At 48.7% G+C, this 72,089-nt stretch overlaps 1 long non-coding RNA gene across 1 annotated transcript; it reads left to right on the plus strand.

Annotated features, from left to right (window-relative positions):
* The first annotated feature begins 354 nt into the window (after positions 1–354).
* On the plus strand, positions 355–29,780 carry LOC121139446. The gene is made up of 4 exons (XR_005876403.1): positions 355–458; positions 2,261–2,422; positions 21,063–21,343; positions 29,685–29,780. It is a non-coding gene; the product is annotated as an uncharacterized LOC121139446 (long non-coding RNA).
* Positions 29,781–72,089: the final 42,309 nt, after the last annotated feature.

Below are 72,089 nucleotides of genomic sequence, written 5' to 3' on the forward strand. Positions count from 1 at the left end.
CTCGAACTCACAGAGATCAGCCTGCCTCTGCCTCCCGAGTGCTGGGATTAAAGGCGTGTGTCACCACTGCCCGGCCTGAGTCCCCACTGTTTAAACCACATGGTCTATGACATTTTATAATGACCATCCTGTCAAACTAATGAACATGAGACCAAAACTCGGAGTCACAGGTCACAGACTGGTTGGGTCTGCCAGGAGGCTGTGTCTGTGCCGCCCCCCCCCCCTCACCGTGAGCTGATCCTTCGGCTCAGCAGTCACTCTCTCCCTCACATCAGTGTCTCCTAGCAACCCGTTTGTGAGCCAGGTTAGGAACCCTTCTTTATTTGGGATGGAGGTAGCGTCATGAAGCCAGAAAGGTGAACTGAGGAAGACACGTGAGTACATCTCTACTTCAGAAGGAAGGCGGTGTAATTGCCAGAGCCTCACAGGGAAGAAGTGGGACCTTGATTGAGATTGTGGTAAGTGCTTGATGTGGTTCGCTGCTCCAACATTCAGCAATGGCCACCAATGTGGCAGTGTTAAAAGACATGAAGGCCAGGCACAGAAGTAGATGCCTTTGATCTCAGCATTTGGGGAGCTGAGATGTTAGGTTCTCAAGTTCAAGGCCAGACGGGGTAACAGAATGAGACAGTGGAAAGAGGAGAGAGCATTCTAAGCAGCACATCTATTTGTGGGCCCTTGGGTCACTGGGCACTGTTCTTTGAAGTGACAGCTGAGGTTCTCACTCTTCCACTGTCTCTGCCATCAGGACATTGAGGTGGCCTTGGCACCCTTGCTGATGTCATGCTGCTTGTCCTGTTAGCCTCCTGGATAGAGAGCTAAATGAGCTTCATTTCTGTTCGAGTTACCCAGTGGGTATTCCATTAGAAGAACAGAAAATAGACAAGTACAGCTAGTTAGTGACAGAGTAGGGTTTTTATAGCCTGGACTGTGTGCCTCTAGCATGGTGACAACACCGCCTCCTTAGCCTGGATAAGTGGCATTTCCCTCTCTTTCTGCACAAATGTCCCTTGCCTAATGCCTTGGGAGAGAATGAATAATCAGCAAGTTGGTAAAGTATACTCACTTCACACAAACAAGCCAATTGTTATTTTGCCTCTCACAGGTGTGGCTTGATTGCCGACCATTAGTGACCATTAATAAAAGAAACCTGGGCTGCAATTGACAAGCAGGTTTGAATTTCCTGAGGCTTGCATTTCACACCAGGGAGCTGAGCTCAGCCAATATTTTCGCACTCCAACACCTGCAGCAGACACATAAAGCATGATTTAACGAAGATAACATTTTTTTTCACTGAGAATTTAAATATAAACCCAAGGATAATTTGGGGACTGGATCATTGTATCCCATGATCACAGTTGGCCCTAGCTCACCACAGAGATAAGCCCCAACGGGCTTGAAAATCTGTTGAGCTTCCTAGGGAGGTTCTGGACGTATTGCAGAACCCTGTAGGGCCTCCCCCTGGTCCACCCTGAAGTGTACTCATTCACTATTAAACAAACATTGACTGAGTACCGATATGGCCTTACTCTCAGGCTCTCTGGGTAGGGATGAATGAGACTAGACCAACGCCTGAGGGGTGAATGGACATGAACTGACGGCAGTAACAGAGTAGGGGATGGTTCCATCATGAAGAGATTGATGCCTGCTTCCAGCCAATAGGGGAAGTTATTGGAAAGGAATTCCAGCTCCTTTCCCACAGACCTCTCTGAGAAAGAACTCAATGGGGCAGTGGGATTCTCTCTCTCTCTCTCTCTCTCTCTCTCTCTCTCTCTCTCTCTCCCTCTCCCTCTCCCTCTCCCTCCTTCCCTCCCTCCTCCCCCATCTCCCCCTCTCATCATATTATATTAGATGAGGTGAGGCAAAATGAAGTAAGGAGAGGGAGATGAGATGAGGGGGTGGGAAGGGGAGGGGAAGGAGGTGAGACGAGGGGAGGGAAGGGGAGATGAGGGGAGGTGAGATGAAGAGGAATGAGGGAAGGTAGGATGAGGTGAGGCCAGGCCTTATTAGATAGCATTAGGCTGCTATGGACTCTCTGACAATGTAGCAGAAAGGTAAACAGCCAAGGAGATGGCTTGGCGGTAGATGACATGCCGGGCAAGCTTGAGTACCCGCATGGAAATGCTGGGCATGGAATGCTGGGCATGGAATTGCTGGGCGTGGAAGGATGAGCTCTCAGTACAGTGCTGAAGAGGGTGAGGCCAGACGACGTCTGGGGTGACTGGCCAGCCAGCAGAGCCTCACTGGCACACTTCTTTAGGCCAATGAGAGAGCCATATCAGAGGAGGCAAAGGAGGTGGACAGTATTCTAAAGATGAAGCTGAAAACCATCTTCCAGCCTCTACACACACAACACCCATAACAACCCATACCCGTTGGAACAAGATCTCCAGAACCGGAACAGGGAAACAGCAGTTGGAAGGTGAGTGAACCAGCCCAGTCGCCAGCCACTGCCTACTGCAGGGGACACTGACTTGGAGTTTGTGTTAGAGCTTTTAAGAATATCTGAGGGGGGCTGGAGAGACTGCTCAGAGGTTAAGCACACTGACCTGAGGTCCTGAGATCAATTCGCAGCAACCATATGGTGGCTCACAACCATCTCTAATGAGATTCAGCGCTCTCCTCTGACACGTATACCTACATGCCAGAGCACTGTATACATAATAAATAAAATTTAAAAATTTTTTTTAAAGTGGTAGAAACATCTGAGGTACAGCTTGGTGGTAAAGAGCTAGCTCAATGTCCTAGCTTGCTTTCTATTGCCATGATAAAACACTGTGGCCAAGAGCAATGTGGTAAATCCATCATGTGGTGAATCCATCATGAGGCGAAGCCAGGGAAAGAACCCGAGGCAGGAACCTGAGGCAGGAAGTGACTCAGGATCCGCAGAGGAGCAATGCTAACTGGCTTATTCCTCATGGCTCACTCAGCCTGCTTTCCTATACATCCCTTGCCCAGGGATGGCACCACCCACAATGGACGAGGCCCTCCCATATCAATCATTAATCAAGAAAACGCCCCCACAGACCTGCCTACAGGCCAACATAAAGATGGCAATCCAGCCGGGCGGTGGTGGCACATGCCTTTAATCCCAACGCTTGGCAGAGGTAGGTGGATCTCTGAGCTCGAGGCCAGCCTGGTGTACAGAGCTACAGAGCAAGTTTCAGGACAGCCTCCAAAGCTACAGAGAAACCCTGTCTCGAAAAAACAAAAACAAAATGAAACAAAACAAAACAAAACAAAAAACAAACCACAAAACAAAGAAGCCAATCCTTCATTCAAGATGCAATTTAGGGGCTGGAGAGGTGGCTCAGTGGTTAACAGCACAGGCTGCTCTTCCCGAGGTCCTGAACTCAGTCCCCAGCCACCACATAGTGACTCACAACTATTTATCTGTTTCCCTCTTAAGTCACACAGGCATGCATGCAAATAGAGTACTCATATACATAAATAAATAAATCTTTAAAAAAATAAAAAAGAGGCAATTAAGGTTCCTCTTCCCAGATAATTCCAGCTTATATCAAGTTGGGAAAACAAACAAAACCCACATCTAGCAGCCCTAGGTTCCACCCCTGGGGCTGCAAAAAAAAAAAAAAAAATACAAACACACTTCAAGCTATCCACTGAAACTCAGGAGGAGGAAGAGGAGGAGAAACTATATCTACCATCCACAGAACAGAGCTCAGTTATGTTCCATAACCCATCTTAGTTCCAGGCAGGGTTAAGAGTCAAAACCTCCAGGTCCAGACCCAAAGCCCAAGCCTTCTAAATCTACAACCCATGACTGCTCTCAGCCAGTTATATCCTTCAACAACTTGTCACTGTCTTCAAATTCCAAATGAATGTGGCATGCGCAGTTGCCTGTCCTCTGTGCTAGACTGAAGACCCCAGGGCAGAGTTCTTGCACAGTGTCTGGCACGCAGTCCATATCAAGTGTCCCTTGAATGAAGAAATGCGTCGTTTGGTATGGCTCACTTACTAAAGCCCAAGCGTGTATAATGTGTGTTATCTTCCCTATTAGTTAGAAACATATCATTAAAAACCCATTCCTGCCGAACGATTTCACCCTCCTCATGATCCCAGAGTGAATTGAATCACTGATAATCACGCCGTGTGTCGCCCCGTCTATTTGTACATATCTGTTACTGACTATTTTTAAGCACGATCAGGACTAAGTGTGATATGAATGACTTGGTATTTTGATTAATCAGCTCAGTAGGGGAAATTTCCAAGGGTAATCAGACTGAACATCAAGATGGGGTGCATGCTGGGAGTGAATGGAGGGAGGAGAGACAGAGAGAGAAAGATAAGAAACCCTCTGTAAACAGAAAGTCAGTCTGGACCTGCTGCAGGAGCCACCAAGTCATCACTTTGTTCTGAAGTTAGGCAGCCCTTCTGGTCGTTTCCCAGAACCGTTTCAACAAATTACCTTGGACTCCGTGACCCTCAGTGGAAAACCTACCACAGTTCCAGAGGAAACAAAGTAGCAGAGCTATGTATGCTTCCTGTGACAAGCGGAGGGAAAGAGCGGTCCTGCCTCCCCCAGCTTCTGGCAACTCCTAGCATCCCTTGGCTTGGGGCCACTCTAATTTCTGCCTCCGTCTTCACAAGATCGTCTTCTCTGTGTGTCTTAGATCTCCTTTCAGTTTTCATCCCATCTGCCGGGACACCCTAAATCCTGGGTGATGTCATAGCAACAACTAAGCAACAATCTTACCTTTCCATGAAAGCCCTGTGAGCTGAGGTTCCCAGGGGGAAAGTTGCACATGAATTAACATTCTCCAAGGCTCACTGGCTGATTAGAACGGCAATGACTGTGGAGCGTTGGAATGATACAGGTTCAGAGCCAAATTATCTCAGGCTTAGCTCCCTAAGTAGCAATTTATTGCTTGACTCTGGGTGTGGCCTAACATCCTTGTGACCATTGGGTAAATGCTTTTAGAGGCCCTAGAATCCACCAACCCAAAGGCTCAGGATGTCATCTGCTAGCATCTGAGGCCTATAGCGGGAACCTCACTTTGCTGTAACACACCTCCTTCATGTTTCCACCGACATACTTGAAAAGTGCCTTGACTTATGTCTTTGTTTTGTTACTATAGAAACTTCATGAAGCTCTCTCACCAGTTGTTTTAGGTCTCAAACACACGCAGACAAATGGCTACAAAGGGCTAAACTCAGGTGTCTATTTAACACATCAAAGAGGACTCTGGCCACTGGTCCCTCCCTGCTCCCAACTTCTCATGCACGTGCGCGCACATACACACATGCACACACACCATGGCCCAGTTCAGTCTGGACTCTCCCAATGCCTCTAGCTGTTCTCCCTCATATGTGCAATAAACCTCCTCAACCACACCTAGGAGCAGCATGTCCTCATTTTTTCATTCACATTGGATTATGGTTTTTGCGGTGAACTGATAATGTGTTCCCAGGACATGGTCACTCATAGGTGGCTCCAGAATAAACTATCTCTTATTCCCTCTGAGTCGAGAACTTTTTTTGTTTTGGTTGGTTTTTTTGTTTCTGTTTTTGTGGCAGGGCTGGCTGGTGTCAGTGCCATGATCCCCTCTTAATGGTATTAAAAAAGGTCACAGACTGTTTGCTTTCCAAGTTCCGGGGTATCACCATGCACTTCCAGCAGCTACCTGATTCCCCAAATTGGACTCTGCGCTGGCCTCAGCTCAGTACCGAGTGTCCTCAGGACCATTCCATATCGGCTCCAGTCTCTAAACGGGCTGCACAGCCCCAGAAGGTTGTATCATTGTACAAAGTCCTGTCTACAGAACAGTCAAGGTGTGTCCTCTGCAAAGCCAGGCATGTGGCCATACCTCCCCGCCTGAATCAGCCTGCTACTATAGAGCCCATGTGTTCTCTAGACACATCTGTAAAAACACAGGCACTACCTAACACAGGTTGTCTCAGCCTTTCCAGGAATCTGGACTGTGGGAGAGTATTGGAGCATCTTCTAGAGCCAAAGAGAGCCAAAGGTATACATGCATAGGGAGGAGCAAAAATGAGGTGTGTGTGTGTGTGTGTGTGTGTATGTGTGTAAGCAAGAGGACAATCTTGAATGTTATAACTCAAGAGCTGTCCATCTGTGTTTTGAGACCATGTCTACCTCTGGTTTGGAGCTCATCAAGTAGGTTGGCTGTCCAATGTGCCCCAGGAATACTCCTGCCTCTGCCTCCCCAGTGCTAGGATTACAAATGTGTGCCACCAGGTCCCTCTTTTTTCTGGGTATCAAACTCGGGTCTTCACACTTGCCTGGCTAAGTACTTCACCAATGAGCCTCCTTCCTAGCCCCCAGGGAGCTTTTATACAAAAGCAAATTTTGTAGGTGTGTGTGGTCTTGTTGGAGGGAGTATGAACCTGTGGAGGCTGGCTTTGAGATCTCATATATGCTCAAGCCATGCCCGGTGAGATAGTTCACTTCCTGTTGACGTTGAATCAAGATGTAGAATTCTCCAGCTGCATATCTGCCTACACAGGGCCATACTCCCCGCCATGATGATAATGGACTACACCTTTGAAACTCTAAGCTGCCGCCTCAATTAAGAGTTGCCGTGGTGGTGGTCTCTCTTCACAGCAATAGAAACATCAAGACTGAAGCCCAAAGCCCAGAGAGATAGCCATGATTTTACTGCCTCCATCTTTCCTTCATTCCTCTTTACTCCAGTGTTGAGGGGCAGAGGAGAGATAGGAACACACGATCATCTATGGCCGTCTCGGGAATTATATTTCTGGGAGGCAACATCAAAGACAACATGGGAAGGAAAGGGTTTATTTTGTTTACATTTCCATGTCGCAGTTCATTTCATTTTCAAAGGCAATCAGAGCAAGAACTCAAACTGGGCAGGGACCTGGAGGCAGGAGCTGAAGCAGAGGCCATGGAGAAGGACTGTGGGTTACTGGCTTTCCTGCACCCTGGCAGGGTAAGTCTACTTTCTTCTGTACCCCAAGACCATCAGCCTAGGGGTGTCCCAGTCCATTGTGGGACTCCTCATCAATTTCTAATTAAGGAAATATCCCACAGGCTTGCCTGCCTACAGCCTGACCTTATAGACATAGTTTCTCATTTGAGATTCCATCCTCATTGATTGCAGCTTGTGTCAAACTGATTAAAAAAAAAAAAAAGCTAGCCAGCATAGTGACTCTGGAGTGAGCATGTGACCAAGGGTCAGCCAATCAATAGAGTTGGCACCCCAAAGATGGTGATTTGTTCCGGGACAAGTAAGACACATGATTCCATCTAAGCCAATGCGATTTGACCTGGAACTTTTGAAACTATCGGGAGAAAGCAGTTCTCTTCTACCAGCACCGTAGGCGGTAACAACCCCACTGTGGGAGGCAAGAGAGGGTAACAGGAAGCGTGGCCTGGATGACTAACCTCAGAGCAGAGGAAACCAAGCCCAGATAATGCTGGGGTTCCTGGAACAACAACTGTGACCTTTCCAGAAGCCATTTCCTTGTACCGCATGAGCCCCTATACTCTATTCTCTCTTCAGCTTCAGGGTTCAACTCAAAAGTATCTTGATTCCAAAGCCCTCATTGTAGGATGAGAAAATAGATGCCCGGAGTAGAAACAAAACTATCATGTAAACACCTGAAGTTCATTGAGTCCAACCTGCATGAAGAAAGTAGTGTCCATGGATGAGACATGACTTATTATGTGTAACCAACGGGCACACACACACACACACACACACACACACACACACACACACACAGAGCCTGTGAGTCCCTTATTATAATATGGAGAAACTGTCATCAAACATTTCCCACGTCCTATTTACACGTGAGAGAATTATTCTCTAGGCTGGCGCAGGGAAATGCTTTTCCCATAATGGAATCTTTCTCTTGCAGTGTATTTTGCTATTAAAAGGTTCCACTTTACAATGTCGACGGTTCAATCTGTGATCTAAAAGGCACTTAAACGCCTTGAACAAGAGGCATAAAAGGCTTTTACTGAGAAAGCCTTGCTGGATCTATCCCTTCTGCCATTGATCCCTTTTCCCAGAAGGCTGCTCTGGAAGGCAGCCACGCAGGCGCTAATCCCGTGGTGGGTCTAGATCACCAGCGGGGGGAATGAGATGCATGTCAGTGGCCTGGGCTTTCTGGGGGCCATTTGCAGACACAAAAGGTTCTGAGCAGAGCGCTAACAGTTGTCTTCAGCATAGCACTCTAGGCGAAGCTCATGGAGCTTGGTCAGAACTTCCCCACTAGTCCCAGTGCAAAGTTTCAGTCCGATCACCGTGAGTTCAAGGCCAGCCTGATCTTCAGAGCAAGTTCCAGGGCAGCCTGGGTTGTTACACAGAGAGACCCTGTCTCGAATAAACCAAAACCAAACAAACAACAAACCTACCAGCTCTCAGTGTTCCCAGGAGGCATGAGTCAACAATAGTGGGTACCTGACCCGAAACCCACGGGTTCTTAGCGCTCAGTGACTATCTGCAATTCCTTGTTTCCTGTTGACTTTCTCCTTCAGGACTGAAGGGTTCCAGTACCACTGAGAGCACTGACGTAATACAGAGACCCACACGGAGTCAGGTGGCCATCGTTCCCCAGGCTTCCCTGGGGAGCTCATTCTAGTCTCTAGCCTCTGCTTCCTCCTTCAAAGGAACATTGGAATTCATCATGGAATTGGCACTATCGCTTGTGCTGTACATGACCAGAGATACCTGACAGAGACTTCAATTCCACCTGTCATTTCAGCACGGCCTCTTGTCATGAAAGAGAGAAAGCCTCGAACCCCTTTGCTAGTAGCTGAGGCACATGTGGCTCGCTTGCCGGTCTGTAGGGCACATAGGAGGGGCATCGGAAGAATCTATGGCATAGCAGCGAAATCAAGAGTGATGAGCGGACATTCCCGGGAGAATGTTCTGTGCACCAGCGGTCTTGCCAGCGAGCACTGGAACACATCGCATCCTGGCCTTCTACAAAGGTTTTAAATGCCCATCTCTACAAAGAGGAAACACAAGTTTTCACTAACCTCAGATTTCCTTAACACATTTCACCAAAGAACGTCCCTCCTCAAGTAACATCCCTTACCTTTTCACAGCCCCAAGGGAAGGCAGAGCACATCTGAGGGAGGGAAATGGTACGAGAAGATTCCAGAAGCCCAAACAGGAATTCTGAATAATTTCTTACCTCTGCTGTGCCCAGCAATGCTTCTTACACTTGGCAATGTGAAGCCATCCTGTAGGCCATACCGCCCACTGGTCTCAGAGCACTCGCACAGGCGTGTGCGGAATAGGCATTAACTAAAGGCACTACCCCATTTCCCTGCGGCCTCCCAGGCAAGAAGGACCCTGCAAATACACAGCTCCTGGCTGGAAAGACTTGATTGTCCAAAAGGGAAGACAGACATATGAACACACAAGAGTAAAGATGTTCTATGAGGCAAATACACTTTGTGGAGCTGGGGTGGGGCACAGGGAAGCGCCCCCCCGTGAAGTGGGTTCTAAGAAACAATCAGAAGAGGAAACCCTCACGGCTTTAAGGAAGCAGCCCCTGCCCACATGGAAAGGTACGCGTGGAGAGAGCTGTCCAGCAAGCCTATGCCCTAACTGTGACAGTCCACTCCTCAGACCCAGCGCACTTTCCATCATGGATAACTCAGTCCTAATGGACTCGGAATGGGAAGAATCAAGGAGTCAACAGGCCACCAGGACCCTGGTAGCACAACCCCTGCAGAAATAGCCAGGCGGCCCCAGTCACTCAAATGGCCTTCATTAGGACCCAGCCACGGTGAACCAGAGACGAGCTCTCCTCTGTACTGTCCCAATTACTAGCCCAAAGAACTGCTTATATCATAAGATGGAGCTGTTGATTGGTACTGTTCACACCGGGCGTGGTTTGTCACACAGCAGGAGACTGACAGAACCCTGGAGTAGGGTGAACCATAATCTAATGGAAATGAGTTGTTTCCTGAGTAACTGAAGAGCCACAGCTTGGGAAGAAAGGGTTCTGAGGTTGGAAGGTGGTGGTGGCCCCACAACAATGTGACTGCACCTTAATGCCACTATGCCCAGTGCTTTAAAACGACCCTACAGTTTGTGTCAGATGCATTTTACACAATGGGTTTTTTTCAGTCCTGTGAAAACAGAGGCAGTTGTGCATACAAATTTCTCAGATGCACACTCTATATTTCATAGTGTGCTATCAGCCTGTCCTCTGTCCCAGTACGTGTCACTTAATAGCTACTATTGTGATACTGTGGGGGGTGGCCCTGGAGAAAGTGTACAATATTCACAGGAAAGGCCTCACTAGCAGATGGGCACCGTTCTTTGGAGAGAATCCAGCATGACTCCAGGAGCCATGCAGCAAGGCGGATCTGTGGATGCTACCTTCCCACAGCAAGCCTGTGTCTGCCAAGGTCAGGCTCAAACCTCTGCTGTTTTTTTTTTTTTTTTTTTTTGGTTTTTACAAGACAGAGAGACAGAGTTTCTCTGTATTGTTTTGGAGGCTGTCAGTCCAGCCCGGCCTCGAACTCATAGAGATCCGCCTGACTCTGCCTCCCGAGTGCTGGGATTAAAGGCGTGTGCCACCACCACCTGGCTTCAAACCTCTGCTGTAAGATTCTGACCCAGGCGTGAGTAGCCAAAGGCAGAGCACAGCCTGGAATCTGCCTTCTGCATCAGAGGTTCTGGCATCCAGAGAGGCCTTGGGAAAGGAGTCTCTTCTTGTGGAGGGAGAAGGGGATTCAGGAGGGGATGAGTGAGCATCCTCACTGGGCCACTGTATCCTCCTGAGCCTCGCTCGGCGTTTGCACCTGTTTCCAGACCTTGGCTCTGCACCATCCAGGCTCTGTAACAGGGCACTTCATGGAGGTAACCTTCTAACTGTCCTTCAAGTCTAGAAGGAGCCTTGAGTCTGACCCGAAGGTTTCTTCCAGATTGCAGTGTCTCCCTGGGTTTGTGCAGAAGTCCTAACCCCCATGGCTTATTTGCAGCTTGGGTCATTATATTAGTTTAGGGGAGGAGTTGGGAGAATCCTTCATCCATTGTGACTGATGTTCTCCTCAAAAGCAGGCATCTGGGTGTGCAAACACATTGACAGGAAGGCCACCACATAAAGACATATTCTACTGCAACAAGTTAGGATGCTATCAGAAGCCTGAAAAGAGACCTGGAAGACATCCTTCCCTAACCTTCAAAGAGAGCTTGCCCTGACATACACCCTGATCTCAGACCTTCAGCCTCAAGACCCATGAGAGTACAGGTGTTCCTTGCTGGAGTATCCCAGGCCTAGGAAACCAATGCATACCTGTTCCTCCAGAGAAACTATTCCAGTATTCATAGGCAGAAACTACCAGGTCATGTTCCTCCTACATCTCAAGCCCCTGCTTGAGTCCTTACCAGCAGTGCTTTGGAATGTGACTGTGCTTACTCGTATTGTATATTAGTTACTCTTCTTGTTTCTGCAACAGAATGCTTTGGTCATGAAATGTAAATGTGAGCAGTAGTAGACCCAGCTCAGCCCATTTCTGGTGTCATGGGTCCCGAAGATGGATTTCAGCACTTAGACAATTTTTGTAGGCAACTGTGACCCCTCCACATGCACACCTGCTTCCTTGCATCTGGGTATAATCTACTCAACAAGTCTGAACATCTGCAAACAATGCCAAGGACCAGGGCTGGAATGACAGGGGTTCCATCATGTGCAATGACAGCCGATTGGGCATTTGACCCAAGTAGACCCAATAAATCTCTTCACCTAAATATGTTTAATGAAGATGCAGAGAAATGAGATAATGAAAAAGACAGACAGGAGTGAGACCCACCCCTGATAGACACACACACACACCTGTATACACAACCATCCTCTCTCCTCTCTCTCTCTTACACACACACAGACACACACACACACACATATGCACACATACACACGGCTCAGACCAGTAAAGTCCACCTGTCAATTGAAGATTTCTCTGTCCCTCCAATGCTTTGGGCTTGTCCACAGGAGAATCCTACAGATGCCTACCACCAGGTGCCTCTGTAGGGTGTTTTACACTGACACAATGGAAACTAAGTGAAATCTTGGCAAATTTTAAAGGAAACACAGCTAATTGCCACTGGCATTCTCTCTAGTTGCACAAGCAAAGCTCTGGGTCTAATGACATGCATTATTGTAATCGGCCTGCCAATCACATTGAAATATTTCATTTTTGACATAATTATAGTAGAATACCTACAACCCATCAATACTAGGATAAGGTAAGATTGATACTGTGTTTCCAAATGGGACCTGACAGATCCACTATAGCTTTTGTTTGGGAAGACAGACGGGAGGGGCCAGGTGTCCCCCAAGCTTGGAGATGGGGAGAGAGACTGTCTGGAATGCTACTCATGGGAGGCAGGGGACCAACCCCACACGTGGAACCATAATGAGGCATTTTCAATTATGCAAGTCTCAGGTTATTCTTAGGGTGCCACAAACCCAGAATGAAAGCCATAACCCAGGGCCTTTGTACTCCATGGTACTGTGATAAGGGGCCTATTGTGAATGGCTCTTTCATGTTAATTTACCTCGTTTTATTTGTTAGTGCCTTGCTGTAGATCCATTTGATACACACCCACTAGTCTCACAAGGAAGCATGCCAGCGAGAAACTGTACAATTTGGACTTTCAACTTCTCCAGGCGGTGCGTCCATGACTCCACCCCCACCTCTACCCCTAACCCCACCCCCACCAGTACCCCCAAACCTCACCTTTTGCTCTCTTTCTTCCTAGGTAGAGTTCTGATGAAAGCCTCATTGAAAGAGTCAGGGCCCCAGACAAATGCTCAAACAGCTTGTCTCTTTTGCAGACAGAGTCCTTTCTGTGGACCTCCCCCACCCCCTACTTAGTAGGTTTAACGTGGAAAGGACAGAGGAAGTCAGCTGTGAGATGTCTCCCCCCAATCCTCCTTTTAGCCTTTTAGAATCTAGTGAAGATTGTAATGTTGGGCAGGCTTGACCATGAAGGGGATTGGTGTGGTGACATATTATTTATGATTTAATAAAGCTTGCCTGGGGGGTTCAGAATGCAAAGCCAGCCACAAGCCTTCAAGGCCAGCCACAAGCCATAGAGGTGGTGGTACACACCTTTAATCCCAGGATTTGGCAGACAGAGACAGTTGAATCACTTGTTGATTCAAGGCCACACTGAGCTACATGAAACTGATCCAGTCTAAAGAGAACCAGCTCCCACAAAGGAATCTCACACCTTTAATCCCAGCACGAGGGAAGTGCAGACAGGAGTGATACAGCTGGACAGAGAGAGGAATGGAAGACAGGAGGAGACAGGAACTGAGAGGATTGCAGTCAGGCCTGGTGGAGAGCAGTGCAGTCTGCAATGTACTCTGAGGATTCGTGGAGACAGGATCACCCATTTAGCTCCGAGGTGGAGGTAAGAGCTAATAGTTGGCTGCTTTGCTTTTCTGATCTTCAGTTTGAACCCCAATGTCAGTCTCTGGTTTTTTATTATTCGTGTTACCTCTTGGCTCAAAACCAAAACCCTGAGTAGAGAGTCTAGGACGGAGGAGAATGATATCAGCTGTGAGGAAGCAGCCAGATACTAGCCACATAGTGCAGACTATCTGCTCCCTTCCGCACAAAGGTCACCAGAAATTCCACTGGCTCACAGTCAGGACATCAAACGGGCAGCACAGAGCCAGGCCCATGGTACCCTCCAGAGCCCACAGAAATATTTACCTTTCTTTTAGTTCATAGAAAATGCTTTTAGACACAATATTAACCAATGCCTTTATACTAAAATGGCCATTAAGTAGAAATTGCTAACATTTAAAAATATTATGTGGCATGGGGAGAGATCATGTTGGTACAGTCTGCTGCACAACATGAGGATCTGAGTTCAGATCCCCAGAACCTACACAAAAAGTTCAGCATTGGCGCACACTCGAACTCCCAGCACTGGAGAGGAGGGGCAGGCAGATGGGTGGAACTCACTGAATCAGCCCAGCCTGTCAGAGCTCCGGGTCTGGGAGACGCCCTGCCTTAAATCATGTAGGCAGACAGTGCCTGAGGAACGAAGCCCAAGGCGGGTCTCTGGTCTCTACACATGTGCAAACATGTTTCCCTGCACACACCTAAGCGCATATTATGTATTAACATATGCACACATGAAACATGCCATCATAAGATTTCTAAATGCACAGTTCAGTGGTGTTAAGTGTGGTTGGGCTCACTGGCTGAGAGCCAGTCTCCACAGTCCAGGCAGGCAAGCACCCTGCTCCTTACTGAGACTGCTCCCATCAGCCCGGGTTAGTCCAGGCAGGCAAGCACCCTGCTCCTTACTGAGACTGCTCCCATCAGCCCCGGGTTAGTCCAGGCAGGCAAGCACCCTGCTCCTTACTGAGACTGCTCCCATCAGCCCCGGGTTAGTCCCCCGTGGCCACTGTAGCAAATGAGGACGAACTGGATTGCAAAGCAGCCACAGTTCACCCTCCCACTGTGCTAGAGGCTGTAACTCTGAAGTTGGCGCCACCGTGGAGAAACAAAGGCTCTGTGACGAAACCGCTCTGTCACACTTACCACAGTTCTCTTTTACTTAGCTTTTGACTACATCCCTCTGTCTTTCTCCCATAGCTCCACTGCTTTCCCTTTCAGCGTGTGTCAAACCTCCCCTGCCTGGTAGGGCCCACTGACCAATCCAGAGCAATAAGCTTCCTGTTTTAAGAGCGTTGATCACATCTGCTAAGACACCCCTGCCACACAGATGCAGGCGGAATACACATAAACACATGTGCATACACACACTCACATTAGCATCAGCTTCTTCTTTTTCTTTCTTTAAAAAAATGGAGGTATATTTCACCTGAAAATTATGTGCATGTGTATGTGTCTATGTGTGAATCTGTGCACCACATGCCTACAGGCCCCCATGGAGGCCAGAAGAGGGCGTTGGATCCCTGGAGCTGGAGTTACATGTGGTTGTGAGCCTGATGTGGCTGGGAACTGAACTCAGGTCCTCTGGAAGAGCACTACATGCTCTTAACCGCTGAGCCGTCTCTCAGCTAGTCTTTTTATTCTTTATGATTTGTGTGTGAAGGGCAAGTAGGAAGCTTCTTGGGCTTCTTGGTCCTGACAATATCCAGTACAGACCAGAGGTCCCAGAGCATCCAAGTGGGACCATTTTCTAGTGTCTCTGGATATCCCCTGCCCTTATTGAAAGGGGCACGGCGCCTACCCACATCTCCCTACAAACTTGAAACCACCCACCTAGTACTCACAGCAACTCACACAATGTTGGAGCCATGTCAGTAGTTATTATATACACTGTTCAGGGACTCACAACCAAAATTTAAAACCCTATACCTGTGCAATAAAGACACAACTGTATAATTTTTCAAATATTTTCCTACCCACGGATATGACACTAAAAGATACAGTGTTGTTCTTACTCCACTCAGCTGTCTGACTGAAAAAGGGCCAGAGCCAAGAGGCAAAGACAGGGCATAACTGGACTCAGTAAAAATTTATTATTAACAAAACCGGGGCACCGGATCACAGGTGGAAGCGTGCAAAACCCTGCACTATAATTTAGCCCATTGTTTCCTGCATTTGTCATACAATTTCTCCGGTGAAAAATATGTGCAGGCTCAGGTGTTCAGGGTCATCCTTGGTTACATGAGTAGCTTGAGCCCAACGTAGGCTACAGGACACCTTGTCTCGAAGGACGAGAAAGGGAGAGAAACACCCTTGCTATGGACTGGCTGAAACTCCCGATGTAATACAATTGGATGTAGAACCTTGGGAGGGGATTAGATGAGGAGGGCAGGGCTCTTATGAATGGCATTAATGCCCTTATAAAAGGAGTAACAGGGAGCTTCCTTGCCCCTCTACCCGGTAAAAGCAGGGCATGCATCCAAGAACCAGAAGGTCCAAACCTCATAGGACACAGGCTCTCCTCCCTTGATCTCCCTCCTGCTATACAAGGCGCCACAGCTGAGGAGTGGTAGGCCATCAAGTCTACAGATCAGTCTTGGAACTCCTTCTAGTGCAAATGGCAGAGATATCTCTGTTGGGAGGCTCTGGGTACATATAAACTGTCAATAGCTCTTATCTGTGCAGAATAAGACTATTCATCCTGGGTGACAATGGGAAGATTGGTTTAAGTGATGTTCTGTGAGAGGGTAAATGCTAATGCCCCTGAAGAAGAATTAGAACTTCTAGATCAGAGCCAAGAGAGAGTCACAAAAAGCCAGAGGGAGCAAAGCAGGCCAGCTGGACAACTCCTAACAAGATTAGTGGAAAAACGAATGCGAACGCATTCAATGCTTTTATTAGCACTCAGAGACTGAGAGTGTGTCTTCACGCATCCAGATGTATGCTCTTTCATGGTGGAGGAACTGAAAAGCGGGGTGAATGGCCTGGACCCTGAGGCATGAGTGAAGATAGGGAGATCGTTAGCAGAAGGAAGCTGTGTGACTGCCTAAACATAACTGAAACAGGAAGTGAGGAAACGTCTCCCGCAGATCAACGTTTACTGGCTAAGATGTGACCGTCAGGAAATTGTTGCACGTGCAAATAATGATTTGAAAATTTTAATAAGAATAGGAGTAAAGCAGGATATTTCAGGTAAAATTAGAAGAGTGGTCCTTTTTAATACTTTTTTTTAATGAACGGGTCAAGGACAGAGAAAAGTGAAGGGAGACCTACGCGGCATAACTTTACATGCTCAGTGTAAACGGGTGCCCCGAATTCCAAATTTTGAGGTTGTCTTTTCTTAGGTTCCTTTATGCTTGTAACAGATTGCTTGTAAATCCAATCATGGGATATGCTAGGAAATATCTTTAAAAAAAAAAAGAGAGAGACAATGCAAACTGCTTTTCTGGCTGCAACTCATTAAAAGCGGGAAATGACAGCAACATTAAAGACGGTGAAATAAAGTCTATCTGCCTTGACATAGTCAGATGCCTTCCAAATACTCACAGGTCACAGACAAAAAAAAAAAAAAAAACAAGCTGAAATTAAAAACTATTTAGATGTGAACAATAAAGGAGGTATTGCATAATGAGCAACGTTTTCCAGGCAAAATAAGACCCTGAGGAAAATCAGTAGTCATAAACCCTCTAGTTGAAATAAGAAAGATTGAAACGAAACCAAACATTTAACTCTGGGGAGTGGAGAGGTGGGAGGAACAATAAGCCGAAAGACAGAAGAGATTAATAAACAAAAGCAGAAGTTGATAAAGGCAGGAAACAAAATGAGTGACAGCCAATAAAAAGGGAAGCCTGGGCCTCAGAAAGCAGTCACCCTTTTGGAATGCATGCTTCATCAGTTCATGGAAGAATTCTGGAATGTATACTCTAGCTGTCTCAGATGCGGTTCTGCCCTCATAGACATTAGAGGAGGAAGTAGAGAGGAGATATAAAAAACAGAACAAACACAGGCAAGTAAAATCTACATACATCTGATGACAGTGAGGAGCGCGTATGCATGCGTGCGTGCGTGCGTGCGTGCATGTGTGTGTGTGTGTGTGTGTGTGTTACATAAAGCACACCCAGAGCTCCAGGTTAAGTTAGTTTGCCATCCAGCATTTCCCATAGAGGATAGAGCCATGCAGGAACCTGGGAAGAACATCCCAAGCAGAGGAACCAGAAAAGTGTGACTGCTCCAGTTTAACTAGCAAGCATGCTTGCAATAAAACACAAGAAAAGGCTAGGGAGATGGCTCAGTGATTAAGACCACTGGTTGCTATTGCAGGGTATCCAGGTTCAATTCCTAACACCCACATGACTGCTAACAACCATCTGTAACTCCAGTCCCAGGGGATCTGATGCCCTCTCCTGGCCTCTTTAGGTTCTGCACAGATGTACATGTAGACAAGACACATACATAAAATAAAAATCAATGCATTTTTTAAAAAAAATTTAAAAAGGTAAGCCGGGCGTTGGTGGCCTACACCTTTAATCCCAGCACTCGGGAGGCAGAGGCAGGCGGATCTCTGTGAGTTCAAGGCTGGGCTGGACCGACAGCCTCCAAAACAATACAGAGAAACCCTGTCTCGTAAAACCAAAAAAAAATTTTTTTTAAAAAGGTGAGAAATCTAGGTACTGATGAGGGAGGGCCAGAGGGAGAAGGGGGTGAGGGAGGGCACTGGGGAGGAAACAGACATGAAGGAAATGAAAAAGAAGGGCTGGGGATGTATCTCAGATTGTAGAGGGCTTGCTTAGCATAGAGGAAGCACTGGGTTGTCCCACATTAACTGCAATAGTGTGTTTGCCTGTAAACACTTAGGAGGGAGAGGCAGGAGGACTTCAATGCAAGGTCATTCTTGTCTATGTAGCAAATTCAAGGACAGCCTTTGCCATATGAGATCCTATTGAGAAGGAAGGAGAGTGAATGTGATGAAACTAGAGCCAGGGCCAATTTTTAGACTAAAGAAACATTGTAACTATACATCGATACATTTAAACTCAAGATGAGATGAGAACTTTCTGCAAAGACATATCACGTAAAAAGAGGCACATGGTCTCCAGCTGAAGGTTACAGGCATTATGAAAGAGTAGCTTATGACTTCATTACGCATAGACTCTGGTCGTAGCAAACCACAGAGGGAGTGACTCAAGCCAGACAAAGTTTCCCAGTCGAGCCACGGTCCAGAGCTGGCACATGCTCTGCTTTCTGGGTGTGCCAGGCCAACCTGCTTCCAGCTACCTCCCCACCAGGCCCCCTTCCAGGAAGCATCAGACTGAGGGGAGAAGAATGCGCCCACATTTCCAGGCCCATGCCAGAGTGGTGCCCACACATCACTGGTCTCTGCAATCCACGTCCTGGAATCTCTCACAGTTTGAACTTGGAAACGCAGCCACATGGCGCCATGAGAGAAGTGAGTTAGGACAAATGTCTCATTCCAAGCATTTGTATCCACCTACAAGCCCAGGGCTCCCTGATTGCAGAAAGACAACCTGTTAGTGTACAATTAGCACTCTCTGCCACACTAGCCAAAGCTATAGCCTTAGAAACAGTCACCATGCCAGATGGCTTCAAGAACAAATCCTCCCAACCAAACTCCCAAAAAAGAGTTGCAGGAACTGTAACAGAACTCAGGGAAGGACAGACAGTCCCCAGCTCACTCTTTTAGGTTAGCGCTACCCTGATGCAGAAGATAACAGAGAAAAACCTGCAGGTAAACAGTACTTACACAGGTTGATGCACATCCTAAATAAACTGTGCCCCATGGTCTGCTAAGAGAACCCAGCAGCGTGAAGTAGAGTCTACACCCAGAAACAGAACATTGTTCATCCACTGAGGTGCCCACTTCATCTGCAAAGAGGAAAGGAATCGTGCCGTTACCTCTAAAGACAGTCTAGGAAGATGGAACCCCAGTCCCAGGATAAAAGCCAACAAACTTTTTCTGATATCTATTTCTCTCATGGTTATGGACAAATCCCTGTCAAGAAGTCATTTAAGACAGGGAGAAGGCCAGGTGTTGGTGGCTCTCGCCTTTAATCCCAGCACTCGGGAGGCAGAGGCAGGCGGATCTCTGTGAGTTCGAGGCCAGTCTGGTCTACCGAGGGAGTTCCAGGACAGGCTCCAAAACAATACAGAGAAACCCTGTCTTGAGAAACCAAAACAAAACAATCAAAAAGACAGGGAGGATTTATTTTGACTCAGGATTTAAGGGTGTATGGTCCTAGACCACCCTGGCTGGGAAGACGTGGTGGTACAAGGGGCTTGCCCCTACCTGCCTGAGTTTGCGTGCATCTGATTGGACCAGGAAGCAGAGGGGAGGTGTGGAGAGAACTGAATCCTCCAGGACCACCCTCAGGCACCCACTTCCTCCAGCTAGAGTCCACCCCCTAAAGGCCCCAGGAGTGACACTGCTTGTTAATCAGAAATGGAAGGAAATTACATTGATATTATTGTGTGTGACAGCTTGCTGTAGTTTTCTTACTCTCCCCTTTGTTCTTTTAATAACTGGGCCTATCCTCCCACCCACTCCCCTTACACCCGCTCCCAAGCCCAATGTTAGCTAGGTCTCTGACCATTGGATTAGAAACAAACTTCTCCAAGCCTTCTTTGTATTTGGAGGCAATCAGGTAATTAAGTTCCAGCCAATGGGCTGTGAGCAACACTGACACCTCCGGGAGTCTTGATATTGTTTCCAGGGGAAACTGTTGGCTGTAGACTTTCAACTGCAGAGTCAGCCCTGTTGTTTAGGGGGCTGTCAGTGTGAATTCTTACACAGATGGAAATTTGCTTTCAGGCCAGTATGTTTTGGAGTCTAGTCATCCTGTGTAGTCTATGCGTAACTCTTTGCCAATATAATTGTGGCCAGAAGCGGCTACTGATCCGTTTCCTACATGGAGTCATGAGCAGTGCCTCCAGTGAAGGCAGGGGCTACAAGACCTCGTCGTTGGTCAGATGTGACAGTCCATGTTGGAAGTGCTCCATCACTGTGGTTAGCACCAGAGGAAACCATAACGGGGGAAAGAGACATCGTTGCTCATAGTGTCTGAGGTTTCAGCTCATGGTTGGCTGCCTTCACCACACACACACACTCACAAGCACATACATATACATACACCACACATACATACACACATAAACACAACACACACATATATATGCTCACACACACACACACACACACACACACACACACACACACAGTGTTCCTATACATACAATGACCAATTAGAAAATACAAAAAAAAGTTACATTCACCAGAAGCCAAACAACTGTAACAAACAAATGGGCAAACATAGAAATAGATACCATGGGACATGAGTGTGTCATGTTTTTTCTAAACTGTTTTTAGAAGCTGTGTTCTGCTACAGAAAGGCTTGTGTTTCTATACTTAAATACTTAAACACTGGTGGTTAAAGTAACATAGACCAACAGACATAAAGAAACAGGTAACAACTCTTGTACAAATGGCAATTTTGCATTTGGTGACGCTTAGTGAAATGGTGTCAAACTCTACTCAGTAAGCATCCTTGGGACAATTCTTTTTCCATTAGAAATAATTTCCAGCCTTACTGCATATCTTGTTTGTTATTTCCATACCTATGACAAACCTGAATACACAACGTATTTTCGTTCTCGGTTTCAGAAATTTCGATCCATAGTCATTGTTCCATAGACTCTGGACCTGTGTGTGGTGAGGCAGAAACTGATCACGGAGGGAGTATGCGCTAGAGAAAGCAGAACAGACGGTGACGGAAAAGGAGCGGGGTTAGAGCCAGTTGCTAACTACATGCCCAAAGTGACCAATGTCCTCCATCTCCACTCTGCCTCTCACAGTACTGCCTCAGATTTGGTGTCATCGGAGGATTGAACCAATCAAAACATCCTCATAGATCCACCCAGACATGTGCGTTTCCAGTCTACCAGGTGAGTCTCAATCCAACCAAGTTGGAAACTGTGATCCACCATGGTGCATGTGCAATGGATTCTAATTAAACCAAAGACCTAAGAGTAAGGCTCTAATTAAGTGGTGCTGAGTCTGCAAACCCTTCTAAAATAGATACAAAACATGGAAGCCATGAGGTGGACAGTCTCAGCCACTCCTCTGCCTCAGCCACATAGGTCCTTTGGCTGTTTCTAGACGGTCCAAGCATGCCTTCACCTCAGGTTATATTGTCATCGCCACCCCCTACCACCACCGCTTCCCCGTGTCTGTGAAGTTCTTTCCCTAGAATTCTGTTTCAATGCTATCTTCTTATCAAGGCTCTTCCTGGTTGGCCCTTATAGAAAAGCTCAGACAGCAGCCAGCCTCTATGACACAATATCTGTGTGGAGGCATACCCTACAGGAATGTAATAGGAGGGACTCCATAGCTGGAAAAAGCTAACAGATTAGCTTATCTAACAGCCCATCTATGTTCCAAGGCCTCTCTATTGCTTGTGTTTGAAAGCTTCCAGCTCCAGGGAGATTTTCATGTTCTAGAAGGATCTGTTCTTTCAATCTCTCCTCCAGACCGCCCTCCATTCTTTCATGCATCCATCTGCCCACCCACCACTGGCAACCCACGCATCCTCCTTTTACTCCCCTCCCAGCATATCCTACATACCCACCCCTCCTTCCCTGCATCCGCTCCCTCACTACCCAAGTCCACCCATCCATCCATCACCCACGGCACTGGGACACTAATATCTATAGGGGGACACTAATATCTGCAGGCACAGTGCTGAGGCTTAGAAACAGAGCCTATCTTTGTTGGGCTGTCAAAGAAGTCAGTCTTGTGAGTGTAAACAAATAATAGCACACTGTGACAAGAGCTATCATAGAGATCCTTTCAAATTTCTGTGGAGGAAGCCGAGGCAGTGGTGGCGCACTCCTTTAATCCCAGCACTTGGGAGGCAGAGGCAGGCGGATCTCTGTGAGTTCAAGGCCAGCCTGGTCTACAAAGCTACACAGAGAAACCCTGTCTATGAAAAAAAAATTCTGGCCGGGCGTTGGTGGTACACGCCTTTAATCCCAGCACTTGGGAGGCAGAGGCAGGCGGTTCTCTGTGAGTTCAAAGCCTGCCTGGTCTACAGAGCGAGTTCCAGGGCAGCCTCCAAAACAATACAGAGAAACCCTGTCTCGAAAAAACAAAAAAAAGAAAAAAAATTCTGTGGAAGAGAGGATGTGATGACATCCAGGAGTGTCAGAGTTAAGTCCCAACAGGGATGGCATTTGAGCTGGAAGCTGGAAAATGAAAGATTCCATCCAAGCAGAAAAGAATGGAAGAGTATCACTGCCCGAGGAAATAGAATACTGAATACAGACATGTGTACACATAACGTGTTCAGAACATGGGATGGTGGAGTTTGGGGGCTGGGGGGCTGGGGGAAGAAGACTAGGGCTCAGAAGGACTCAGACAGAGCTGACAAGAGATAAACCTGAAAGACCGCAGATTCCACAATGCTGAAGTTTTGGTGAACAGTCATTCTCTAGAATTTCTGTACAAAATATGCAAAGAATCCCCATGATGTTCTTACATTAATCTGTGCTGCCGGCTTGGGCTTAGATGCAGCTTTGCAGAATATATTTTTTAAAGTTTCATTATGCCACTGTACATCAAAATAGGCCAATATAAATTATAATACGGTCATGCCAGTAGGACTTGCAAACACAATATTTTAAGTTTATTCTGCATTCCAAGACCCATAAAAATTATTCCGAATGGCTGTTTGCTTTTTGAAGCCAAATGAAAAGGTATTTGCAATTTGATTATTAACAAATCAAATCACTGATAGGATATTGGATTCGGTACATCTCGGACTGACTGAGAGCGAAAAATCCTCAGCGGTCCATTACATAGCATGGCTGCTTTATTGCTTACATGTGTCACTAAGAATAAGCCCCACAGCCAGCTCCAATTTTATTTTGATTTATTTTAACCTTTTCCTTGCTCTGAAGATTTTTCTCTAGGCCTTTCTTAGGCATTGGTGTTTTTCTCTCACTAATGTTGTTATGGACAGGACCTGTTGAGTAGTTCATTAAGTGGATAAAGTAATGGGTAGATGGCTCCGTGGAAGGATAGATGGATGAGTAGGTGGATTGGATGGAATGGACACAAGGATGATGGATGTGTGAGTGGGTGGGTGGATGAATGATGGCTGGATGACTGATGGATGGATGGATGGGTGGGTGGATGCATGGGTACATGAATGCATGGATGCATGGGTGAGTGGATGGGTGGGTAGATGGGTGAATGAATGATGGATGGATGGTAGATAGGTGAATGGGGGATAGATGAATGTATAGATGGATGATGAATGGATGGATGGATGAATAGATGGATGGATGGGTTGATGAATAGTGGTTGGATATGTGAATGGATGGATGATAGTTGGATGGATGGATGGATGGATGGGTTGATGGAAAGATTCATCCTCACATGGATGAATTACCAATTACTGTCCTCCAGATCTGAAAAATTAAGAATCCAGCTTAAGAATTAAGTAGCTTTTATCATGGAAAGAGTTGTGGTCTTCTTACTTTCAGTACTCAGTTTCTATTGAAAATTTTTAAATTTTGCTTTTGTTTTTGGGACAGTGTCCTATGTAGCAGAACCAGGCCTGGAAGTCACTATTTAGAAACTTCTGACCCTCCTGCCTTCACATTTCAACAGCTGAGCTTATAGGCATTTGCCACTAGCTTTATGTGGTGCTGGAGATCAAACTCAGGGTTTTGCACATGCTAGGTGAGTACTCTACCAACTGAGCTATGTCCCCAGCCCAAGTTTCTCTTTATTATTATTATTGTTGTTGTTGTTGTTTTATTTGGGTTTTTCAAGACAGGGTTTCTCTGTAGCTTTGTAGACCAGGCTGGCCTTGAACTCACAGAGATCTGCCTGCCTTTGCCTCCCAAGTGTGTCACCGCTGCCCGGCAAGTTTTTCTTACTTTTTAATATTGCTTTGAGTTTTGCCCTGTGTTCCTGCTCAAAGTAAAACTCCTTTGGCTTTAGATATCCTCAGGGCCTTTGAGAATAATCAACAGAGAAAACCAATACACCACTGGTAAAGTAATCAGGCTAGACCTCCCTCGGGGCAGTCAGAGTCTCAGATCCACTGCAGGTTCAGGAGAAGCAGCTTCTTCTTCTTCTGGCCTTGTCTCCCAGGGGCTCTTCCCACTCCTTCCAGTCAGGATCTCCATTTCCAGGAAGCCTCAGGGGACCCAAACTCTACAAGTGGGGAGCATGCGGCTCTAGAACCCAGAGGAAAATGGCTCTAGGACCTGGAGGAACAGCTCCCATTTGGAGCACACCCTCTTCTGCCTTCCCCTGGAGAAGGCCTGGGTTTGGAAGGTCACACCCATCCTTCTCTACTCTGCTTTGAAGTCATCCACATAGAGTCATCAAGTGATGACAGTCACCCCCGCTGTCATATGCTTGTCTCAAACTTGATTGTCAAGAATTATTTGCTGAGGGCTGGAGAGATGGCTCAGCAATTAAGAGCACGGGCTGCTCTTCCAGAGGCCCCGAGTTCAGTTCCCAGGAACCACATGGTGGCTCACAACCATATGCAATGAGATCTGGTGCCCTCTTCTGGCCTGCAGGCATACATGCAGGCAGAATGCTGTACACATAATAAATAAATTAAAAGAAGAATTATTTGCTGAATTTTTCTAAATTAAGAGGAAAGGAAGAGAGAAGAAAGTAACATTTTGCCCATAGGGTCACTGGGATGGACATATGGAAGACAGTGCCACATGAGAAAGCAAACAAAACCAGAGAATGTTATTTGAGTCTCAGATCCAGCCATGTCTGAAAGCAGCCCTCCATCCCTGGACTTTCATGGTCAGCTATTGCTACACCTCAGTCTCGAAATTGCATGACCTCACACAGTAACTTGTGATCTGGGTAGATGGAAAAGTGGTTAAAGTCCTCGCCTCCCAAGAATGAGGACTGGAGTTCAGGTGCGGGGTGGTCATGACAGCCTCGTGTAGTTCCACCCTTGCAAGTGGAGAACCGTGAAAGCCCAGAGCAAGACGGCTAGCTAGACCAACCATACCGATGAACTCAGGGTCCAGTGAGGTGCCCTGCACCAGTGAATAAGGTGGAGAGGGACGGAGAAAGACCGCTTATGCCAACCTCAGGCTTCCACATGCACCGGCACACATGTGCACCTGCACACATGTGAACACACACATAGTAAAAGGCAGTAAATGTTATCTTCATGGTTCTATGTATGGGCTGATCAACTCATGGAGGGGGTTTATTTCTTATTATTTATTTATTTAGGCAATGTGGTTCTTGCTTGGAGCTCCTGATGCCATTGCATTCCACTGTCAACTGAGTGGGTTTGCAGAGGTGGGTGGATCTCTGAGTTTGAGGCCAGCCAGGGCTACATAGTGAGACCCTGTCTCAGGAAAACAAAATAAATAAATAAATGCAAATAAAATAAAAATTAAAAAGAGAAATAAAAAGAAAAAGCTATAGGAAGGAACATAAAAGCAACCTAGGGACCTGGTCGTGAGCAGGCTTGGGTTCCACCACTCTGCCCCATGAGAACGGATGTCATGAAGACACCTCCTGCTAAGTGAGTTGCTTTGGAGCTACGGTGCAGGCATAGGGCTTTGAGGACAAGTGGAGCCCAGCATCACTATCTAGATTCCAGTGTGCTGAAAGGGTGAGGAGGCGAATGCAGGGACTTCTCAAAAACAGCTGCCCCCTCCCCCTCTCCTGCCTTCCTGCCCTTGGCCACTCCCACAGCCTCCCCCAAGCCCACAGGATGAACAGCCCCACCAAAAGTCACCTGTCACAGCCCAAGGCTAAGGGGAAATTGGGCTTCTCAGACTCCCTCCCTCATCACCACCCCCCAGTATTAGCCCCAAGTGGGAAAAGAGACATGACTAATTGTGCCCACAGTTGCCTCCTGGCATGGACAATTAGCCACCTGCATCTAATTCTGAGGGACCCAGAGGCTAATTGCATCTGCCAGACCTCACGGCTCTGTGTGTGTGTGTGTGTGTGTGTGTGTGTGTGTGTGTGTGTGTGTGTGTGTATTCGTGGGGCCCTTGCCAGTGAACACCAAAGCTACTGAAGTGTGTGCATGTTACTGCATTTAACATCTGCTGAGAGCCTGCTGGCCCCTGAGCATAAAGGGACCATGCCCTGACATTGTCCTTCCCAGAGGAAGAGGGACAAAGAGGCATTCATTCCCCATAGAATGAGCAAAGCACAGCTTCGCTCTGACTGGCCGAGGAGGAGGGGGTTCACTTCCGATTCTGGGCAGCTCCTGTGATCACAGCCACCTGCTCAGGCTTCCAGACTCTCCTCTATTCCCACCTCTTCCCTCCCTCTGTTGAGTTCTGCTGTAACATAGAGACGTCGGACCGGGTGCGCCTCCACCCCCAGTCAGGAAAAGGCACCCAGAAGGTACCTGGACGATTGTGTGGGCAGACAAAGAAGGTCAGCCCCTTCCTCCATAAGGACATCGGTGGGTTTCTGATTTAGGAAACAGGGTGCGCTAGTGTACCTTCATCTCACATCGTGGTCCAGCCTCGAGGAGCTCCCCCAAGGGGTTTGACCCGAATCCTTCTCCACTTGAGCGCCTTTGACCTGGGCCCAGCATAGACCTTGACTTTGGCCTCTGTTCCTCTGATTCTATCTAGAGTCTTCTGCTGAGACCCCCGTTTCTCCACCTCGCTCTACTGCCCGTCAAGCTTATGTGCTTTAGCAAGTGTGATTAGGGATTTCACCAGACCATCTCTCAACACCCCAGGTCCCCCAGCCCTCCCCCCCCCCACACACACAGTCAGGAAGACAACCTCCTCTCTGCCACATGCCTGGCTTTCCATCTGATGCTACTGTCCTCTCCTACAGAGACCTGAGCCTAATGTGGCTCCCTGGTCTACAGAGGCGTCTGCCTTAATAGCAGGGAAGTGCTTGTTGAGGTCAGAGTAGCCATCTGGAGGCTAAACTCTCCAATCCCAGTTGGCTTTTCCTACAGTATGCCCCCATCCAACATGGGTGAAGTCACTCTGGTGTGTGCATTCATTTAACCAACCCTACAGCTCATCAGCTTTGGAGGTGGAGGAAGGAAAAGAGTCTGGGGGATTGGATTGCAGGATGGGTTTCCATGGCCATGTAGGAAGGGCATCCTGCACATCATTTTCCCCACATCCCATTGGCCAGAGCTCAGTCATGTGGCATCCCTTAGCTACAAAGGAGCCTGGGATTTGTAATTCACAGGTGTGTGTGTGTGTGTGTGTGTGTGTGTGTGTGTGTGATGTGTTTGGTGTACAATGAGCTAGCACCATGTCTAGAACCCTGACCATAGAGCAAACAAGAAAAGATTATTATTATTATTGAAGCCTGGAAGCCTGGACCCAGTGTGGTGATAGGAGGTGTTAGAATCTTTATCAATGGAACCCAGCCTTGGACAGGATTTGGGCTCCTCTCCGGAGATACTGGGTTAGGTCCTGAAGAAACCCCTTGTTACAGAAGCCAGAGTTTGACCCCAGATTTGCTCTCCGGCCTCCTGTTTTGAGATGGGATCACTACCTCCTGTACACACTCTTGCTCAGGTAACACGGTCTACCAGATGCACAGGGAATGCCCTGAGTTTTCACTAGGCTTGAATACCATCCTGTCGATTTTCTTCCTCCCTCTATTGGTCATAAGGTGGCCATGTCCACGGCTCTCTTCTAGTGTGGAGATTTGGGCCTCCTGTTTCTGTGATTAGACATAAAAATAGCTGTTGGTCGGTTGGGGTCTGTCAACAGTCAGGGTGGAGCCCTGCTTCTCTCTGTGGTGTTGTAATAGCCGAGAGTGAGAGTGGGGGGGGGGAGAGGAGGGGGAAGAGAGAGGGGGGGGGAAAGAGAGAGGGAAAGAGAGAGGGGGGAGATGGAGAGAGAAGCTTACAGGGAAAGAGGAAGTTGGACAGAAAAGGGGAAATGCAAGTTCATCTCCCCCTTCTTTCTGTAGTCTCTTCCACACACAGCTCCTGCAGGGACAGCGGGACAGCTGGGCGGAAGTGTGGGAAACAGCAGAACACTGGGGTTTACAGCTTCTCCACCTAAACCATCTCACAAAGAGCTTCTAGCCAGTGGCTGTTTCCTCCTGAGCTCTGAAATCAAACCACAATGCCACCATGGCTTGCAGGATCTTATTCTCACGCAAAGGGAGTTGCTACTTCAGAGGAGCAGGCCGGCTGGTGCTGCCGGCCTGCTGCCCCGCTCACGGGGGTCACAGGCAACTAAACCATAACCCTAGGAAGCATTTCCCAAACTTGTATGGCCATGATGTGTTATTTAAATGATACTGTTTTGTCAAGGTGCCAACGGAGGCTCACACCGTATCATTTATACAAAAGGAGATGGCCAAAAAAAAAAAAAAGTCTTGTAGAAGAATTAATGGCTGTGAGAAGGGATCAAAATTTGATCCATATGCTTAATAAAAAGTAAACATTGAGTAACTGCACCAATAAATGTTAAAATTACGAGATAAAAGGCGTAACAAAGATGGGCAATTGTCACCCAGGAAGCACACAGCTTGGCAGCGGGTAGGAGACATGCACGGCCTGTTGCCGACTGTCACACTTCCTACAGAAGGTGATCCGTCATGTGACTTCCCATCACTGTCATCAGGTTGGGAGACCCTTTCCCAAAGAGACATGAGAAGAGGCATTACTCCAAGCTGTGGACTCCCCTCTCCCCACCACTGTCCTAAGCACCAGAGGCAGCTTCTACAGCCCACTAAAGAGATCAAGCAAGTGTGCTGAGAAGATAGCTCAGTCAGCAGAGTGCCTACCTTGCAACCATGAGGACCTGAGTTCAATCCCCAGCTCTCATGTAAAAAGCAGGGCATGGCAATGTGTGCTTGTATTGCTGGGCGTGGGAGGGGTGGCAGGGGATTCCTGGAGCTTGTTGGCCAGCCCGGCCTACTAGGAAAGTTCCAGGCCAATGAGAGACTGTCTCCAAAACAACAAAAGCAAAACAAGATGGACAGTCCCTGAGAATGACACACAAGGTTATCCTCCCATCACGCATTTGTGCATACTCACTCACAGGAACACACACATATGCACATACACCCATACACACATGTACATGAACAAACACACACGCACATGCACGGATACATGCATGCACATGTGTACACACAGGCAGATCAGGTCATTTCTCAGGTTAAATGGGACCCGGGGGCTGTGGCTTCAGAACCCATAACCCTGTTCTGCTGTCCCACTGCTCATGTGCTATCATTAGTGATAGAAAGATATTTGTGATTTTTCTGATGTAGATGATGCACACCATTTGTATCCTGCCTTTGGAACACCCGTGAGCATTCCTCGAGGCTTTGTGTGTCACAGAACAGTTTGGCAAATGGCATTTGAGATACAGGTACAAACTATTTAGCGCTTCGTCTAAACCACATATTGACTGATTTAACCACTCACCTCCCTGGCTTTCTTTTTCCAAAAGAATAGCTTACAATTACACACACACACACACACACACACACACACACACACACACACACACACACACCACACACACCTATGGTCCACTTAGATCAAGCTGGGAGGGCAATGACACAGTCTTCCAGGTAATGCTACAGAATCACAACCCACCCTCATTCTGAGCTCCCTCCCCGCCAGAGTCTTTAGGCAAGGACAGCAGCCATGGTGTTCTTACTCTCTGGAACTGGGGTTCAAATGCATGCCAAGAGAACCAATTTTCTTGGCCCAGTGCCCTAGGATGCATTTGTCACAGGGACATCTGCATAAAGTAGCATTGAGCAGGGTAACAAGCTGTATCCCCAGTAGTCATCGGATAAGACAATTCTGTGATATTCCTGGGGTGGCTCCTCAGACACCCTGTGTGACCTCGGCTAAGGACATGTATTAAAGTCTCAATGAGGCAATTATGGGAGATGGAGATTCAGATGGAAGAGTCTACAGGAGTGAGACTCCACCTCAGGCTGCTCCAAACCTCTCCACTCAGAAAGAACCCCCCCATGGCCTTTCTCAAGGGTCTACAAGCTTCCCCCCCCCCAGTTACCTGCTTTGCCATCCATCCACTGCCACACTGACTGACCCCAGCCAGAGCTGAGTCAGTCATCTTGCTTGTTCATAGGACATCCCCATCCTTCTCGACTACAGAAGCAACCTCCTAGTCCCACTTGTTCACTCCAGCCCCTGGTACACGATGGGTGCTTGGAATATGAAAGAGAACGGCCCCACAGGCTCATGCAATTGGACACGTGGTCCCCACAGGCTCATGCAATTGGACACGTGGTCCCCACAGGCTCATGCAATTGGACACGTGGTCCCCACAGGCTCATGCAATTGGACACGTGGTCCCCACAGGCTCATGCAATTGGACACGTGGTCCCCACAGGCTCATGTATTTGGACACGTGGTCCCGTTGGTGGCGTTGTTTGGGAAGGCTGTGGAACCTTTGGTGTTGGGGAAGTCTTATGCCAATAAAGCACTGTCTGGCCAATAGGGAATCTAGATAGGAGGGGCTAGGAGTCCAGGAGGATTCTGGGAAGGAGAAACAGAGGAGAGTTCGAGATGTAACGCCTTTGGGGTAGGAAGCCCGGAAACCTCTCCGGTAAGAGACATACTTAGATTAACAATTATGGGGTAATTACTTAAGTCAGAGCTAGCTAGTAAGAAACAAGCAAGGCCAACAGCTTCATAATTAATATAGCCTCCTGTGTGTTTATTTGGGACTGATACAGCTCTAGAACCAAGCCTTGCTGGAGGAAGTGTGTCACTGGGGCGGGGCGGGGTGGGGCATGGCTTTGAGAGTGTGTGGTCTTACCCCACTTCCAGTTCCGCCCTCTGGCTCCCCGTGTGATGACACGGAATCAGCCAGCTTTCCACTTGGTGGCCTGCTGACATGCCATCCTCTCCGTGATGGATTTACCCTCCGGAACCACAGGCAAAAATAAACTCTTTCTTGAGCTGCTCCTGATCATGGTGTTTGATCAGAGCAAGAGAGAGGTAACTAACACCGACTCTGGTAAACATTTATTGCAGGGTAAAGGAATCCTTTCGAAATGAGAAAAGAAGGGGCCAGAGTGAGAGCTCAGTGGATAAAGGGACGCTTACCACCAAGTTAGATGTCTGGAGGGCCAGCCCTGGTGCCCACATGGTAGAAGAGAATCTAACCCTCAACTTGTCATCTGCCCTCCACATGTATGCTGTGGCACACACACTCACGCGTGCACACACACAATAATTACACAAATATAACAAGAATTTTGTTTTTTGTCTTTGTTTTTTATTTTTCATGACAAGGTTTCTCTGTGTAGCCCCAGCTGTCCTGGAACTCACTCTGTAGACCAGGCTAGCTTCGAATTCACAGAGATCCACCTGCCTCTGCCTCCTAAAATGAAAAGTTCCTCCCACTAACTTTCTGGTCCCCAAAGTTAAACTCCACTTACTTGTTCTCTGTAGTTCTTCTGGTACCTCATGTGGTAGTTAATACTGACTGTCAACTTGACAGGTTCTACAGTTGCCTAGGAGGCAAACCTCTGGGCATGTCTGTGAGGGTTTTTTTTATTAAGTAAATTGATACGGGAAGACCTGCCCTATGCGTGGTCAGGACCATTCCGTGGACTATGGGTCCCAGACTGCATAAAGAGAGAAGGAAGTGAGCGCCAGCTTCCTGACCGCGGACGCACTGACTCCTCCTGTCGCGCCTTCCCTGCGGTGATGCAAGGTGTCCCCTCAAACTGTAGGCCTAAGTGAGCCTGCCTCCCTTAGGTTACTTCTGCACTTAGTGGCAGCAATGAGACAGCAGTGGCCCTCCCCTTTTCAAATGACCTCCAAAGCCAACCTGTCTGGGAACTCGGCCCCTGGCAGAAATAAACTCCACCTTCTCCAGTCTCTAATGGCAGCCAGCCTACCGTGGGTTAAAGACAGAAAGTACCGTCTTGGACACAGGGAAGCCTGGCTTCGAGGGGCTCAGGAAGCCGCTTCATCGGAGGCAACTCAATGTTCTCACTCATGCAATGGAAAGGGAGGGATGAGGAGCAAACGGGATGGTTCTGGGTGGTGTGAAGTGTCTGCTGAACCCACTCTGCAGGGAGCCTGATGGCAGGGTGCTTTGTAGACTCACCTGGTACCCCCAAAAGTGTCTGGCAGGGACCTAGCTTGGGACACTGAACAAACCTGAGGATTCCGGTGTGAGGGAATCTGATGGCTGGTGCCAATGGTCTCAAGTTCCTTGGGCAATACTCACAAACATCCAGAATTAACTTCCGACGTTCAAATTTCTTTGATGTCATGGTTCTAAGTATAGAAATAACCTTTTGTTTTTAAATAGAAATCAGGGAGCCGAAGACAAGCAATGAAAGTCTTCTAAGACATCCAGGCCCAACTGTGGGGTTCAGGCAGGGCACAGAGCACTGTGGGGGGGCTGTCTGACAAACCTCCAAGGGAATCCAGAGTTGTAGAGAGTGAGGTCTGAACATGGGCCCCACCTCACACAGGCACAGCCTGGGCCGAGAAGATGATTAGCGACAAACGAAGAGCACCTCAGGGGACCCTCCCACAGACAGTCTGTCACCCAGTGATTTTGCCATTCCATTTCAAAGTTTAATTAGAGAGTCGCTTTCCAACGCTTAGATGCAATTAACCCCCCTGGAGCCGTCCTGGTGACGCTGTAACTGACACAGGCCACAGATGCCCACGATGGTTCTCAGAATCACAGATTGGAAGGAATTCTCAAGCAGGGAAATAAGTGACAAAGATCTGTGGTTTTTCAGGAGAACACTTACTTCCTAAAAGTCAGATGGGACACGTTCCCATCTGAGAGACTGGCTTCCCCCTAGAGGCCCCCTTCATGACAGACAGCCCTCCTCCACCATCGCCAACCCTTATTTCCTGTGGAGGAAGAGTCAGGACACCCAAGCTGTGCCCCTAGGCGGGTGCTTAGCGAGCTCTGGGTGTAGCATTCTCCCTGCATGCCTGGCATGTTAGCTCCTGCCCTAGACCTGTGTCCCCATAAGTCAGTCAGAGAGCAGAGACCCTTAGCTCACTTTTCCCCAGGTGATGCTCATGTACGTGATGGCCAAAGGTCACAAGAACTCAAAGGCTTTATGGGACTGACCTTTCAAAGCCATACTTACTGTATCAGCTGAGCCGTGGGGGCACAGGCCTTTAAGCCCAGCACTCCGGAGGCAGAGGAAAGCAGATCTCTGTGAGTTGGAGGCCAGCTTGGTCTACAAAGCCAGTTCCAGACAACTTGGGCTGTTGGACAGAGAAAGAAACCCTGTCTTGAAAAAGAAAAAGAAAAAAAAAAAGACGTACTGTATCTCATTTGCTCTTACAGTATCCCCATGATGTGAGCAGAAAGGGAACTAGAGTGTCCAAGGAACTAATGTGCAAGGATGCTGAGCCCTGGGGGGAAATATCTCATGTCACACAACTCATTAGAACAGAAGGAATAAGAGTGGAAGTCAGGAGTCCAGATATAGGTCTCCTTTGAACTTTTTTGAACATCGTCTTTCCATTGAACTTTTGTGTCTCCTAAACATGTTCTATTGGAGCATCCATCGTGTGCTGTGTCTGCTTAAATACGTTCTTATTGTTAATCTGCTTCATTCTCTTAAAAATATTTTATTTAATGTGTGTGAGTGCTTTGCCTACATGTATGTATACCACACGTGTGCATGGTGCCCAAGGAGTCCAGAAGAGGGCGTCAGATCCCTTGGAACTGGAGTTACAAAAGGTTGCAAGACACGGTATGGGTGCTGGGACTCGAACCTGGGTCCTCGGGGGAAAAAGCAGCTCGTGCATTTAACTGCTGAGCCATGCTCAAACCCCAGCTTACACACACTCTTCTGGAGTCCCCACTGTGTGTTGTGCTTATTTCTACACGTTCTTAAGGAGCGCCTACTGTGTGCTGTGTTACTCACACCCTGCAGTGGGTCCTGTGGATCCCTCACAGGGTGCCCTGCGTGGGATTCTAAGTTTAATAGAGAAGGCAGATACGAATGCAGACATCAGACAGGAAAGCTGCAGGATCCCAGAGCTGGGCCCAACCTATGATGGGGCAGAGAAGCCGGGTGTGGGGTGTGCCCGGCGGAGCTAGGAGGATCGGGGACACAAGGAGCAAAATTTAAGGAGTGTTTGATAGTGGTGCTCCCAGCGAGTCTTGGCTGTGGTTCTGCTGAGTGTTTAGCATACATCTCTGAGAAGAACTTTTCATAGTGCTTGCCCATGCCCATTCCCAAGGTGGAAAGACTTCCACCAGGGCTGCCAGCCCTCAGATGGAGGCCCCTGAAGAACGGAAGGAGATGCAGATGTGGGCTCTCACAAGCGGGTACAAGCCAGTGAAAGCCATGCCTGCTCAGCCAGGCCGTGGCAGTAACGCTCAGACTGCAGAAAAAGGCAAGATGTGAACAACAGAGTCACAGAACAGGTTCTTAGTGAGCTGCACCATCCAATGCTGCAGTTACTAGCCATATGTTGACATGTCAATTAAAATTAATTAAAGTGTAGCTTCAATCGCTCAGTCAGTCGCCCTGGACACATTTCAAGTGCTCGCTGGTCACATGTGGTGGGTGGCTGTCATCATGGGCAGCATAGTTAAGGGACGTTTCTATCATGGTCCACGGACAGCAGAGAATGGAGGATGGGCAGGCAGGGGCAGTAGCTCTGGCACAGAAGGTGAGAGGTCATGGGGAAATGAACGCCCTCACTTCCGGTTTCATCACGAAGGGTCAGCTCAGATGAAGGACAGGTTGAGTGAAGGCGTGGAGTGAGATTCCCACAGGAGGCGTGCCCTTGGCACATCTGTGGAGCTCACTGCTCTGGTACACAGTGGATGCTCATGCTCATGCATGCGCCCAGCATTTTGGAACAGCTGTGGGGCAATGAGCATGCTCTGGGGTGTGCCTGTCCACACACAACCCTTTCCATGCAAGAGAAACCAAGATTGTGACTAGTGTTGAAATAAGCAGTTAGGGGCCAGGAGACTGGGGGGGGGGCGGGCTGGTCCTGATTAAAATCCCAGGCCTGGAGGAACCCTCTTCATCCCTCTTCATGTTCCATTAGCATTAAAGAACAGGCCAGTCCCATGGTGACCAGGAGGGCAGAGCCAGTAAAGGTGCTAAGCCGGATGGCCTGAGTTCAATCCCTGGGACCCACTTGATTGAAGGAGAGGATGTCTACAAGGTGTCCCCTGATACATACACTCATCATAGTAGTCACATACCTCACCCATAAGTAAATGAATACATAAATATAAGCCAGCAGAACCTGTGACAGCCAGTATGGCAGCAAGTGTCCATGGAGCCTGGCACTGCCCAGCTCCTGGGATGCAGGCAGGTTCCCCAAACCCACGCTCTGTCCCTGACCCCTGACCTGCACATCCTCATCTCTATCACTTCTCTGCTCCTGTTCATCCTAGGACTGGGATTTCATCCCTTCCCCGTCTTCCTTCTCAGGGGCTTGCTGTTCTCAAAGGGAACAGAGAGGTCGCTGTTTCACCCCATCTGAAAGTAAACACTGTGCCCCCTCCAGAGAGTCAGAAGAGAAGCTGGGAAAGGAAGAAAAGAAAGCACCCTTCGTTCCAGCTGCCAGGACAAGCTCGTTCAGACGTTTTCCGTGTGCACCTGGATCCAGCCTCATCAGGACGGGATCTGGATCCAGCCCTGAGTCCCGCCTTCAGGCTGGCCACCCCATGGCCTGCTTCCCCTGGGATTAGCCCTCTTAAAACTATGACTCCCAGCCAGGCGTTGGTGGCCCACACCTTTAATCCTAGCACTCGGGAGGCAGAGGCAGGCAGATCTCTGTGAGTTTGAGGCCAGCCTGGGCTACAGAGCAAGTTCCAGGACAGGCTCCAAAGCTACACAGAGAAACCCTGTCTCGAAAAACCAAACCAAACAAAAGCCATGAGACCTGCCGCAGCATCGACGTGAGTGGGCAGCAGACTATGTTCTGTACAGTCCACTGTTGTTGGACGTTTAGGGATATTTCCAAGATTTCTCTATGCTGCTGCACTTACATTCTTTGAAAAAATACAGCATTTATTTATTAATTTGTTATTATGAAAGGCTGGGTGTGTAAGTGTTATAGCATCCTGTGGAGGTCAGAGAACAACTTGCCGAGGAGGTTTTCTCCTTTAACTGATGAGCTGTCTCATAGGGCTGTCTCATAGGCCCTGTGACTAACATTTTTTGGGTCCAAAATATTTTTTTAACCTAACATATTATTTCGCCGGGCTGGGTTCCAAGAAGTGGCATTACTGATAATATGCAAAAAAGTTCTTGATAGGAATTGCCAAACTTCATTCCAAGAGGGCAGTGGGTGTTGCCGTGAACCCCCAAATCTCAGAGTCTCCTCAGTCTTACTTTTCCCACCCACTCGGCTGCTGTTACTGGCTGCTTGTTTGGTCTTCCTCAAACCAACCTTTGCAAAGTCCCAGAAAGGGACAGAAACCAAGCAGACAAACTTCACACTGATGGAAGAAAGACACAGGAGCCTGCAGAGGGCTCCCCCAGAAGGCCAGCTGTGGGGTCCCCCTAGCCTGTGTCTCCTTCCTGCGTTCTACACGTTTTAGTGGTGAAGGGAGAGAGACGTGCTGAACCGAAAGACCGAAATGTAAAGTACAGAATAAAGAAGAAAGACAGTAGGCATCCCACGGTCTGTGGTGGGAGGCCACGGGGTAGGGGGTGGGGCTTAGAGGTTGGTATTATTCGAGAGAACAGGTACAAGATCACTCAGAAAAGGAAGTCCCGTGATTCGGAACACCCCAGACTCCCCCAAAGGCAACAAATCTGCACTGAGGGCACAGGCAGAAGGGTGTGTAAAGCAGGGATCGCCTGGTACTGTTACCTCCTCGAGACTGGGAGGAAACTCAGGCTGCGTCGTAGGGGCCTCACGCAAACGCATGCATCCGACTCCAGGAGCTCCCCGAGCCTGACACTCTCTGTGCATCCCGCACATTGGGTGCATCCAAGAATAGGGTGCATACCCAGCAACGGGGTGCATCTTGCATCCTCTCCCACACTACGGGATTGCATGCAACCCAGCCGTGCAACAGCTAGTGGCGATCCCAGATACTAACGCCAGAGGGCGCGCAAGGGTTGTCTCACCGTGGGGTCCTGGAGCATCCAGGAAGTCTGCGGGGTTCTGGTCTGCATAGGGGTGCAGGGGTGCATACGCGACCCAAGTGAATAATGGGGGGCTACGGAGACAGTTGTCGAGTGTCTTATTTGTTGTTGCACTTGAACTAAATCTTTGCAAGGCTGAAACAAATGGTGAGAAAGAGAAAATGGGCACAACAGGCAGGGCGTACTATTGTCCCCCAACCTCCAACCCTGCCCAACCCTGCTCCCTGAAACTTCTTAAGGGAAGAAACAGCTCGATTCTATCAGTACTTACTGCGCGCGCGTACGTGTGTGTGTGTGTGTGTGTGTATTTGTGTGTGTGTGTCCACACACACTCCGCTGGTGGGGCGGGGCGGGGGGGGGGGAGCAAACTTTAAAAGGCTTTTAAGCAAAAAAAGGAAAACGAGGTTGCACGAGGCTGAGGTACTTGAAATGATTTTTGTGTTGCAAATTGCTATGCTTTTACTGAAGGCTGATGAAAATAAATGAAGCGCCTCTCCCTCCTTTTGCTAATAAATGAAATGAAAAAAAGCACCATTATTATGCCACCTGCTTCTAATTCCTAATTGTGGTAACTTAATTTTCAGATTGTTGTAACTGCTTGCTACCGCAGGCGCCTGAGCGAAAAGAAAGAAAGAAAGAAAAAAAGTACGGAAGGTCGGTTGGGTCTCTTTTGGCAGATGAGGCAGTATGCAATGCGCACAGGCTTGGGTTTTTATTTGGTTCTTGTGTTAAGATGTATATGTTGCATTCTGAGAGGAGATCATTCTTTGCTTTCTCCAGCAGCCCGGGGGATGCTCGGGAGGAGAGATGGACTCTGAGATGCCGTGAACAGCCGGCATGACAAAAAGTCCACATTTTTTCCCACACTGAGGTTGAACGCTGTCTCCTCTAAAAGGAGGAAGAGTCACTTTCTGTAAACTGGTTCCTGGCGGCCTTCTGTGAGCCTTGCAACCCCACAGCTGAGGACTGGGCTTGGTGGCAGGTGCCTCGGGGTGGTAACCCTGCTTCCTATGGGTGTAGCTGAGATGAGAACCCCCTTGCTTGTCAGCTTGCTCCCTGCCCTCTGAAATAGGTAGAGCCCAATATAAAATTTTCTCCTGTCCAATAGACATTAGCAGATCCACAGCTCAACTTCACCGAAATCAAGTGCTCCGTGTATCTTCTTAACATAATCTGTGGTTCACACTAAGCTTTCTGTTTGAAAGTCCTGGGGTTATCAGGCACATTGAGAAGCATTAAAAAGTAGGTCTCAGAGAGGTATGAGTCTTTTAGTGAGAAAACATTTTAGAGAGAAAACATTTCTTTGGCATTATTTTAAAAGAGTAGAATACTTCTTTACATCCAACATATTTTTCTTCTCTGGTTTATGCAATCAGCTAAGTCCATATATAAGACTAATAACAGTTGACGCCAGAATGGCCTGCCAGTGTTGTCACCTTCATCAGACAGAGAGCAAACACCTTCTGTGGTGAAATCAATTGAAATACTGACTGCCTGGCCTCCTGGCTTCTGGTTACCTTACACTGGGGACCATTGTCCTTTATGCCTGTAAATGGAAATAGGTTGTAACAATGTGGGCTGAATTGCATTACAGTCATTTTGGAAGAGAGAGATGATGATTGTCTAGAGAAAACAGCCCTACTCGACACCCAGTTGAAACGACCCTGTGAGTGTTACAGGGACGGTATCGATGTCCTATTGATGATAAACCCCGTTCTAAGGGATGAGAACAAGAGCCAGCTCTGGTCAGAAAACTCTGGTGCCGCCCTGTTCTGAACTTGATAAAGTCCGGAAGGAGAAGCTACAGAAAGACCTTGAATGGAGACAAAACGGAAAGAAAACATTTGTGAATGGGGCTTAATGGGGCCCAGCGGCAGGTGCTGTTTAAATACCCCAAATAAGGCTGCGAGCGTCTCATACATGTTTGCTGGGTGCCTGCCTATGCTGCATGACATCAGAATGGAAACACAAGCCTGTATCTGTAGGCAGAGCTAGGCTGACCGTAGGAGGGTGAGGGCTGATGGACCCCAAAGTCAGGAAAATATGCAAAAGTGGAGAACTGCGTGCCTGGGTGGCAGTGGGGATGGCTAAATGGAACCCAGCATGCAAATCTGTCCCCTGATCAACCTAGAGTGTCTTATTTACACCTTAAGCTATGCTGCTGATTTTCCACGCAAGCGTTGTTTGTGCCGGAGTTCTGGAAGCGGAACCGGAGCATGTAGACGGCCCAGGTGTGGTCTAGCTTGTGTCTTCTGGAAGGCACCAGCTCACAAGCTCACACATACACAGCCACATCTACTCACACAGGAAGCGTGCTCTCTTAGCCGTACAAATCTCTGCCATCTATATTCCCAAACATGGGGGAGTCTGTGTATTTATTTCTCTCTTGAACTCAACTATGAAACACAAGTCAACATTCTTAAATGTCATTTTTTAATACCTCATATAAAAGGCAAACTTTTTCTAACATGCTTTCCTATTAAATGAACTCCCCTAATGCTCCATGCACCCAGTTTCATTTGTAAAGCTAAGGCATAATATTTTTTAAGAATTTCTTTCCGCATTAAAAAATGAAAGGAAAAAAAACAGGGGAAATATTTTGAAAGTCAATTAAAATTTTGTGTACGTTTTCATTTTTTAATGATAAATTAAGTTACTAATTTTGTCCGTGCTCTTTGTAGACACTGCAGGTTTAATTGCTAATTGTTAACTGCGAATGAATACATTTGCATATTAATTAGCTCCCAATTTACATTTTTAATTTGCTTCCTTCAAAAGGTGCAAGATAAAAGGTCGTGTTATTTTAAATAATTTATGCTTTATTGCATGAAATACGCTAATATGAAATGTGCCTACTAATTTTAACCCCTTTTCTAAGAAGGAAAATGAACACCATTAAAGGGAGGATGGCAGAGCCGGTGGCGTTTTGAAAAACAACATTAGCTGTTCTGAACCTCGGCAACAGAATCACTTTTTCCTGCAGCCTTGTTGGGCTTGAAAAAAAAAAGACCGTATTTCTCTCTTATACCATCAGTTTAAAAAGTGATAATGTATTTAAGAGAGAGAAAAAACCCAGCTGCAATATGAGGGGAGTGTGGACTGATCAGGGCTTTATCCAGGGAATGTGCCCTGCTTTCTAGTGAGACTGCCAGCAAACGAAAGCCTATGAGATGGATAACCGCCCCCAGCAGCCGCTCCTTCCCTGCCCCCGCCCCCCCGCCCCCACCGGGCCAAGTGGGCTTCCAACTTCCTCACCCTGCTTTTTAAAAAACCCACCAGGTGTCTTTAACAGAGTCCGTTCTTTCCAAGGAGCCGACCAAGGAGTTCTCATATTGTCATTTTCCATCTTTGCCCCGTCAGATGAGAAGAAACCCTGTCTGTGAAACCGGCTGCGATGCTGACATACCGTGGCTTAGACTAAAAGCCGACTGCCCGGTTCGCGGCAGCTGTACCGCACTGTTGGTGACTGACAGCACCCCCTTCCCGCTCTCTCCTCATTTTCTTTTGTATCATGTTTTGCTCCCTCACCACTAAAATGCTTAAGTTAGTTCATCAACCTGTCCGGTAATCTTTTTTGAATATGCACACATGCGTTACATTTAAAAAACAAACGGAGTTGGGGAATTGCAAATTAGGGTTCTAGACGAATGATGGGAAGGAAAGTGAAACCTGGCTGTGTGCCCCAGCTTTCTTGGGAACCTCACCCCTTTCCTTGTTTGCCTTTTCCACAGCTGGATCTTAGGCTGAGGGCGTCTAGGCAAAGGACACCTCAGTAGGATGATGCTCCCAGATATAAGACACAAAGGTTGGAGCTGGAGAGGTAGCTCATCTGGTAAAAGTCCCTGCCACCAAGCCTGAAGACCTGAGCTCAGTCCCGGAGAAGCCCACAGTACACAGAAAGTGAAACATAGAAAGAGACCTTTCTACCTCTAGTATAGAAACACAGAAAGGAGGAGAGAGAAAAGGAGAGAGAGAGAGAGAGAGAGAGAGAGAGAGAGAGAGAGAGAGAGAGAGAGAGAGAAGGAGAGAGAGAGAGAATGTAACAACAATGAAAAAAAATAAGACAGAAAGGTTTGTAAGTAGATGGTCTCGGGTGGTCCCTGCATAGTCTCCGTCTCTCACCAAATATGGGCTAGGACTCCCGGCATGCTATCAATGGAAAGTTCAGCGTGCATCAGCCTAGCTCATTTGAAGTGTTAACCCACAGGACTGAGTAGGCTGTTCACCAATGGGGTGATATTTCCAGGCAATTATAGCTGCAGTGACAGGAACATTCGCAGGTTTATCTTGAAGGAAGCACCCGTGTGTAGGTTCACCCCACACCCCTGAGGGACCGGGGGTGTAAACACACCCCCAAAATGCCTAAGATTTGCGTATATAAAGTGTTCCTTTGGTCTCTATGAACAACAGCAGGGAGAAACCCACAGTGAGATATAGCCTGGGCTGTTTGTTCCACTAAGGTTGGATGACTAAGATGCAGGGAGCTGTAGTGTTATTTCAATCTTGCCCAGATACCAAAGTGATGGGAACATGGTCCAAATCATCCTCAACCATAAGCTGCCTAAGAAAGAGGCTGGGGCAGGACTGTGGCAGGCAGTCGCCTCTTGAGAAACAAGATGGGCATGTGGATGAAAACGCACAGAGATGCAGCCTTCCTCTGCAGGGACTGTTTGGGCTTTTAATTCAGCTGTAATGTTGATGCTGTCATAAATTGTATTGCACAGACTTGGTGCTGGAGGGACCCTGTCCTCGTGACAGTCCACACAGGAATCTTCAGGCTTTGTCTCTGGGGCAGAACATTCCCTATATGTCACACAGCACAGCCCTTTGGTAAGGCAGGGCTGGGCTGTGATTCTTGCAGACTGATAGATGGGCTTCTGAAATGGGTGGTGGCACACGCCTTTAATCCCAGCATTCTGGAGGCAGAAGCAGGTAGATCTCCAGTTCGAGGCCAGCCTGGTCTGCAGAGTGAGTTCCAGGACAATCAAGGCTACACAGAGAAACCCTGTCTCAAAAAAAGAAAAAGATGGGACTTCTGAAAAGTTGCAAAGAGAGGTTGAGGAGTGGAGGGGACACAGTTGCAGTATGCGGCCTACAAGGGACAACGTGTGTGCAGGCACATGTGCGAGTGTTAAAAAGACACTTGGTGCAAATGTTTGAAAGTCCCCATGTGCTTAGCGAATAAAGCCACTCAGGACGAGAGCAGATGAAGCCAGCAAGAGTTTCCTACTGCCGACCCGGCCTCTCTGACATCCAGCCTGGTTTGTTTAGTGTAATAGTCACAACATTTTTTTCTCCTCCAGGGTCATGTTGATCTGCAGAATAATTTGGATTCTCAAGCTGATACCCTGCTTCGTTCCCCACAGCTCCCGAGTGAAAGGAAAGCCGATTCATAGTCTAGAATGAGACAATACCAAGAGATACAGACAAGAGAAGGGGGCGTGTGTGTGTGTGTGTGTGTGTGTGTGTGTGTGTGTGTGTGTGTGTGTCTGTACTCGGGGACTGAAGCCCCACCCAGAGCAGGACTCCAATCTCAAACATTCGGTTCTGCTCACTTCTACCTCATCTCCTGAAAGAGGATCTTTCTGGAAAATTCCAACATGTTTGACAGGTTTATTCCACTGGGGATCCTCCAGTCCCCGCATCCCAGGAATGCACTTCTAGGGAGTGTGGAGCAAGCCTGCATACCGACTGCTGGGGGAGGCAAGGCTGATTCCTGAATCTTCGCCTCTCCGCCTCCTCCCAAGCAGGAGAGGGCTGGGAGAATTGCTTCTGCCCTGGATACAAGAGAGGGGAATTTTAAGCAGGCAGAATGTAATCACCCAAATTGGAACCCAGCCAGGACACTGTGAGGAAAATTACTCCTCCTTGCCTGCTAAATGCCAGGGGAGAGGAAATGACCTGTGGGCTGCACCCCCACTCAAGTGGGGCACGTGCTTCGGACAGAAGGGAGAGGCGGCCACCCTTAGTGTCCCTAGCATTTCCCTCCTGCCCCACACCAAGCCCCACCACGTACAGCTGAAGTCAGAAAGGAATTCTCAACATGACAGCTCCCACCAGCAATCCCCACTGCCCCAGAGTCCAGGGTCCCTGGGGGTCCTGCGTGGTACAGCCTGCCTCCCAGGATCCCCAGGACTCTGGGGAGGCTGTGTCTCTCATCCCAACCCCCCAGCCAAGCCAGAGGTGCCTGCTCAGGTCACAGACTTGGGTTAAAACATCGTCAGGCCCAGATTCTACTGCTGACTCTCCTCCCACAAAGACACGGGAACCTCCTACCCACTTCCTCACCAAGCAGATTCTCTTTGGATGCTAAGGTTCTTTTGTAGATAGCTGTTCGGTATAAGCAGGGCCGGGAGCACATCCTTGGTGTTTTTGTCTTTGAATGCTTTTCGGATTGTGACCTTAAAATAATCGCCCAGCAATGGACTTGTTCACAAGGAAGATGCATTTTATAAATGAATCATCGTCTGGAAGGGAGGCAACTGCTCCTGAAGATGTGGTTCTTTTTGATTAATGATGAGGGGTCAGGGATGTGGCTCAGCCGGCAGAGTTCTTGCCTAGCACATGTGAAGTCCTGCGTTCGATCCCCGTCTCTGTCCAACCCACGTATGATGACACACACCGGCAATGTCAGCTCGCTCAGGGAAGTGGAGGCAGGAGGATTACAAGTTCAAGGTCATTCTTGACTACATCTCAGGTTTGAAGTCAGGGTGGCCTGAAACTCTGTCTCCAAACAAAGCAGAGACTGGGGGCACAACATCAGAACTTATTTGGTGGACAGCTCCTGAGAAATGACCCCAAGATAGACCTTTGACTTCTACATGCACACACACACACACACACACACACACACACACACACACACACACACACACACACGAGCCACAGACTCCACAAGAAAGGTGTCCTCTGACAGTTTCCCTAAGGATGCTAGGCCCTGGGAGCACTCAGGCTGGACCACAGAGTGGCTCTCACAGAAACCTCCTTCCACCTGCTAAGTCCTGGTACCCACAGATGTGTCCCTGAAGTGGAAACACCTTTGTAAATGGAAAGCGTTGAAATGAGTGGTAAATCCCGAGGCACATGGACACAGAGGCAAGGGCAGAGACATGGGGTAGTGGCTGGAGGGATCTAGACACCAAGGGACAAGGCAACAAGCAGCCACCAGAAGAAGCCAAAGGCTCCTCCCCAGAATCTATGGTGAGAGCCCAGCCCTGCTAACTCCTTGACCTTGACTTCTGTGTGCTAGAGACAAACTAAGCCGCCACTGTTTCAAGCCAAGTGTTTGTAGCACTTGGTTCCAGCAGCCCCAGGACCTTGACGTAGACCTCTGCAGGCTGGGGTAGGCTTTTGCTGTTTGCAAAGATTCACAGAATCCTTGCAGCAGCACAGAGAGTCAAAGATGGACACATACAGAATGTGTGTTCCAGCCAAGTACCTGTCTACCTAGAGAGCCGCTCACATCCTAGGTAGAAGTATGAGAAGAAGAGACGGGCTGTGTCTATTGCCATTTAAACTGCATATGACCCTTTGGCACAGCATCTGGACACACAGGCATCCATTTCAGACATGTCCTCAGATGTGAATGCACACAGTTTGCAGAAGGCTTGAGGCATTGTTTAGAGCTGGGGGAAAAACGTAGAATGGCCCTAAGTGTTCACAGTTTCACGGGGTTAAATAAATTATGCTCATTGCTATTGTGGAATTGTACACAACCATTAAAAAGCAAGGGAGGGGCTGGGCAGTGGTAGAGCACGCCTTTAATCCCAGAATTTGGGAGGCAGAGGGTGATGCATTTGAGGCCAGCCTGTTCTACTCTGCCAGTTTTAGGACAGCCAGGGCTGCACAGAGGAACCCTGTCTGGAACAAACAAAAAACGAAAACAAACAAACAAACAAAAAACCCAACAACAACAAAAACCCTGGGGTACCTGCAAGAAGCAACTTAAGGAGGGATGGAGGTTTGCTTTGTTAGCCGTGTGTAAGATCATTGTGTGGAGGCATGCCAGAGTTCCGGATGGTAGGAATTGACTGGGTCTCCTCATGTCCGGGCACACCTGGAAGTAGAGAATAGGGCTTGCTGGTGCTCAACTCTCTTCTTTACAGGCATTGATCCTCCCGAGTCACACCTCCCTGGAACCACTTCCAGACATACCATCTAGATCATTCTATACACAGTCAGTTGATGATGAATATGAACCGTTGGATTTATATAGAGATGTGTGTGTGTGCACAACATCGTGGAGAGGCTACTGGAGTCTGTTAAAAAGATGTCAAAAAAAGCTGGGAAGTGGTGGTACATGCCTTTAATCCCAGCACTGGGGAGGCAGAGGCAGGCAGGCAGATCTCTATGAGTTTGAGACCAGCCTGGTCTACAAGAGCTAGTTCCAGGACAGCCTCCAAAGCCACAGAGAAACCCTGTCTGGAAACCCCTCCCCCCCAAAAAAAGACTACTTAAAAATACCAACTTTGCCAGGTGGTGGTGGTGCACACCTTTAATCCCAGCACTCAGGAAGCAGAGGAGGCAGCCTGGTCTACAGAGTGAGTTCCACTACAGAAGTAGCACCTTTTACATACATGTGTATATGAACACAAATACTAAACCAAGGTGGTGAGTGGGTGTGTTAAGCCCTGCTTCCCTTTCCTGTATGTGTGCAGGTGCACGTGTGTGTGCGAGTGCATGTGTCTGTGCATGTGGGAGCCAGAGCACAGGGTGTCCTTCTCTGCAATTGTTCACCAGTTTGTTTTTGAGAACAGGTATCACTATGTAGCTCTGGCTGACTTGAAACTTGCTATGTAGACCAGGCTGGCCTCAAACTCAAAGACCTCCTTCTGACTCTGCCTCCTGAGTGCTGAGATTAAAGGCCTGTACTACCATGCCTGGCTCTCCCTGTTTCTCTTTTAAGACAGTTTCTCTCACTGAACCAGTAACTAGGCTAGCTGACCAGCAAGCCCCAGACACCCTCTTGTTTCCACAGACCCCATCCCCACCTGCAGGGAGCCGAGATTTGTGGCCGCCATTCCAAGATGGCGCTGGGCCCCTGCAGGGTTGGAGTAAACAACTCCATATAAGGCCTTAACTAGAATCGCCAACCCGAGCATGCTCAGTGTCCTCAGGTCACCAGACCAATCAAGGAGCCTGGAGTGTCTGCCGAGTGAGCTCAGCCAATAAGGCACTTGCACGTCGCCGTTGTCCCTATATAAGCAGCTGCAGTTCCCTGCTCGCTCTCTCTTGCTTCCTGCTCTCCCTTCAACCAAAAGGCTCCAATAAAGCATGATTTGGGAAGAATCCTTATCTGGTGGTTGTCTTTCCTGCTGGTCAGGGAGCGCGCCACACCCACCCAGTGCTGGGATCACAAACTCGGGTCCCCCTCATTGCACGTCCAAGCACCTCCCCGGCCCAAGACTGACTCTCTTCCATATTGTGGTCCCCGAAGGCCACAGGGTTGGACACGCAATTGTTTCACTTACAACAGGAGGAAATTGTGAGAAACCCCTGCTCAGGTAACCTGCAAATCCTGCTGACCCAGCCATCTCTGAGCTGTCCAGTGCCCAGGCACCTCTTCTTGGGTGGGAGGGGGTGGGTGGGCCTGGAGCCTGTGACTTCCCATCCAGAGAAAACTTACAACAATAGCTGAGGTGAGAAATTTCCCAGACTCTTACCGGAGGGATGTCTTCAGTGCCAAGCTCTGGAACAGGCAGAAGGTGTTTTGTAAACACAGTATGAAAGCCAGCACCAAGAGAAACGGATTTAGGTATGAGATCGATGCAGACCAACTGCGCATCAGGGTTATGACCTTGCATTTGATTGTGAATCCCGAGCCGCTGATGGGAGCCATCGGCTGAACCTTATTTATAATCAGCTTTCAGCGTGGATGGCTGTCCTGTAAAACGCCTCTGAATTACATGGCAAATCTCACTGTCTCCTTAGGCAAGTAGGAGAGCCCACATCAAAGGCTTTAATTGTAAGACGGTCACTGTCAAGGGGAAAGGATTTCCCAAGCCCTTCCGATTAGTGAAATCCCACGTGACTTAAGCATGGGATGGTCTGCAGCCCTGGTAGCCAAGGATGGCTCACAGAGAGCCTGGGAGATGCGTCCCCGTAACTCACATTAAGGAAAATCTCATTACAGGGAAAAACATAATTCTACATCTGCATTAAGAGTTTGCTGAGAGTGCAGAGCACCCCCAGTCTAAGGGACAGCCTGGTCCCAAAGTCCCTGGATGGAACCCAAAGGCGTGACAAGGCAGGCTGAGAGGGGATCTGAACAGATTTGAAGTCCAGTTTTTCCTAGACAGGTAGGGGATAGAGGTGACAGCCAGGGGCTGCTTGTCTTAGACAGGCCTCCTGGATACCTGTTGGAAGTGAACAGGGTAGTCCTGCACACTGACTTTAAAACGCAGCCAAAGCTGGAGAGATGGCTCAGTAGTTAAGAGCACTGGCTGCTCTTTCAGAGGATCCAGGTTCAATTCCCAGCAACCACACGGTGACTCACAGCCATCTATAGTGGGATCTGATGCCCTCTTCTGGGATAAAGGTGTACATGCAGATAGAGCACTCATAAAATAAATAAATCTTAAAAAAAAAGAAAGGAAGGAAGGAAACAACTGAAACAGGAATTCAGAAGACCAAACCCCACTGGCAATCTCCTCTCCATCAACAAGCAGGTAGGAGGGGCCTGACCCACACTGCCCGCCTCCTCTGGATCCCCTTCCTCGGTGGACCTGTGACCCACCCTGTCATCCACCTAGAGTTGTCCACACCACTTCAGGTGGATCACCTGCCCCAGGTCATAGCCAGGGCAACATGGCACAGAGAACCATGAGGTTCTTGGCAAAGTTCTCCATGCTGGAACCTGTAAACACCATCAACATGTACTATAACTGGTGTGTGGTGGTGATCACTGTGTGTACTCTCCACTTCTGTCCTTCCATCTGCCTTCAAGTGTCCATTGCCACAACCCCCTGTTTCTCTGCCTCTTCCAGAAGTCAGAGATCAGCCCTTTCTCCCAGACATGAGTTTGAACTGGCCTTTCTGCGGCCATTGCCAGCTAGCTTTCGGTCACCATGGCCAAGTGCCCAAGAGAAACCACTCAAAGAGAGAAGTTTATTTTAGCTCATGACTTTAGGGCCCATGGCTGCCTGGCTATGTTTCTCTGAGGTCTGTGGTAAGGTGGACAGCATGGCTGCAGAAACAGGTGAGGAAGGAAGTCGTCTGCCTCCTGACATCAGGAAGAAGAGAGATGGGCCAGGGTTCCTCTCGAAGCAGAAGTTTCCACCGTGTGTCCCAGTGGCGTTCCCAAGTGGTGACGAAGCCTTTAACGCACGCTCGTGTGGGCATTTGCTGTAGCTATGAGTACTAACGTACAAACACGTGTCCCTATCCAGGTGCCCCAAATCCATCACCCACTCTTTTCAGTTCAGTTCACAAATACTCATCAAGCAGAGAGCTCGACCCCGGAGTGTGGGCAGGAATGCATATTTTCATGAGCCAAGACAAAAGAAACAAAGCCAGGTGTGACAACACACATCTGTAATCTTACTGCAAAGGAGGCTGAGGCAGGAGTATGGCCATGAATCTGAGGCCAGCCTGGGCTACACGGAGACTTCTAAGCAGTCTGGACTACAGAGGGAAATCCTGTCTCAGCCCTTGACCCTAAAAGACAAAGAAGAACAAGCTTTAAAGGGAAACTGTGGAGATACTGGAATGATTTTGGTGAATTTGGGTGTCAGCAGGTGTGGTCTGGGATGCTGGAAGTCAAGGAGGTCACCGGCATTGACCTTTGATCTTTAAGCATCAAGACCAGACGATCCAAGTGGTCCTTCATCAAAATCCTAGGACCAGGCTCCTGTACTGCCCTTCCTCCCAAGACCCACTTCAAACTCCAAGCAGGATCACATATACTCAAACTCTAAGTCACCCAAAAGAAACCAAGTTGTCATGTGACCGTCTAAGACATCAGGAGAGATGGAATTTCCCAGACAGGCCAGCTTTATCCCACATGTGGCACATTTGTGACTAACACATCCCCGAAAGGACCAGAGGCAGCACAGCCAACCTCAAGGCCGTGTTCTCAGCACCAAGGAGATTTATTTACCCCAGAAGGACAGAGGGCAGGGAGGAAGAGACCAAGACAGGACATGGAGGTTGAGAGAGAAGGGAAAGGAAGAGGGAAGAATGGGAAGGGATATTTGCCCCAGAGAGACAAAGGAATATTTGCCCCAGAGAGACGAAGGCCCGCCTTTGGATAGAGAGGAGACAGATGCGGCCAATAGGAGAGGGGCAGCTTAAAAAAGGGAAAAGGGGACCCCCCCCATATTAGGGTGAGTTGTTTATTTTGATTGGACATGTTAATTAGGGTAGTTGAAAGGGGACTTTTGATTGCTGGACTTCAATACTTTGACAGCGGAAACTTGGTAGTCAGCCCCAGGAGAAAGTGGCCAAGCAAGAGAATAGACCTTGCTGGCTAGCTTTAGAAATGTAAACTAACAGTTTATCAAGGCAGAGGGAATGGGGGAGAAGTTTCCCATGCTCAGGCCTGCTAGACCCCTTTATCCCCCCAAAATCCCAAGTGGCAAACACCTGGTCTCAGGCCATGGAGGTACAGAAGGTGCTGGAACCTTTAAGACATTAAAGAGGATATTAGGAACCAGGTCTAAGTCATTCTCTCTCTCTCTCTCTCTCTCTCTCTCTCTCTCTCTCTCTCTCTCTCTCTCTCTCTCTCTCTCTCTCTCTCTCTCTCTCTCTCTCTCTCTCCCTCTCCCTCTCCCACCCCTCCATTAGATCAACAAACTGTGGACTAAACCCTAGCCTCTCAAACTGGGATCCCAGGTGAGACTCTTTCCTCTCAAACTGCTTTGTCCTGTGTGCTTGTCACAGTGAAGGAGGCTAACATGGTTGTGGGGTCCCCTCTGTTGTGAGCCTCACCCCAGAGACACGAGCCGGGGTCTGCCCAGCAGCTGCCTTCCCACTGTGGCAAGTTTGCTTCCGACGACGCAAACTGGAAGTTAATGACCATGGTCATCCTTTGTCTCCACACTCCCTACCCGTCCAGTCTGTAACCTCAGGAATGAAGCCTTGCCTGGTTCTAGACTCACAAAGAAAGCCAATTAAGGTCTTTAAGCTAAATGTGGTAGACAGAGCTAGGATAGTCACCCAGGCCTGCATGACCTCAGAGCAGACATCCTTGACACGGGACATTTTTGGCTCTATTTGATTTCTGTAGGTCTAGTGCCAACACACACACACACACACACACACACACACACACACACACACACACACACACTCAGCAACACTGTGGGTGCAAATTCATGGCCCAGGTACTCAGGACAGACTTTGGTGTGCTGCCCCCTAGAGGATATATCTGGAATAGCAATGGCACGACTCAAGAGGGCCACCATCTCGGGTGGTAGAAAGAAGCATGAATTTATTTTCTCAGCTCTCCGTTAGTCAGAAGCCCCAAACAGTGTTGCTAGGCTCACCTCAAGGGGCCAGCAGGGATGCCTTGCCTGCTGGAGGCTGTTGGGGAAGACACCGATTCCTTCCTTTTCTACCTCGAGGGCCACCATCCTCATGCTCTTTGATTCACTGCCCCTTCCTCCGTGGGAAAGCCCAACACGGCACCTTGGTTCACGGCACCTTTGTCTGGGCAATAGTTCCCTTGCCCCTACAAGGATCCCGTGGACATACTTAAGCCCACTGCATAATCTAGATCCATCTCCCTCCCCAGTTCTTACCTGAAACCACATCTGCCCAGTGCCTGTTGCCATGTAAGGTGACATACTCAGTAACTGGTGGGACTGGAAGCCATGCCTCTACCTCTTACTAGTGATGACTAAGACCACTGTGGTCTGCCGTGTGCCTGGCATTGGGGTGGGGGCAGGGGTGAGGGACCTTGCAGAGGAGACTCTGGGAAGGACTTTCATTGATCAACATGCTGAATTTCTCAGATGAACTTCTCAGTTAGCGGCTTAGGAAGCCTGAGCCAGGATCCAAACCCAGGCTGTCCAGCCCCTGTGCTAGTAACCCCACAGCACCTCCAAACATAAGGGCATCCCATAGTGCAGACCATAGACAAACAGACAGCCCCAGGGTGAGTGTGCTCTCAGAGGTACAGACACACTGACCATGGATATTCATGGTCATAAAGAGGGAGGCTGGCCCCACCCAGTCCCATGCCATTGTCAAACAGTGTTTGGAAGCTCCATCCCACTCTTCCAGCCTCTGTGCCCTGAAGGCTCAGTGCCCACTGCCTCGCCCCCACACAGAGCACAGTGCCCACCATACCCCCCCAGAGTGCAGAGCCCCCATCCCACTCCCCTCCACAGAGCGCAGTGACCGATGCCCGTCCCCACAGAGCGCAGTGCCTCGTTAATGTTTTATTTTATTACCTTATCGTGGGAGTTGGTGTTGATCATCTGCGACTTAATGTAAAGCCGTCTAATGTGCACACTGCTAAATAATTCACGTGTCTGGCTGCCACCGCTCAGGAGCCAGGTCCCCTCAGCTTGCTAACCAGGTCAACTGTTTAAGTCTGGTCCTGATGAGTCCTGTTGCTGTAGAACATCTCAGTGGAGTGGGCAGTTACCAAGAGCCGTATCAGCCAGCCTAGCACAGCAGTTCCCAACATTCCTGACACTGTGACCCTTTAACACAGTTCCTCATGTTGTGATGACCCCCAACCATAAAATCATTCTTGTTGTTATTTCATAACTGTAATTTGCTGCTGTTATGAATCATAATATAAATACTTGTGTTTTCTGATGGTCCTTGAGGGTCCACAGGTTGAGGACCACGAGTCTAGGGGAATCACAAGACTTGGTGTGCAGGGATGTGGCCTGCCGCTCTACCCTGAGCACAAAAGTCTTTTGAAACGGTTGAATAAGGTCCTCTAAGAAGCCCACGTTCTGACGATGGGAGCCTGTGGACATGTCGCGTCCCATGGCAAGAGGAGGTTGGTGGACATGAGTTAGTAAGTTAAGGTGGGATTAACTTGGTGTTCTAGGTTCATTCTATCATAGTCTCAGGCATCAGCCTCATGGCAGAGGAATAGTGAGAAGACTGTGGAGCATGGACACCCTAACCTTCTCCACTGAGACCAGTTTGGCAAATTCTGGACAGATCCCTAGGCCTTGTCAAATGCTGTTGATCGGCAAACGAAACCCTCAGGAAACCCAACTTCACCAGGCTCTGGGCTCCACTCCCCCATCTCTCAGTTCCTGGTCAGGGTATACATGGGATCCACAGTGAATAGAAATTTAACTAGCCACAAAGCCCCTGTTCTGGTCACACTTTGATTTTTGGTCAGAAGAATATTTATGACCCCCAGGACAGACAGCTGGTGGAGGCTGGAAAGGTAGAAAGTCTATGTACAGTAAAGCAAATAGGTTCCAGACTTAGTGGCAGGGCAGAGTTGAGTGTGCCTGCCAGAGAAGCAACCATGCTTCATAGCCATCAGAGCCAAAGGTCCCACAAAGGTCCCCAGTATGGTGACAGGCCTCTAAATAAGTGATGGCTCCTCTCAGTGAGTTACAGACTTGGAAGCAAATGTCAGCTCCTCCCATCTATTACTTGATCTCTGCTCAGCAATTCAGTGATCAGCGGCAGCTGGCTGTCCACCCAGGAGGACATTGCACACCCTGCTGGTCTAGTGCGCAACCCTGGGAACCTGAGTCTATCAAGGAAGCCACACAAGATCTGGGAAAGCCAGGGTCAGCGGAGCCCATGAGGACCTAGGTAGCTTTCTCCCATCACGGCTGGGCTCATGACTTGGTCCCAGCACAAACCGAAGGAGCAGGGTGGTGGTGGAGAACAGGCTCAGTCCATAAAGTGCTTGTCATGCAGGCATGAGGACCCGAGTTCAGTCCCAGGAACCCACACTGAAAAGCTGAGTGTAGTGGCCTGTGATTGTAATCCCAGCCCTGGGGAGCTAAAACAGGAGGATCCCTGGGGTGTGTTGGCTTGCCTAAGGTGCAGGCTCCTGGTCAAAATGAAAGAGCCTGTCCCAGCAAGTCAGGTGGGGTAGAGGGTCATGGCTGTCTACTTGACTGTATCTGGACAAAGTTAAAACTCAAGTCCCCATGCATGTGAGGGATTTTCTTACTCAGTTTATTTGAAGCAGGAAAAGACCCACTTTAAATGTGGACCACACCTTCTGATGACATCTTTGGTTTGGGCCTGCTTGTTTTCATTCTCTGGCAAGTTCACTAACCTGTATTAAATCTAACTGCTTCAGGGTTCCAGTGTAGACTGGAGATTAGCAGCACTCTAGGAATCTCAGAGGGCTCCAGTGCCACATTAGGTCTGCAGAGACATGCAGGCTTGTGGACTGAACAACTACCAGATTCTTGGCCTTCCCAGCAAGATACAGCCATTGTTGGACTATCTGGACCACAGCTTCTTTGAATATAGAACTCATTCTATTGGTTCTGTTCCTTTAGAGGATCCTGACTGAAGAAGGTATCTAAGGTTGGCCTCTGGCCTCCATACACATGTATACACCCATGTACTTACATCAGTACACACACACACACACACACACACACATGCACACACATGCACACACAGTATGACAAACACATAAACACAGACATACACACGAAGCAGACCTTGTCTGTAAGAACTGAGCCAGGCACTCTGCATATATGTTACAGGTGTGTAGCTTGGTCCTCTTGTGAGACTCCTAACAGTGGAAGCAGGGGCTGTCTCTGACTCTTTTGCTGGCTCTTGGGACTGTACTCCTCATACTGGGTCCCCTTGCCCTGCCTTAATGCGAGGGGGAGGTGCTCACTGTTACTACAACTTGATATGTCATGTTTTGTTGATATCTATGGGAGGCCTGCCCTTTTGTGAATAGGGGGGCAGTGCAGAGGGGAGGTTGGAGGAAGAGAGGTGGGAGGGGATACTGCATGTAAAATAAATAAATAAAAACAAATAAATGGAGCCAGGGGCCTCTCCTCTCCCACCATTTCATGGTCCCAGGGTCAGGGACTCGAGCAAAACTTGCCATTGAAGAACGACATCTTCCCATAAAACTCATAAGGATTCCATGATTTTCTGGCGTGTTACTAAGGCTGGGGCATCATGAGTTTGCCCAATGGGAAGAAGATGCTGGGGCTCTGCAGAGAACCAAGATGGTTTCATGAATGGCTGCTGCCCAGGAAGGATCTCAGACTCTACCTGACATGCTGACTACAGTGGGCAGTTGCGTGGCAGTACCCAGAGGCCGAGGATAGCTTAGTTGGACATTTCTTTCATGCCCGCCTGTTCCCAAATATTCGGCAGCTGCTTCCAAATTACCACACAGAGACTTAGTATTATTTATAAATGCTGGGCCGATAGCTCAGGCTTATTACTAACTAGCTCTCACATTCTAAGTTAACCCATATTCCTTATTTATGCTCTGCCACATGGTGGTATCTTTATTAGTATGGCACGTTCATCTCTTGCTCCCTTTGCATCAGGCTGGCACCTACTGACTCTGCTCTTCTCATTCCCATCACCCTTAGTTTGGTTGCCCTGTCTACACTTCCTGCCTGGCTACTGACCATCAGCATCTTAGTAAACCAATCCAAGTGACAAGTCGTTACAGTGTACAAGAGAATTATTCCACAGCAATGGCTGTGGGTCTGACAATGACCCCTTCATCCAGGACATATGGACTTCCCGGAAACGACAGCCTTGGTCACTGTTTGGAAAGAGACCCTGGGGCTCATCTGAACAAGTGAGGGGAGAATGGAGTGAGCTTGAGCACCCAGAGGCAACTTGCCTGCAGATGGACAGATCCTTAGGCTTGGGGGTGGGGGATGTCTTCAGGAAGGAAGCCTTGAGGTTTGCCAGAGAGAGTCTCAGCTCTTAGCATCCCTCATAGAAACTGCTTAAGTGTCCCAGTGGACATGGGCTCAGTCTCTGCAAACCTCGAGGGCCCTGAGGTAATCTGCTGCCATCATGGCACAGTCCTCTGAAAGTCGTTCCTCTTATGTCCTGTGACCCTGTCAGGCCAGCATCCCATGTCCACTGGGTGAGTTTAGGCAAGGAGGACTCATGGTATTGAGGTACTTAATGTCTACGGTGCTTCTCTGCACCCTACTTTACACCAGTTATATGGATCCATGGTACCTGGGCCTCTGCCCTATGTCCACAGTCTAGCGAAGGATGCTGGGGCCTGTGGGTACCCCTGATGCCAAAGAGGCCGTGTCTGCGGAGCTTGCTCTGTGTGGCCCCATGTCCAGTCAGTGGCTCTAAGACTGCGGGTGATGGAGGGGAAGGATGCTCAGACCCAGCAGGGGAGACATAAAAAGGGCTCTAGGAATGAGTTTGCCCCATGGAGGCCTGGGTAGTATAAGCCCCTGGGCAACACGTAGGGTCAGAGTAGGCATTCTAGAGAACGTGGCATTTCAGCAGCACCCCCCATTTGAACCCCAATACCGTGTGTTCTTCCCACCTCTTTCTCTACCTCCAAACAGTCTACTCCACAGACTTGGTCCTGAGTCAGGAGAAGCTCCTTACTGGGAGTGTATGCACACACATGCGCGTGCCTGCATGTGCGTGTGCATTCATGCTTAGATTCTTGGAATTATCAGGACACACCAACCTCTGAATAAATAGTGGGGGCTCCTGATAGATGCAAATAAGCCAGTTATGAAGGGAGAAGGGGTTCCTGCACCAATGCACTAGCAAATTCTCTCAGCCACACACTGGAGGTCACTAGACTGGAGCCCCATCTTTACTCCTGTGAAAATGGGAATCTTTTGATCAGATTAACCAAGCCTGAGCATGCATGTGTGTATTCTCTCTCTCTCTCTCTCTCTCTCTCTCTCTCTCTCTCTCTCTCTCTCTCTCTCTCTCTCTCTCTCAGACAGTTTTTCAGAAATGTGGACGCAGATGAGAGACCCAGGGACAAGCCTCACCTGCCCTCTGTCAGTTTGAAAGAGAACATAGTTTTCATATTCAGTCATGAATATTTAGCAAGGCAACAAAAACACCCAACGGCACCCCAGAGGTGCACAAGTGCACAGCCCCCCCCCAACATCCACGTAGCTTGGCATCAACATTTTAACTGGGCTGTGTTTGAAATGTAGCCTCAGCTCACAAGGGTCCTCCACCCAGCTCTGTCACTTTCTCCATTCGTTTGTGTACCCAGCTGCCACTCCCCCTTTTAAATGATAAGCACCAAAAAAAAACCTACAATAACAAACAAAGCAGACTCTGTGTGTGTGTGTGTGTGTGTGTGTGTGTGTGTGTGTGTGTGTAGGATAGCCACTAATGGCACATGCTAATTTCAGATAGCCACTTCTTTTTCCCTCAGGAAAACAAAAGGCCTCCCACACATCAGGCATATCTGTTCTAAAGTGACTAAAGGATGGGAATGGACCAGAGGAGCTGTGAGCTTTGGCATGGCCCCTACAGCAGGCTGGATCACAGCCTGCAAAGATACCCCGGCCACACCTGAGGTAAAAGGGAGACTTAGGAGAGAGAGAGAGAGAGAGAGAGAGAGAGAGAGAGAGAGAGAGAGAGAGAGAGAGAGAGAGAGAGAGACAGAGACAGAGACAGAGAGACAGAGAGACAGAGAGAGAGCATGCATCTTCAGGAGCCACTTTGGCACTCTGCAAACAGAGACATGTGTCTATGGGCAAGGCCTGCAGGTGACCACTGGACACTGAAAAAAAGACTCCGCCCTGGAACCACTGGAAGAAGGTAGGCAGCCTGACCTCAGCTTGGGGTCTGGGCCTGCCCTCTGTCTCTGTAACCGCATACCCACACTGCATGGCCTATAAAGGAAACAGGTGTTCTTGATCCGCAGTTCTGGAGAACAGAAATCTGTGACTCAGGGCGCATAGGAAGGGGCCTCACATCATAGCACGCCGCTTTGCAACCAGACAGGAGGCGGAAGGAGTGGGTGCCTGCGGAAGAGCAGGGCTCGAGGGCTGAGTGACTCTGCCATAACCCACCCTCATGAGAATTAACCACCTCCCATGAGAAACACGCAACCTAGTTTGGTTTCTCTGTTGCTGTAACAAAACGTTGACCAAAACTAACTCAGAGTGTGATGCTCTTCTTGGTTGTCAACTTGATTGACCACATAGGAAATGAACTAAAGCCCAAGTGGCTGGGTACATGTGTGAGGGATTTTTTTCTTGATTAAATCACTGGAAGTGGGAAGACTAACTTGGAATCTGTATCTTTTTTGTTTTTTGTTTTTTTTTTTTTTTGAGTTAAGGTTCTCTGTATTGTTTTGGAGGCTGTCCTAGAACTCGCTCTGTAGACCAGGCTGGCCTCGGACTCACAGAGACCCACCTGCTTCTGCCTCCCGCGTGCTGGGATTAAAGGTGTGTGCCACCAACGCCCGGTGGAATCTGTATCTTTAGAGGTAGCAAGATCCACTTTTAATCTGGGTCACACTGTAGATGGAGTTTCGGTCCATTTACTCCAGAATAAACACACAGACACCATTATAAACTGTTTGGCTGATGGTTTAGGCTTCTTACTGGCTCTTATTTATTAATCCATATCTATTCATTTACATATTTCCACACGATCTTGAGCTTACCAGTGATGCCCTGTCCCCTTTCTTCTTCCATAGCTACATGGCATCTCACTGGCGGCCTCCCTCTGCCTTCCTCTTCCCAGAATTCTCCTAGTCTGGTAGCCCCGACTATACTTCCTCCCTTGCTACTGGCCAATCAGTGTTTTATTCATCAACCAGTAAGAGAAACATATATTAATAGCATACAGAAGGACATCCCCCATCATCACGCACTGCTGGGAGTCTACATAAAGGACATGGAACAAGGAAGCTTGCTCTCTTAGCCTGCCTGCTCTCCCTCTTGCTGGTCAGTCCATCCCTTCCCAAAGAAACAGGCTCTAACGCCTGGTGAGCACTGAATTTGAGCTGAGACATCCATCCACCTTGTGGATTGAACAACTACTTGATTCTTGGACCTTCTGTTGTTGGAAGGCCATTGTTGGGCTAGCAAGATCACAGCCCATACACTACTCTAATAAATCCCCTTAAGTTCTGGTCCTCTGGAACAGTGGTTCTCAATCTGTGGGTTGTAACCCCTTTGTGTGTGTGGGGTCCCATATCAGCTATCCTGCGTGTCAGATATTTACATTACAATTCATGACAGTAACAAAACTACAGCTATGAAGTAGCATCAAAATAATGTGTTAAAAGATTTATTTATTTATTATGCACACATCTCTTATCATGTATACAATGTTCTGCCTGGAGGCCAGAAGAGGGCACAGAGATCTCATTACAGATGGTTGTGAGCCACCATGTGGTGGTTGGGAATCAAGCTCAAGACCTCTGGAAAAGCAGCCAGAGTGTTTAACCTCTAAGCCATCTCTCCAGCCCCCAAGATAAAATAATTGTGTGGTTGGGGGTCATTAGGATATGATGAACTGCATTAGCATAGGAGCATTAGGGAGGTTGAGAACCACTGCTCTAGAGAACCTGACTAATAGGAGCGCGTGGAGAAGGATTTATTTGGCTTACGCTTCCAGATCCCAGTCCATCATTGAGGGAAGTCAGGACAGGAACTCAAGCAGGAACCTGGAGGCAGGAGCTCAAGCAGAGGCCATGGAGGGGTGCTGCCCACTGGCTTGATCCCCCTGGCTTGCTTAACCAGCTTTCTAATAGTACCCAGGACCACCAGTCCACGAGTGACACCACCCACAGTGGTCTGGGCCCTCCCCATCAATCATTAATGAAGAAAAATCCCTACAGACTTACGCACAGGACAATCTGGTGGAGGCTGTTCCTCAGATAAGGGTCCCTTTTCCCGAGTGACTTGTGTGGAGCAGACACGAACCAGCTAGCACAAGGCATCCATCTCTTTCAACAGCCTTGTCACACCATGGTGGCCACTAGATTACCAAAGAGGCCAGCCCCATTCAAACGATAGCACCAGCCAAACTAATTCTGACAACAGGGAGACTATAAACCTAGTTTGAAGTCTATAAACTTCTAGTGCTTGCTGTTACCATAGCACTAGAAAGTCCACATAGTGGGTTTTGTCTTCTCCACTGATCGGCCACGGTCTCCCAAGAGGCTACCAAGTCCCAGCCATGGACCCATGGTTCCGACACTGGAAGCCAGGCACACGCTGGTCCGTCTCTCTTTCGTTTGCTGATTTGTCCACCGCTACCCCCAGACAACAAGCTCACGGGGCGGAAGCCCACATAGGCTTGCTTTCCTCAGCTCCAGTGAGCCTCTTGGGCTACTGTGTGAGGTACTGTATGAGAGGCCTTGAGGAGCATGTGGTGCATTTAGTATTGGTGTTTTTCTGCATGCTTGAAAATGCTCATCACTTAAGACCTTGTCCTGACCACATGGAAGTTACACTGGCACCAGACACACCACGCTCCTGACTGCCTCGCCCGAGCTTGAGGACTCAGTGACAGTCTGGTAGTCACCCATCCCTTCTGTGAAGCTACTTCTCCTTTTTATCAGTATAACTAATGTGACAATAAATGCCCTGCTGCAGAAATCCTTGCACATGTGTGCAAACATGTGTGTGCTGGCGTGGGTATGTGCATGTGCATGCATTTACACACAGAGGTCAGAGCACTGACATTGGGTTCCCTTCCTCAGTCGCTTTAGCATCTCATTTTCTGAGGCCAAGCCCCTCACTGAGCCTGAGGCTTATGGATTCGGCTAGACTCTGTTGCAGTGAGCTTCAGGCCTTTGCCTGACTCCCCTTCCCCAGCGCCGAGATTACACAGGCATGCCACTGAGTTCAGCTTCCTATGCGGGTGCCAGGGATCCAAACGCAAGTCTTCAGGCGCCCACAAAAAGCACTTCCTTGCCTGAGTCACCTTCCTTCCTCTTTGCTGCATAAGCTTTTGTCCACAGACCTGACTTACTTTTCTTGGGGTCAGTTCTTAAAGGGGGAAATTACAGGAACACAGTTTGTCCGTGACCTTAACGCTCACCATAGATACCAGTCCTACACTGAAGCACTCTCAGTCAGTCTGTTGTCTACAGATTCCTACAGATGCACACCACTCCAATTTTATACTGATCCTCTGGGCTGCACCTTAACAAGGGCCTCTAGCCAGATAGCAGGAAACCCGGGGACTTAGACAGACCATTTACTGGCTCTGACACTTTTCCTCCTCCAGGAACCCAGACATCTCGTTTGCAGCAGGGCAGGTTTGGGTGATGACTTCAAAGTTTTCCTCTACCAAGAAAATTCTAGCAGCTCTTCTCAGAGGCTGGCACCTAGAGGAAAAGCCAGGGAAATCAGGGACAACCCGTGCCAGACAATGGCACACAGATTCAGTCAGCCATGTTTGCAAATTTTGCCATAACCAGAAGCGTGTTACCACCCTCTTCTCTATGTGAATGTGATGTTCATTGAGTCTGTGTGTTTGTTGAGGCGTGTGCAAGCCTTCGCCTTGGTGGACAGACTCAAGGAGGTACTCGGTCTGACTTTGCAGAGGTAACTCCATTAATGCCTAGTCACAGGAGACACAAGGTGGTCTGCGGCCAGAGATTTGGCAGGGTCAAACTACAATATTGCCACCACGGTGTCAGCACTGTGAGGGGTGTGAGCCATATGCAGCGACTCTGTTCATGGGCGTTCCTCCCAACCAGTGAGTGCTTCTAAGCAAGGCACTCCCTTTCCACAGCGCTCTTGGAAATTTGATGCTTGCTCATTCAATCTTCTGTTCATTCATTCATTCACTCATTCATTCATTCAGTCAGTCAGTCAACAAACATTTACCAGGAAGCTGTGCTGGTGTCTTTGTGGCACCTGCTGGGAGACGAGCATGAAAGTCACAAAAGCCCAAGCTCTGCCTCAAAGAGGCTATGAGATGTCCCTCTCCTGTGTGTGTATGTGGTGGCCGTGAAGGACCATTAATATTTAACCCAAGACTGTAAGAAACAATTAAATACGCTACATCCTGATGTGTGGCTCAGAACCTGGTCCCGAAGAAATGAGGTGTGTGCGTCCCATCACCCTGGCCTAGAAGCACAGCTCAACAAGCCGGCCCCGGACAGACAGGGGAGGGGGGGAGCATCTCAGACTAGCTGTGGCTCTGACAGAATGCTGTGCAGGGGCCAGAGAAAAACCAACTGTCCCAGTTAGCCCAGATGCAGGAAGGGGCTTGTGGGAAGTGTGTTGGGAGACAGGTGAAGGTTCACAAGGTTCCGTCTGCAGGGATCCATCCGGAGGATGGGGTTTTATTTAAACACAACGCGCCAACAGCCTGCAGCGTGCGCCCAGGCAAGGGAAAGGGGCCAGCAGGAGGGATGCGTTCAGTGCTTTAGGAGGAGCTGTGAAAGGAAGCTAAAGCTGCTTCCTTTCAGATTAGGACGACATGAGATCTACTCCTCAAACCTAGACTTCCAGGCCAAGTTGGGCCCAAGGAGGATTTCCGCATTTGGAAGACAATCTGGTTTGGTGGGCCAGGCTTTGGGGTGGGCCGCCTCAGTTTGTCTCGTCTGTACCAGTGGCTGAGCTCCCAAGGCCGGGCGAGGCCAGACCCTCCCCTGGTTAGGACAGAGTGGGGCTCTCCCCTGGTTAGGACAGAGTGGGGCTCTCCCCTGGTTAGGACAGAGTGGGGCTCTGTGGCAGGCTGGTGTGAGCCTTGAAGGGTGCACACCGAGAGGACACCTGGGAGGACAACCCATGGTAACCACTGAGACATCTGGCCAATGCCGTCAGTGGAAGGCTGGTGGGTGTGGCTCTAACTCCATTCTCCTTTGAACTTCCCAGTTCTCAACTCTGACTCTTCCCAGTGTCAAAGGGCGCTCTTCTCTGATTGGCCAATCATCCTCTTTTCTACTCTCACTTGCCGGGGACAGAGAGCTCAGGGGGACCGAGGAGAGGTAGGCCGCTTGCTTCATGGGTAAGAATGCCTTAGACAAACCTCCACAGGAGCAACATACCCATCCCCTCTGCACTCAGGCCTCCTGGTTGCAAACTGAAAGACATCTGTATCCCAGCAGGAGGCCCACAGCATCGGTGCTAACCTTCAAATGTCTTCTCTTTTCCTTCCTTTTGAAGCCAGTTTTACTCCATCGCCTAAGGTGGTCTTGAATTCACAACAGTTCTCCCACGTAAGCCGTCCAAGTGCTGGAATTACAGATGTGCACATCACACAGTAATTACTCATTGCTGTGTTGCGTGTGTGTATGTGGCTCACGGTGAGTACACGCGTGTGTGCCTGTGTGCGTGTGGAGACAAGAGGTAACCTCAGCCGTTGCTCCTCAGACAGAGTTTCTCATTGGCCTGGAACTCACCCGTTGAGCTGGGCTGACTCGTCAGGGAGTTCCTGGGATCCTCCCATCTCCGCCTCTCCAGGGCTGGGATTATTAAGTGTATGCCACCATGCCCAGCTTTTTCACCTAGAGTCTGGGGGATCAAACTCAGGTCTTCAGGCTCGCAAAGCAGGCTCCTTACCTACTGAGCCGCCTCTCCAGCCATCTCTCCAGTACATCTTATTCTTCCAACCACACACGGGTCATTATTTCCTCACTGCTGGCACCTGAGAGCAACCTGTGGGGGCAAGATGATGAGATGTGCACTAATGACCCGGGTGTGCCCTGCTGAGACTCGGGTTAAGGGATGAGCCTTCTGGTCTACCCCACATCTCCTGCACCCACGGTACCGCGCATGTCCACTTCAGTGAGCTGGCCCTGGCACAGCAGCAGAAGACCCTTGAGGGCGGAGACACCATCTCTTTCCTGCCTTTGGTCCACAGGGCTGGACCAGACACCACACTTATACCTGGATGGGAATAGTTTATGTGAAGACCCAGCCTTGGCACAGGACAGTTGGGATACAGGGGCACGCTGCCAGTGGTATCTGAACTCTTGACCTCACAGTGGCCATGCAACCTCCTGCCACCTCCTTCCCAGCCTGGGGCCACCTCCAGACACACACAAGTCTCCCACTGCAGGCCTGTTCAGGCTGAGCACACCTTCTGCCTTGACACCCACTCCCTGTCAGCACATGGACTCACTCCCTCTCCTCCAAGCCTCACTGTGTCACCCTTTGTATTGTCCCTCTCTATTGTTCCACTCTGCATATAAGGAGTTGCCCTAAGCTCATCTTTGAGTGCCAGCTCTTAGATGGGTACACACCTGGAGTAGCTACACAGTGCTTCATTCTGTCATCGGTTAGAAATTACTCATTCTCTCCCAGAGTCTCTGCACCATCTAATGCAGGAAATTCAGTAATAGATCTTTGCCTGTCTATGTCTGTCTGTCTGTCTGTCTGTCTGTCTCGCTCTCTTGCTTTTTGTTTTGTTCAGGCAGGGTTTCTCTGTGAAACAGCCCTCGATGTCCTGGAACTCACTTTGTAGACCAGGCTGGCCTTGAATTGACAGAGATCTTAGTGCTTGGATTAAAAGCATGTGCCACCACACCCCGTTAAATCTTTGTCTTTTAAAAGGCCTATTCCAATAAGCTCATGTTGCTCCATGGAGAAACCTTGAGAGGCATGGTTCTTGCTTCCCCAGGCCCATATTCATGTCTTTGTCGCCCAGTGAGGAAACAGGACCAGAGTGGTGATGCTTATCCTAGACACACAGCTCGACAGTGGCAAACATGGGCTGGGAGCCTCAGTCTCTGCATGATCCAAGGGCAAGGTGGAGACTGTTCTATCTCTGCCGTGATCCCTAGACTCAGGTGGCCTCCCCTCCGAGGCCATCACTTGCACCGAGGAGTGTGGCCTGGGCCTAGGGGTACCTTGCTGCTGGACAGCTCATCTCAACTGCCTGTAGCCCCGCAGCCAGCTGCCCTCCGCCTTCTGCAGATCCCAGGCTTCTCTGAGAACTGGCACCTAATCACCGCCATCTGTGCGCAGAGCGAGTCTTGGCTACCTCGTGACGCCTCTCCACTTGCAAGTTTTCAAAGTGATGCCGGGTTCTCAGTGCTCACAAAAATGTCAGCTTCTGACACATCGAATGGAAACTGAAAATAGGGAAAGGTTTCGGGTAAACTGAGAGGAGCTGGGTTGGTTTTCCTCTTTGCTGAAGGGAGGTGGCATCTCTTCTAGTCTTCTTTAGAATGCAAAGGGCCCTATCTCTCCTCTCCGGGCATCTGAATAGGAATTTCCGTCTTCACCCCTGTTGCTCTCCAGGATCTTCATCACTCATGGGGCTGTGGCTGACATTGGGAGATACAGTCTGCTTTCCCCGCCAGGTAGTCACAGCTGTAGAGACGGCATGGAGAGCTGGCGACTTCGTACTGTGCTCACTTTCAACCCAAGCAGCATGTTTTTTTCCTTTCCTGTGCACAGAGATGAGGAAAAGGGGTGTGGAGAGAGAGGCCTCTGGGTACCTGTCAAGGGATGTCAGTGTTCTGTCTTCTGCATGCAGGACACGGGTGACATGACCTCAGGGCCTAGCATAGGAGCTGTGTGTCCAGGAAAAAGCAAAAGAGGCTGGGAGAAGGTTTGGAGTGGGGGGGGGGTCATGGGACCAAGATGCTTTAGAAGATGTGTGGCTATGTCAGATGTTCATGTAGACCCAAGGCGCAGGTGCGCAGATCTGAGTGCCGACTTGTGAGCGGAAATGTGAGCTGGTGGCATCCCAACCCCGGGATGAAGGCTTCCTTAGGTAAATGCTGCTAGGCTTAGTGGCCATGGCTGACCTGAACACCAGAATCAGTCCCTGATCTGCACTGGCCCTCTCATCCCTCCACCCACTGGGCTTGGGGACCCATGGGGCCTGCTGGGAACTCAGCTCTGGTCCTGGAGTCTTCCTTGAGTGGCAGCTCAAAGGCTGCCTTTAGGAGGCCCTTGAGGCATACCTCAGGGCAGCCAGGCTCAAAAGGCACAGTGGCCTTCCCCAGGGAAACTTTGCTCCTGCACGTGGTCCGTGAGCGGATTAGCCACCTTAACCAGAAGACCAGATCCCTGGGGATAGGCATACCAACTCACATCTAGTCTCTAGCCCCTTCCCTGGCCACTGAAAGGGACACTCAGTGGGGAGTGAAAGACAACTTAGCCAGCCAATGTGCTTAAGGTCCCTCGGGGACACAATGCTCCTCAGGGATGTCTGAAATTTGCCAGGCCAGAAAGGCACCTGCAACTGTATCTTCATCCACAGGAGGCACAAACCAGGAGCTGTGTTGGGCAGACTCCATCCCTGTTACTGACTATATTCCTACAACCCACCAGGTGTCTGATACAAGAAATGATGAGCCCGAGGCATCTCCCACTGCCTCTCCTGTACCTATTGAATAGTAGTATGCCTTCTCCTACCATCACCATAATCACCACTAACAACGCCACTATTAGTTCCACCCTGAGTACCACGGGTACCCTGCCTCATTTCCATGATTATCCCCACCATAAACACCTCCGTTGGCCCTCCTGTCACCACCACAGCCACCATATCTCCATCGCCCATACCTCACTGCATTTAGTCCCACTGTGTGCTTACCCCACCAACACTGCCAGGGCTGGCATCTTGGCTGCTGCCTCTGCTGCACCCACTGTATCTGCTGCATCGACTGCACCTACTGTATCTGCTGCATCGACTGGCTTTGCTGCATCGACTGCATCCACTATATCTGCTGCATCGACTGGCTTTGCTGCCCCTGCTGCATCCACTATATCTGCTGCATTCACTATATCTGCTGCATCCGCTGCTTCTGCTGCGGCTGTCCCTACCACTTCTGTTGCTGAGTATTCTCCCAAAGGCCATGGGCAGAAGGATGCGGCCTAGTGCGGGGTCTTTAGGCCAGGGTATGCCCTTGAAGAGGGTCTTAGGGCGTGTCTTTTGCTTCCTGCCTGTGAGGTGGGTACTTTTGCTTTGCTACACTAGGGGTGTCCTGTCTCCTCACAGAGCCACAAGCAGCCAGAACTCCCCAGTGTGGGCTGCTGGCCTCAGGTATTCCCTGTAGCGACGAGAAGTGGACAGGTACCCATGGCTGCTGCTGCACTGCTGGGACAGCCAGTAGAGGAAGGGAGTGTAAAAATTCTCAAGAAGCGGGCCTGGGAGATGGCTCAGGGGTTAAGAGCACTGGCTGTTCTTGCAGAGGGCCTGGGTTCAATTCCCAGCACCCACATGACAGCTCACAATGGTCTGTAATCCCAGTTCCAAGGGACCCAACACCCTCATACAGGCAAGCCAATGTACATGAAACAAAAATAAATAAATCATTAAAAAATCCTCAAGATGGTATATTGATACAAAGGAGACATGCACACTACCGAGGGCAAGCAGGCTCACTGTGCAACACACCTGAGACACACACTATGCTAATGAGTTACAGGAAAATATTCTAATAGTCCTACTCCATGCTGGTGCTGAAACCCAAGCCTTCTTATGGTTCACTCTCCAATGGCAAAACACAAAGTCTTCTAAGAAGGATCTTAGGGGTGACTCCATGAATGAAGTTCCTGCCACACAAGCATGAGGACCCAAGTTCATGCCCCCAGAACCCGTGGACAAAGCAGGGTCTCGAAGCATACATCTGCAACCTCAGCATTTAGTGCAGAGACCGGCGGTCCTGGGGACTTGCTGTCCAGTCAATCTAGATGAGGTGGTGAGGTCCAGGTTGAGTGAAAGGCCCTGCATCAAAAATGCATGAGCGAGCACACACACACACACACACACACACACACACACACACAGACACACACACTGCCCTTGAATCAGTAATGCCCACTTCTGGAACTAAATCTGGAGTCAAGAATGTGTCAGCTGAGTGTGCTGTTTCTCACCTGTCCCCAGTACTCTAGAGGTTTTAGGAAGGTTGTGAGTTTGAGGTTAGCCTGGGTTACATAAGGAGGTATAGTCTCCAAAAACTACCAATAAAAACTGAGGCAGTAAGAAGACAACATCTCCCTAGAGCATGGTGAGCATAAACTATAAGTGCAGGAGAGAAAGTCTTATGTCTATTTCTCGGTGAATGGTTGCCTGGACTGTCGTTTTTTTTTTTTTTTTCTGCTAGTGGGAATATTACACAGCTTTGAACAATTATGGTAATAAAGAGCTTCACCGCTAGGAAAAATGTATGATGAATGGTTAAGAAAAAACAAGTTATGACACGAATAGTATTTACATTGTGGTTAGAGTATTGTACGATGTCTGGTCACAGGCATGCGCTAGAACAAAGCGTACAAAAGCGGTAATAATTGTCGGACAATTTGGACAGTCAGACTGAGGGATTGCTAATGCGACTGTCACGTTGCTTCATCAATACAAATGAAAAGCAAACATCCCAACAGTCGGTTGATGGCTCCCCCCCTCGACGATAATATGGCAGCGTCTATTTAAGGGATTTCTCTTTCAAAACCCTACTTAGCACCACAACAAAGCGTGTCTAAACTTTTAGTTCATTTCGAATGAGCCCCTTGTAATAGGTTTATTCCCATTCACGACGTGTGTAATTTGTGCACTTTAGGTGATTGATTATACAGGAATTCAGGGGCTTTTAATAATTTCCCGACGGGTTTTTGAAGCAGACAATGCGCTTTTCCTATTTCCTAAACAATCTGGACCACGGAAAATATCCAAAACAGCTCTGCCCGGGCCGTCCTTTCTTCCCTCTAATTTCGCATGCGTTTTTGTTGTCCTCCCCGTACTCCTGCGAGGAGGAATTCTGCTTTTGAAGCGCCTGTCCTTGCAGACAAGAAATTATAGTCATCTTACCCTAATGTGCCGCTGGGTAAGAAAAGGACTTATTATCCTCTAAGAATCCACACACAAAGGCTTCCTCCCAGCAGGCAGACTCCATCTCTGTGGGGCAGGTAAACATCAAAGTTGACCCACAGGCTTGGGAGCGCTGGGGAATGGGTGTTTGTGTCGCCACCGACACCAGCAAGTGTGCTGACTCCTGTGCAGTGGAGCCTCCAGGTTATCATTCAGTCACACATATGGGGAAACTGAGGCCCAGCGAAAGGCCATGGCTTTCTCAAGACCACCTTGCCATCCTCATCGAAGTTAACACATCTTACTAAAAACTGGGGCCAAGCCAGGTCAACACACCTGTAATCCCAGCAGTCAGGTTGCTGAGGCAGGAGGACCCTACATTATCAAGACTACGCCCCCCCCCAAAATAAACAAGTATTCTGACAAGGGATTTTGCCCTACCTAGTTAGTTTACTTACAATGCACAGAGGCCGGAAGACAGGATGCAGGACATGAAAAAGTGTGGAGAATGCTGGTAGAGTCGTCTAATCACTTTAGGTTGTTCTTTTTAAGGAAAACAAAACAAAACAAAACAAAAAACACCCAAATCCCATTTAGTTATACACCTAACTCTTAATAAAAAGAAAATGGAATTTTAAACAAGTAAATACAATCCACCACCGGACTCACCCATTGCACACTTAAAACAATTCGACTACAAAAGATGGCGTCGGCAAGTTGTGAAGCAGAGCTGTAATTTTAAACTTGACCCAAGGTCGTTAAGTCACACCACTCAACTGTCCTCCTCCAAGGTCAACACAGAAGTCACAGGGGACAGGCCATGGTGGCACAGACCTGTAATCTGGGAACTGGAGAAGCTGAGACACGAGGGTTGGCTGGGCTACCTAGCAAGGTCCTGTGTCAATAAGCAAAATCCATTTTAAAAAATCGCCAGAACTGACTCATGTGCTGTGCTGATGAGGCGTGAGCCCAGAGTGGTGGCTGGAGACTGTGCCTTGGAGCGCTGGGGTTTTGTCTCCGGAACAGTTTCTATTTGTAAATGGATGATTTGAGTGAGTCACTGAAGGCCTGAAGAGAGAGACAGATGAACTGATGAACAGTGCCACTGACCCTGGACCTAGGAAGAGGAGGAGAGAAACTCCCAGCTCATCCCTCCCAAAAGAGGCTAGGACACGGCAGCCAGCTAGCCAACACTGTGCAGGCACAGCAGGGGCACACACTGCTTCCTGATAATGGACCAAAGGCATTTATACATCCAGGACCCAACCTATGGAATACCACTGCCCATAACGGACAGAGCTTCACACACCCATCAGTATAATCACAGCAATCTCCCACGGACACGCCCACAAGCCAACCTGATCTAGACAGTTCTCACTGAGACTCGTTTCACTCTAGAGACACTCCAGGCTGGCTCAAGTTGACAGTCAGCACTAGCAATCATACATTGTATTAGCTACTTTTGCATCACTGTTACCAAAACACCTGTCTGACAGGAAGGGTTGGTGTGAGATCAGGGCTGCTGAGGGGTTCAGTCTATCACGGTGGTTACGGGATAGCCAAACTGACAGGTTTGTGGCAGCAGGAACTTCTGATAGCTGTTCCCATGGACCAGGAATGAGAGGAATTGGGGCTAGAGCTAGGACTAATATGTAACCGGCATATAACTTGGAGGCCTTCTTCTGCCAGACAAACCCCATCACCCAAACATTTCATGAAATAGTGCCATTGGGTGAGTTCATGGAGAACATTCTCAGACCCAAACCTGACACCTACCACGGGCTCTCTACCGGAAGTGCGTTGGGCACTATATTCCTCACAGTCACCCAAGAGCGTGAGCACAGGCAGTCCAGTGTCCTGACACAGACACAGTCTTACAGGGTCCCAGAGAGGCCAGTACAGGATCCGGGTTTCTCTGAGAAACCTAGTTATGACTGACTCCAAGCTGTTCCCGTGGTCACGCTGAACACTTTTTGTTGCATCTCCTCTGCAGCTGGTCCTAAGTGTGGAGGAAGGTTCTGGAGAGAACCTAATCACCACTGGTCCTTTTGCAAGGATAACTAACATATTAGACTTCAATGGTTGTGGCGAGATTGGAGTGCTGCAGGTCAGAGTTTAATTTTCTCTTCAGCATTCCCTGATAAGCATTCCTTGCCTACCTCTGTGTCTGACCAGTGAACTTTCTGGCACAGAGAAACTTTTTTCTCCCAGAGCTGAAGAGCAAACCAAGGGTTTGCTAGGTAAATGCTCCAACAGTAAGCTACATCCCCAACCTCTGGGATATATTAACACACCCTTAGCTTCCATCAAACCAAAAGGCTAAGAACTGCATCAGACATTGTTGTGCCCAACAAGAGACCCCAAAACTCCAAGGAGCACGGATACCCAACTGCAAGCGCAAAAGGTTTTTTTTATTAGTAACCAAACCGGCTGGGACCTCACTCTATTGGGAGAGTAAAGCCCCCGTCTTACAACTACAAGGCATTTTTAAAGGGAAAAGGGGAAGGAGGACAGTGAGACCGCAAGTCTCAGTTTGCCAAGTTTCCTGTGGTTACAGAGATTACTTAGCGTACAAAGTTTCCATCAAGGTTATCATGAAACAAAGTGTATTGAGCGAAGAAGGCAGTAGCTGTCCAGCCCGTTTAGGTAAGATTTATTGGCACATCCTGTGGTCCAGGGGTTTATGATCGGTGCCACCCTGTGGTCTAAGAGTTTTATGACCGGTAGGGCAAGAGGCCATCTGGTTCCCAGTTTTCTCAAGACAAGGGGGCAGGGGCAGATGTTGACACAGCTGCTCATGGGTTCGAGCCTCCTTTCTTTCTGGGAGCTGTCTGTGGCCTCTGGTCACATATTCTGTGGTCATGGGGTTCTCTGTCTCTTTCTTTGTCACAGCCTAAACGTTTATGTCTTTTTTTTTTCCAGACAGGGTTTCTCTGTATTGTTTTGGAGGCTGTCCTGGAACTCGCTCTGTGGACCAGGCTGGCCTGGAACTCGCAGAGATCTGCCTGCCTCTGCCTCCCGAGTGCTGGGATTAAAGGCATGTACCAGCAGCGCCTGGCACGTTTATGTCTTTTAGTTATTAATTTTTCCATTACGACATCATCTGAGGCCTACAGCAGAGATGTCCCACACTGTAACCACCTACCTGATGTTTCCATCCATAGATTTGGAAAACATCTTGTTTTAATGACTCTACTTGGATAAATATTCCAAAGTGCACAACTCCCGGGGCAGCTTACTAGCCTCCTAAAGGCCCCGGAGTGCAAGATTCAGCTTCAGAATTTTGGTGGATAGTCCGATCCCAATGGGAAATTCCAAACGTTAAACCTGAAACTTTCGAGGAGAAAGACTGGATTCACATTGTCCAACTGAAGCAAGCTTTATTGAGTACTGGCCAGGGCGATGCCCACTGGCCGGGTCCATGCCGGGGATTCTTAGAGAAATGACACTGAATTAGGTCAAGTGCCTATAAAGGCCAAACCTCACAAGGCTAAAGTACTTCTTACCTTCCTCCAATCAGGATCAAACATATGTCCTGACGTACTTCCTGCCTAAGTATCTTCCTTCTATGTTTGATCAAGCATATCCTGTGTAGTTGGGGCAGCTGACCTTGTTTACTGAAGTGAGAACACATAACTTGTTGTCTTACAAGGTCGCAGCCCCTAGCCTTCCAAGAAGTTATCTGTCTTTGGGCTAGTGGGACTTTGGGCTAACTGTAGCACTTAGACCACAAAATGCCTTCAAGTGGTTGCCACACTGGAACATGACAGAATTTGGGGTCAACTGAATCTGTGTTCTCCAGCCACAAATACGTTTAGCTCCGAAATATAGGTCACGTTTTTGTGTCAACAAAAAACAGGTTTCTCAAGTTTGTTTTGGTTTGCACAGTGACTTCACAGATCAGGGCAATGGCTGTCTCCCTCAGGCTCTGGCCTGATACCCACAGCC

Source organism: Mesocricetus auratus, unplaced genomic scaffold (assembly GCF_017639785.1).
Source record: "Mesocricetus auratus isolate SY011 unplaced genomic scaffold, BCM_Maur_2.0 Super-Scaffold_15014, whole genome shotgun sequence".
Taxonomy (NCBI): Eukaryota; Metazoa; Chordata; class Mammalia; order Rodentia; family Cricetidae; genus Mesocricetus; species Mesocricetus auratus.